The 72,089-nt window shown below is 37.4% G+C and overlaps 4 protein-coding genes across 5 annotated transcripts; 2 read left to right on the top strand and 2 right to left on the bottom strand.

Moving 5' to 3' along the window:
- The first annotated feature begins 26,215 nt into the window (after positions 1-26,215).
- LOC111911929 (uncharacterized) lies at positions 26,216-30,340 on the top strand. Of its 2 annotated transcripts, none has more exons than XR_002857018.3 (13): positions 26,216-26,990; positions 27,065-27,452; positions 27,561-28,065; positions 28,142-28,182; positions 28,267-28,335; positions 28,415-28,515; positions 28,629-28,707; positions 28,806-28,904; positions 28,995-29,063; positions 29,167-29,216; positions 29,316-29,405; positions 29,580-29,674; positions 29,811-29,851. XR_002857018.3 is itself a non-coding variant. In XM_023907694.3 (13 exons), exons 1-13 carry the CDS (start codon positions 26,611-26,613, stop codon positions 29,929-29,931), a joined length of 2,079 nt encoding a protein of 692 aa, XP_023763462.1. In that variant the 5' UTR covers positions 26,218-26,610; the 3' UTR covers positions 29,932-30,340. The 2 variants fall into 2 exon arrangements, 1 of the variants encoding a protein (XP_023763462.1); XM_023907694.3 differs by having other exon boundaries at positions 26,218-26,990; positions 29,324-29,405; positions 29,811-30,340.
- Positions 30,341-42,149: 11,809 nt separating this feature from the next.
- On the top strand, positions 42,150-45,791 carry LOC111911930 (probable serine/threonine-protein kinase SIS8). Its single transcript, XM_052770285.1, has 11 exons — positions 42,150-43,224; positions 43,320-43,360; positions 43,609-43,677; positions 44,070-44,170; positions 44,364-44,442; positions 44,567-44,665; positions 44,781-44,849; positions 44,952-45,007; positions 45,100-45,181; positions 45,377-45,471; positions 45,600-45,791. Exons 1-11 carry the CDS (start codon positions 42,762-42,764, stop codon positions 45,724-45,726), a joined length of 1,281 nt encoding a protein of 426 aa, XP_052626245.1. The 5' UTR covers positions 42,150-42,761; the 3' UTR covers positions 45,727-45,791.
- Positions 45,792-47,874: 2,083 nt separating this feature from the next.
- Positions 47,875-49,248, bottom strand: LOC111911931 (uncharacterized). Its single transcript, XM_023907696.3, has 4 exons — positions 49,029-49,248; positions 48,876-48,931; positions 48,228-48,294; positions 47,875-48,080 (listed from the first exon to the last, which is right to left on the bottom strand). The coding sequence occupies exons 1-4, from the start codon at positions 49,155-49,157 to the stop codon at positions 47,988-47,990; spliced, it is 345 nt and encodes a 114-aa protein (XP_023763464.1). The 5' UTR covers positions 49,158-49,248; the 3' UTR covers positions 47,875-47,987.
- Positions 49,249-49,484: 236 nt separating this feature from the next.
- LOC111911932 (probable pectinesterase 67) lies at positions 49,485-52,729 on the bottom strand. The gene is made up of 5 exons (XM_023907697.3): positions 52,330-52,729; positions 51,128-51,290; positions 50,845-51,051; positions 50,502-50,749; positions 49,485-49,838 (listed from the first exon to the last, which is right to left on the bottom strand). Exons 1-5 carry the CDS (start codon positions 52,614-52,616, stop codon positions 49,679-49,681), a joined length of 1,065 nt encoding a protein of 354 aa, XP_023763465.1. The 5' UTR covers positions 52,617-52,729; the 3' UTR covers positions 49,485-49,678.
- Between the last annotated feature and the right edge of the window lie 19,360 nt (positions 52,730-72,089).

Genomic DNA, 72,089 nt, shown 5'->3' with positions numbered 1-72,089 from the left:
GTCCTCGAGGGTGATGTTCCTAAGACAACATTTCGGACTCGGTATGGTCACTACGAGTTTGTAGTGATGCCCTTTGGTATAATCAACACGCCCGCAGTGTTCATGGATTTGGTGAATCGGGTGTGCCGCCCCTTCCTAGACAAGTTTGTGATAGTATTTATAGATGATATACTTGTCTATATTTGGAGTGAGGAAGATCATAGACAACACTTGAGACTAGTGCTGGAAACTTTAAGGGTAGAGAAACTATATGTGAAATTCTCTAAGTGTGAGTTCTGGATCAGAAAAGTAACTTTCCTCGGTCACGTAGTTAGTGAAGAAGGCATACATGTGGACCCTTCCAAAATCAAGGCAATTGAGAATTGGTCAGCACCGAAGACGCCCACAGAAATCCGTTAATTGTTGGGTCTTGCTGGCTACTATCGCAGGTTTATCCAGAACTTCTCAAAGATTGCTAAGCCTTTGACGGCCCTGACTCAGAAAGGTGTAACCTTTAGTTAGGGAGAAAGTCAAGAAACTGCATTCCAAACATTAAAGCAGGCCTTATGCAGCGCACCTATCTTGTCTTTTCTAGAAGGGACGGAGGACTTCGTTGTCTACTGCGATGCATCTAATCAGGGCCTAGGCTATGTGCTCATGCAGCGAGGAAAGATTATTGCATATGCCTCGAGACAACTGAAGGCACACGAAGTCAATTATACAATCACGATTTAGAGTTAGGAGTGGTGGTCTTCACACTAAAGATTTGGAGACATTATCTCTACGGAATCAAATGCACTGTCTTCACCGACCATAAGATCCTACAACACATTTTCGATCAGAAGTAGTTGAACATGAGGCAACAGTGATGGGTGGAGCTACTCAATGATTATGAGTGTGAGATACGCTATCATCTAGGCAAGGCCAATGTGGTAGCAGACGCCCTCAGCTGAAAAGAGTACACAGGTCACAGAGTGAAGGCACTGAAAATGACCATCCATTATCATCTATCCACCCAAATCAGAGAGGCTTAGTTTGAAGCCTTGAAACCAGAGAACATGCCAGATGAAGCTTTAAAGGGAATAGAGAGGAACTTAGAGATCAAGGGACATAGAGGCTACTATTTCATGAACCGGATCTGGACCCCAAAGTTTGGTGGTTATAGAGAGGTTGTCATGAGTGAAGCTTATAGGACTCGATACTCCATTCACCCAGGTTCGGATATATCAAAACTTCACAAATGGTCCCTGTGGTTAGCTAAAAATTGCCACTTTTGTCCAAATAAGTTTGGACTAGCATTAGAGATCCAAAGTTTTCGTTTTGTTGCGAGTTTGGTCCAATTTTTTCCAGAAAATTTTAAATGACAGATTTGCCATTATATTTTCTTTTTATATTTTAAAAAAAAAAATAAAACTATCTCTCTTTCTTCATCGGCATCACTGACTCCGATTGTGTAGTTTTGAATTCATCGCCTTTGTGGTTTTTTTATCGTCAGCCACCACCTCCAATCTTCGATCTCTGTTGCTGCCTCCAACATCCAAGTTCTTATTCTCTTCTAAAGTCCTTAATTTTTAGTTCTTGCAAATAAGAATCAGGTACTCGACCTGTTAAACCCCAATTGTATTTGTTGAAAAACAAATTGGAAATTTGCTGAGTTATTTCCAGATTTTCCGAAACACTAACAAGCATTACGTGTGTTCATCTTCACCTGATCGTTCATGTTTGTTCATCTTCATCTGGTGTATAAATTTGGGGTTGATTTTTGACTGTAGAGAACTTCATGACTGGGTAAAGAAATCGTATTCGATAGTAAAGAATAGTCCGATTGTAAGTTTCAATTTTTAGAATTCAAAACAAGAATTGAAATCAATTTTCTTATATTGGTTGTTGTTTCTTGTTTATGAAGGTTACAATATTGAGAATTCAACCGATTCAAGTTCAAAACCACTTAACCCTAACAATGTTCTGTCGGTGATGGCGACATGGCTGGAAGATCGCCATGAACGGAGTGTAAGAACAGGTCGAAGCTCTGGTGGTTACTGCAGCGGTTCGAGCTTTAATTTGGTAATTCTATCACTCAATTTGCTAGGGTTCTTTGGTTGAAGCTTTCACTTAATTCTGTGATTCTATCAACAAATTTTAATTCGTTCAAGCCTTGATTTGTTATTGGCGTCAAGATCTCACTGTGGGCAATCTAGGGTTTCAGGATCTAGTTTGGGATATCAAATCTGGGGAATTGGAGGCATGGTCTGAAAATTTCATCTGATACATGAGCAAATTCACTCAAGGAACAAAAATTAGTTGATATTAAAAGAATAATGGGTTCAATTGATGATTCCTAATCAATTAATTTCGTGCCTTGCAGGTGTGTTCATATGCTGAGAGAGATAGATTCTTTTTATTTTTCTTTTAATCAGAAAAACATTAAAAAAATAAAAATAATAATAAATACCAAGGGCAAATCCATCATTTTAAAATTTTCTGAAACAAATTGGACCAAATTGGCAACAAAATGAAAACTTTGGACCTCTGGTGCTAGTTCAAACTTATTTGGACCAAAGTGTCAATTTTTAGCTAACCACAGGGACCATTTGTGCAGTTTTGTCTAAGATATATATGGATCTCAAAAAGCTCTATTGGTGGCCAAATATGAAAGCAAAGATCACTACCTTCGTGGGCAAGTTCCTGACTTGCGCCAAGGTGAAGGTGGAATATCAAAAGTCCTCAAGTTTACTTCAACAACCAGAAATACCTGAGTGGAAGTGGGAAAGGATTGCGATGGATTTTATCACTAAATTGCCCAAGTCTCCGAGTGGGTACGATACCATCTAGGTAATTGTCGACAGATTGACTAAATCCTCCCACTTCCTGCCAATTAAAGAAACCTTCAAAATGGAGAGACTAACATGAATCTACATTCAAGAGATAGTCTGTATGCATGGTGTGCTTGTGTCCATTATCTCCGATCGGGATAGCAGATTCACCTCGAGATTTTGGCAGTCACTATAGAAGGCTCTTGGAACTAAGCTGGATATGAGCACAACTTACCATCCACAAACCGATGGGAAGAGTGAGAGGACATTCAGACATTGGAAGGTATGTTGAGATCATGTATTATAGACTTGGGAAAGTTGTGGGACACCCATTTGCCCTTGGTCGAGTTCTCCTACAATAACAGCTATCATACCGGTATCAAGGTTGCGCCGTTTGAAGCCCTTTATGGCTGTAAGTGCAGATCCCCTCTGTGCTGGGCTGAGGTGGATGACACACAGCTAACTAAGGTTTAAGTCCCCGACATTACTCTCATAGGCCCGGAAATCATTCGCGAAACCACAGAAAAGATCGTACAAATCAAAGAACATCTGAAAGCCTCCAGGGATAGATGAAAGAGATACGCCGATAGAAGACGAAAACCCTTGGAGTTCCAGGTTGGTGGCCATGTTAGGTTGAAGGTCTCACCCTGGATGGGCGTGATATGCTTTGGGAAGCATGGAAAGCTAAATATGAGATTCATTGGGTCATTCGAGATACTCGTTAGGATTGGTCTCGTCGTATACAAACTTCGTTTACCCTAAGAGCTTAGCAACATTCATCTCGTCTTCCACGTATTGGGCCTTGAAAAGTGTTTATCCGATGAAACCCTTGTGATCCCTCTTGATGAGATCGAGATCAACGAGAATCTTAATTTCTTGGAAGAACCAGTCGAAATCATGGATCGGGAAGTCAAACGAACAAAGGAAAGTCGCATACCGATAGTGAAGATCCACTGGAATGCCAAGCGGGGACCTGAATTCACTTGGGAGCGAGAAGATTCAATGCAACAGAAGTACCCTCATCTTTTTTCGAGTCCATGATTTGTATTCTATGTTAGAATTTCGGGACGGAATTCCCTCTATCGGGGGGATGATGTGACAACCCGAACCTTTTTCCGTTAACGTTAGCCGAATCCGTTAAATACAATTTGAATTTTTATTTAGTTCCGTCAAATTATTATGGTTTGGAAACATTTAAGTTATATAATTGATTTTTATATATGAGTCGGAACTAAAATCGCACGAAAACCTGAGTTACTTCTAAAATCAGCGAAAACCGACCTGACTGGTGTTCACGGCCGTGAACCCGATCACGGCCGTAAACCTGTTCACGGTTGGTGGCCCCACCACTAACCATGAACCCAGCCTATAAATATGTGTTCCTACCTCTTCTTTACACTTTTTCTGGCTGAAAAATCCCCAGTTTTCTCTCTAACCTCTCAATCGCAAACACAAAAAATACCCTCTTTTCTTTCGAAAATCATCAAGAATCACCTTTGGGTGTTATTATGGAGCATCTAAAACACGTTTTTCATCGAACCCAGTATTGTTCTTGTGTTCACGGTCATAAACCCTTCAAATCTTCAAAGGTCGAAATCAGTTCACGGCCGTGAACCCTTCAAACCTTCATATTTTCTTCAAGAACACTGATCACGGCCGTAAACCATTCAAGGGATGTTCACGACCAAGAACAGTTCATGGCCGCAAACCTTCCCAAGTCGTGAACTTGGCTGAAAACCCGCTTTTTCTGATTCAATCGAGTTCCGGTAACATTCCTAAACCAAAAGCAAATGTTTTTCCAACACTATAACTAATGGTTTCGCTAATAAAACGCATATATGTATTTAACTGTTATTAGGATCCAGTTAAGTGCTGCGTACATCAACCCGAGGGTCTTCATTTCCAGTTTCGTCGTCCGACACTTTCACGCGACTAACAGTGAGTTCATACCACTATGCTTTTACTATTTTAACGTTTTCAAGGGGGAATACAAGCCAAACACAAATGATTTTGTGAATTTATACAAAAGGATTTCAACACGCTTAAAACTGATGTAATTGATACAACCATATGGTTTCCACATTTTTATAAAATATTTTGATATATTATCCCTTTTGTAACATGCTGAGCATAAGGGACGTTTTCAACTTACAAACATAATTGCATAGTTTTCAGATCAATATACAAACCAAGTACATAACATACATGCAAACTATAGTAGTTATAGTTTGGGATTTCAATACATGGTTTTACACTTACAGGCATATAAACTATGACAGACTTAGTTTATGATATTCAATGATATTTCTCGGGTAACAAGAATACATAACTAAATAATTATTTAAGTATAATTATTACTCTACAAAGTATACAAACGGATTCAAATACAATAGAACAATACAGAACTACACGTAAACTAGTTAATACAGGATTGTGAGACAACTCTTCAATTGTACCTTTCGGGGTACAGGTTAAATCTTATCATTTAGCGTAACCAGATTCTCCTGGAGGGAGAGCGTGAGATTTGTGAATAGATCTATTCGGGACTGACAATCCCACACCTAAATTGCTAGCTACAGTTAGGCAGGCATGTCTGGGGTGACAAATATCATACCGTCTGATGCCTGAAGAACGTCGTAGAGGTCATTAGTCATATCAAGCATGGGTATACGACTCACAATAGTATAAACTATCCTTTATTTACGGGATTTCATTTTTCACAAGACTTTATTTTAAATAATAAAACTACTATACATTACAGGTGGTAACCAGGGTTTTCAAAATAGAACATTTTATACATTACTGGTGGTAGCCCGAATTTTCTTGAAACAACCCAAAAATACGACCCAAAAATTTCGTTTTTCAACATAACCAAAAACCATAATCTGAGTGTCATATCATAAACCATACATGATGTATCTCAAAATAATAATAAAACACTATGCGAAAAACTGTATCATATCCATGTTATATAAAAATCAAGAACCAATCAACTCCCAGGATAAAAGCTAAAGCTGTGGTGTGTGCGATGCCATCATCCCGAGCTCCTCTCTCTACAAGCGGAAGTACCTGAAACAAAACTGAAACTGTAAGCACGAAGCTTAGTGAGCTCCCCCAAACTACCACATACCATACAATACATATAAATCACATACTGGGCCTTGCCCACTGCATCAGACCGAGGTCTGGAACTAGCTGCATCGGACCGAAGTCCGGAACTGACAGGGACCTTGTCCCCTGCATCGGACCAGAGTCCGGAACTAGCTGCATCGGACCGAAGTCCGGAACTAACTGCATCGGACCGAAGTCCGGAACACATAACACAAAGATGCTTGAATCACAAAGACGTCAAGCCAGCTAGCTACTATATCAAACTAAAGACCGGACTACTGATAATTACACGGGCCGGCATTGTGGCCGTAGACCCGATCCTACTGAAAGGAGACTCACCTCGTGAACTGGCTACTGAGTGAATAGTTCTGAGGGCTAACTGCTGCTGCTCCGGTATCTCCCCGGCTACAAGACCATAAACATACTCAATCAAATACTAAACACTGCACTGGGTAAAATGACTCTTTTACCCCAGGTCAAAGTCAACTCTCAGACAAAGTCAACCCATAGTTGACCTGACTCGCCGAGTTGGGCCGCCAACTCGCCGAGTCCCTATTCTCACTCCTCGACTTAACTCGCTGCTACTCGTCGAGTATGGCATCGACTCGACGAGTACTCTCCCGATCCAAGAACTCAGACAATCTTCATCCGACTCGCCGAGTCCTATGAACAACTCGACGAGTTGTTCTTGAGCTTAAGAAGATTTCCTTGGACTCGCCGAGTTGTATGAACAACTCGCCGAGTCCCTCCATCACTGAGTCTACTCTCAACTCGCTGAGTCCACTCTCTAACTCACTGGATCCACTCGACACAGATAAAATGAAGGAATCGGGGACTCGCGACCCAACTCGCCGAGTCGTTCTTCCCGACTCGCCGAGTTGCCGCCATGCAACTGATTTTTACTCGATTTTGTTTGAATCCAACACATACAATTGATAGATCTGAGTCCAATAAGCTGATTTACCACGTAAAGTTTCCAACTTTACGTGTACAACCTCATGAGCAAGGGAAAATAAGGCTAAAAGATGCACAAAATGGGTAGATCTATGGTTAATATGCAAAGTAACTCCAAAAAGACAGTAGATCTGGGCTCTACAACACCCCATCATTCAGATCTAAAGATATCTCGACTTATTAAGGCATTCATGCACACATAAGGCTTGGAACAAGCATCAACCAGCTCTTAGGAGAGCCCTAATGGAAGTTTAAAGCATATAACAAGAGGGAACTTCGAAAATACCTCAAATAACTCAGACTTGCCCTTGGATCTTTGCACTCCAACTCTTCTCCTTGCTTCCTTCTTCTTCTCCTTCTTCACACCTTCACAAAATGGCACCAAAAACACTTATAAGCTCTCAAGGAAGGATTAGGGTTTTCTCACTGCGTTCACAGGGTGAGGGAGGCGAGAATGGGGTTATAAGGTGGTTTAAATAGTGGGCAACCCGGGGATTTAGGGTTTCACCCAGACGGATGGACTCGCCGAGTCCAGGATATGGACTCGCTGAGTCCCCGGCTCACGCGTGCTCGCAGCCGCGACCCTACTCGGCGAGTCAGGCTATGAACTCGTCGAGTTCCTCTTGCAAAACTTACAACAATTACCAAGGAATTAACATACCGGAAACGAGTCGTTACAATTCTCCCCCACTTGTCTCAGACTTCGTCCTCGAAGTCTGCTACGGCTGGATCTGCAAATAACTCTGGGTAGTGCTCTCTCATCTCCTCCTCAGCCTCCCACGTCCACTCAGACCCCTTCCGGTGCTGCCACTGCACCTTTACTAACTGAATTTCCTTGTTCCTCAAGGCCTTGGTCTTCCGGTCCAGAATTGCGACCGGTCTCTCAATATAATTCAGGCTGCTATCAACCTGAATATCCTCTAGGGGAACGACTGCTGACTCATCCACCAGACACTTTCTCAACTGAGACACATGGAAAGTGCTATGGATCTGACTAAGCTCCTCAGGAAGATCTAACCGATAAGCAACCCGACCCACCCGGGCCAAAACCCTGAAAGGACCAATAAATCTGGGGCCCAACTTGCCCCTCTTCCGGAACCTGATGACACCCTTCCAAGGTGAGACTTTCAGAAGGACCATATCCCCCACCTGGAACTCCAAGTCCGAACGCCTCCTATCGGCGTAGCTCTTCTGCCGACTCTGAGCAGTCTGCAGTCTACTACGGACCTGCTGGATCAACTCAGTCGTCTTGAGCACCACCTCTGTGCTCCCAATGACTCGCTGACCGACCTCGCCCCAACAAATCGGGGTCCTACACTTCCTCCCATACAGCATCTCAAAGGGAGGTCGATCAATGCTCGCATGATAACTGTTGTTATACGAGAATTCCGCTAACGGAAGATACGTATCCCAACTGCCACCGAAATCTAGGACACATGCCCTAAGCATGTCCTCGAGAGTCTGAATCGTCCTCTCGCTCTGCCCGTCTGTCTGAGGGTGGAAAGCGGTGCTGAAATGGAGACGAGTACCCATCTCGTCGTGGAACCGCTTCCAAAATCTGGATGTGAAACGGACATCTCGGTCAGACACCACTGATACCGGCACTCCATGACGTGCCACGATCTCACGCACATAGATATCGGCTAACTTCTCCGCCGATATACTCTCCTGGATCGGGATAAAATGGGCACTCTTCGTCAACCGATCCACTACTACCCATATCGAGTCCACTCCACGTGCGGTCCGGGGAAGCTTGGTGACAAAATCCATGGTAATGCCCTCCCATTTCCACACGGGAATGTCTAACGGCTGCATCCTGCCGTGAGGTCTCTGGTGCTCCGCCTTGACCTTCCGGCAGGTCAGGCATCTCTCGACGTACCAGGCGACGTCCCGCTTCATGCAGGGCCACCAATAATCGGGTCGAAGATCTCGGTACATCTTTGTCGCTCCTGGGTGGATAGAAAATCGAGACTTATGAGCCTCGTCCATCAATACCTGCCGTACCCCACCCCAGTACGGTACCCATACCCTACCATGAAGCGTCAATAAACCCCGACTGTCGTAATCGAATGAAGCTACTCGGCCTACTATCCTCTCACACTTCTGCCTCTCCTCCTTGAGGCCCTCCATCTAAGCCTCCTTGATCCGCTCCAACAGTGGAGTGATCACTGTCATCCTCATACACAGATCCCTGATAGGGGCCGCCGACACCTTGCGGCTTAGGGCGTCGGCCACCACGTTGGCCTTCCCTGGATGATAAAGGATCTCACAGTCATAGTCCTTCAGCACATCCAACCACCTCCTCTGCCTCATGTTCAAACTCGGCTGATCCATAAGATATCTCAAACTCCTGTGATCCGTGTATATAGTACAACGGACCCCATAAAGGTAATGCCTCCAAATCTTGAGGGCAAACACAACTGCCCCCAGCTCCAAATCATGGGTAGGATAATTAGCCTCGTGAGGCTTCAACTGTCTCGAGGCATAAGCTATCACATGGCCTCGCTGCATCAGAACTGCTTCCAAACCTGTGATCGAGGCATCACAATAGACTACAAGGTCCTCTACTCCCTCTGGCAAGGTAAGGATCGGAGCCTCGCACAATCTCTGCCTGAGGGTCTCGAATGCTGTCTGCTGCTCCGGACCCCAATGAAATACCACCGACTTCTTGGTCAGTCGAGTGAGCGGCACTGCTATCTTGGAGAAATCCTGAATAAATCTCCGATAATACCCTGCCAACCCTAGGAAGCTCCGAATCTCAGATGGAGACTTCGGGACCTCCCACTGCATCACGGCCTCTATCTTGGCCGGATCTACCAGAATACCCTTCTGGTTGACGAGGTGACCAAGGAACTGCACCTCGCGCAACCAAAACTCACATTTGGAGAACTTTGCGAAAAGTCTCTCCCTCCTCAAAACCTCTAGCACCTCCCGCAGGTGCTCCTCGTGCTGCTCCTGCGTCTTGGAATATACCAAGATGTCATCTATGAACACTATCACTGACCGATCCAGCATCGGTCTACACACGCGGTTCATGAGATCCATGAACGCGGCTGGAGCATTGGTGAGCCCAAATGGCATCACCACAAACTCGTAATGACCATACCTGGTCCTGAAAGCAGTCTTCTGTACATCCTCATCTCTAACCCGCATCTGATGATATCCGGAGCGTAGATCGATCTTGGAGAACCAAGACGCTCCCTGAAGCTGATCAAACAAATCATCTATCCTCGGGAGTGGGTAACGGTTCTTCACCGTTACCTTATTCAACTCCCGATAATCAATACACATACGATGCGGCCCATCCTTCTTTCTCACAAACAGGATCGACGCTCCCCAAGGCGAACTGCTCGGCCGAATGAAACCCTTGTCTAACAGCTCCTGCAGCTGTGTAGACAACTCCTGCGTCTCAGGGGGAGCTAGTCGATACGGTGCCTTGGCTATCGGAGCCGCACCAGGGATGAGGTCGATCCTGAACTCAACCTGTCTCTCAGGAGGTATCCCCGGCAAATCCTCAGGAAACACGTCCGGGTAGTCTCGAACAATAGGAACATCATCCACTGTCGACTTGCCCTTCTCCCGGGCATCCAAAACGTAGGCTACAAAACCGGCGCAACCCTGCTGAACATAGCGCCTCGCCCTTGCGGCGGAATAAAAGGTCGGTCCTCGCTGTGGCCTCTCGCCCTGAATCACCAACTCTCCCCCACTGGGAGTGCGAACCCTCACTAGCTGAAGCTCGCAATCAATCACCGCCCCATTGGGGCTTAGCCAATCCATACCCACAATAACCTTATTCCCTCGCAGGGGAATAGGTACCAGATCCACTGAAAACTGCTCATCAAATAACTGAAGAGAACACCCTCTGTGCACTCTGCCGACCCTCACGGTCCTATCATCCGCTATCTCAACCTCTAATGGACAATCAAGCTCCCCTGGAGCTCTACTGAACCTCTTGCTAAGCGCAAGAGATACGAATGATCGGGTAGCCCCCGAATCGAATAATACCAAAGCAGAAATGCCGTTCACAGAGAACGACCCCGTCACCACATCAGGAGTCGCTCGCGCCTCCTCTGCTATCATCTGAAACGCCCTACTCTTCGCCACTGGCGCATCAGCTCGGCCCTGCCGGCCATCTGTAATCCTCAAGGTAGCAGGGGCAGGTGCAGCCACCTTCCCCGCTGAAGCTAAACTCGGACACTGGGACTTTTTATGTCCCCTCTGATTGCACTGAAAGCAAATCAGATCTGATGCTGCGACGGCAGTAGCAGGGGCCGTACAATCCCTACTCAAATGCCCAATCCGACCGCACTTGTAGCAGCCGGAACTCCCTGCCTTGCACGCTCCCTCGTGCAATCTCCCATACTTGCCACATCGACCGTGGCTCTGCTGACTCCTAGATCTGTGATCCGAAACCTTGGGCTTTTTGCCCGAACCGCCTGAACCCGAAACCGCCTCCGGTTTCCTCTTCTTCTCCATCTCAAGATCAATCTCCCTCTCCCGAGCTCTAGCAATCATATCTTCCAGCGTTTTACAGCTGGACCGGCTCACAAACTGGCGGATATCGCTCCGCAACATCTCATGATAACGGGCCTTCTTCATTTCCTCATCAGCTACATACTGAGGAACGAGAAGAGCCCTCTCCCTGAACTTGGCGGTGATCTCCGCCACTGTCTCTGTAGTCTGGGTGAGGTCCTGAAACTCCCTAGCTAGCTGTTGCACCTCAATGACCGGTGCAAACTCCGCCCTGAACCTGGTAGAGAAATCAGCCCAGGTCATGGCGTCCAATGCTGCATCATCCCCAATGGCATGCCCGACCTCCTCCCACCAATCTCGTGCCCTGTCCTTCAAAAGACAGGACGCCAATCTGACCTTGTCCCCCTCGGGACATCTGCTAGTGCGGAAAGCGTTGGCCACATCCGCCAACCATCTGCTGCTCGCTATGGGGTCTCGCGCCCCATGATAGTCCGGAGCTCCACATGCCCTGAACTCCCTGAAAGTAAGGGTGCGCGACCCCATCATGGCCGCCACCTCGGCACGGAAGGTGCCCAATCTCTCATCCATCAGCTCTAGAATCCCCTCCTTGATCGAACCGAAGATCACAGGAGTCTGCTCTATAATGATGCGCATAATCTCCGAAGAAAGGAACTCTCGGGTCTGCTCATCCATGCGCTCATCCCCCGAACCTGAACCTGATCCCTCCCCGGCACCTCCGCTGCCGGCTGCTGGTCTCGAACGCAGAACCACCATTCTGAAACACATCACAACTACATCAGAAAACAGAAATATCTTGAGGGATCGTTGATACTACAACTAGCTTCCTGGTCTTGTCTCAGCCTTTCTTGATTCGAGTACGGATCCTCTGCTTCCAGTAGTACGGGCCCATACTACCTTCCACATCTATCCGTACTTTCTTCAAGAACTGCCCTGACTCCACCAAGTCACTTCTACTACTACTGATCTCTGCTACTCTCATCCTAGGCTTGCCCCAGGGAAACCTTAGACTCAACTCAACTAGTCCTCAGCTGCTGCAGGTCTCCTTATAATGCTAATTAACCATCACCTGAACACCATCACATGTGACGAAGATCAGATAATCCTTCAAGTAAAAGACCCGTCCCTATAACGGTTGGACTCAAACAAGAGCTGCGCAATAGGGCCAGTTCCAGCACTCTGGGATTATTTAACCCTGATCACATGTGGTGTAACGTGTTCACCTAATGGCTAACTTCCATCACTCAGAACTCCCACAAAGCATGAAGCAAGCAGCATTCGGAATAAGGGAACATACTTAGGCAAAACTATTCTCAAAACGATAAACTGATCTAGTATGCAGTGCTAAGCTCATACTATCAGGCATAACCTAAACAGGCTATCCTACTACTGTCTACTCAATACTAGCATGCAATACTCATAAAGATGTAACACATAAAGCAGGCACATAAGGCATCCTCCTAGATCCTTAGTCTTATACTAGCATGCTGTTCTACTGAAGCTGAAACTGAACAAATAACTTGTATGGGTAATTTGGGAGTACTTACTTGAGCTCGGCTGATCGCATGCACCACACCCTTATCTTGTTTAAAAATCTCTTTCTTCCTAAGTGCTTTCAAAATTCTTTTAGAAAACATTTTCCTTTTTAAAAAAAATCTTTTTATTTCCCCCTTAGTTTGAGTTCAGATACACCCGAAAGTGTGTCCGAATCCCTCAAACCAGGGCTCTGATACCAACTTGAAACAACCCAAAAATACGACCCAAAAATTTCGTTTTTCAACATAACCAAAAATCATAATCTGAGTGTCATATCATAAACCATACATGATGTATCTCAAAATAATAATAAAACACTATGCGAAAAACTGTATCATATCCATGTTATATAAAAATCAAGAACCAATCAACTCCCAGGATAAAAGCTAAAGCTGTGGTGTGTGCGATGCCATCATCCCGAGCTCCTCTCTCTACAAGCGGAAGTACCTGAAACAAAACTGAAACTGTAAGCACGAAGCTTAGTGAGCTCCCCCAAACTACCACATACCATACAATACATATAAATCACATACTGGGCCTTGCCCACTGCATCAGACCGAGGTCTGGAACTAGCTGCATCGGACCGAAGTCCGGAACTGACCGGGACCTTGTCCCCTGCATCGGACCAGAGTCCGGAACTAGCTGCATCGGACCGAAGTCCGGAACTAACTGCATCGGACCGAAGTCCGGAACTGACTGCATCGGACCGGAGTCCGGAACTGACTGCATCGGACCGAAGTCCGGAACTAACTGCATCGGACCGAAGTCCGGAACACATAACACAAAGATGCTTGAATCACAAAGACGTCAAGCCAGCTAGCTACTATATCAAACTAAAGACCGGACTACTGATAATTACACGGGCCGGAATTGTGGCCGTAGACCCGATCCTACTGAAAGGAGACTCACCTCGTGAACTGGCTACTGAGTGAATAGTTCTGAGGGCTAACTGCTGCTGCTCCGGTATCTCCCCGGCTACAAGACCATAAACATACTCAATCAAATACTAAACACTGCACTGGGTAAAATGACTCTTTTACCCCAGGTCAAAGTCAACTCTCAGACAAAGTCAACCCATAGTTGACCTGACTCGCCGAGTTGGGCCGCCAACTCGCCGAGTCCCTATTCTCACTCCTCGACTTAACTCGCTGCTACTCGTCGAGTATGGCATCGACTCGACGAGTACTCTCCCGATCCAAGAACTCAGACAATCTTCATCCGACTCGCCGAGTCCTATGAACAACTCGACGAGTTGTTCTTGAGCTTAAGAAGATTTCCTTGGACTCGCCGAGTTGTATGAACAACTCGCCGAGTCCCTCCATCACTGAGTCTACTCTCAACTCGCTGAGTCCACTCTCTAACTCACTGGATCCACTCGACACAGATAAAATGAAGGAATCGGGGACTCGCGACCCAACTCGCCGAGTCGTTCTTCCCGACTCGCCGAGTTGCCGCCATGCAACTGATTTTTACTCGATTTTGTTTGAATCCAACACATACAATTGATAGATCTGAGTCCAATAAGCTGATTTACCACGTAAAGTTTCCAACTTTACGTGTACAACCTCATGAGCAAGGGAAAATAAGGCTAAAAGATGCACAAAATGGGTAGATCTATGGTTAATATGCAAAGTAACTCCAAAAAGACAGTAGATCTGGGCTCTACAACACCCCATCATTCAGATCTAAAGATATCTCGACTTATTAAGGCATTCATGCACACATAAGGCTTGGAACAAGCATCAACCAGCTCTTAGGAGAGCCCTAATGGAAGTTTAAAGCATATAACAAGAGGGAACTTCGAAAATACCTCAAATAACTCAGACTTGCCCTTGGATCTTTGCACTCCAACTCTTCTCCTTGCTTCCTTCTTCTTCTCCTTCTTCACACCTTCACAAAATGGCACCAAAAACACTTATAAGCTCTCAAGGAAGGATTAGGGTTTTCTCACTGCGTTCACAGGGTGAGGGAGGCGAGAATGGGGTTATAAGGTGGTTTAAATAGTGGGCAACCCGGGGATTTAGGGTTTCACCCAGACGGATGGACTCGCCGAGTCCAGGATATGGACTCGCCGAGTCCCCGGCTCACGCGTGCTCGCAGCCGCGACCCTACTCGGCGAGTCAGGCTATGAACTCGCCGAGTTCCTCTTGCAAAACTTACAACAATTACCAAGGAATTAACATACCAGAAACGAGTCGTTACATTTCTTACAAAGGGTCTCACGAAAAACAACATTATGAAATACAGCTGGTGGTAACCAAGCGTACAAACTAATACTTCATGGAACACAGTAACAAACACGTATGTTACAAAATATTGTATTTTCTTGGAAAGCATACAAACATTCTTCTAAATATTCAAAGACAGGTTTACATTCAAAAACATTCTTATGAACTTACCAACTTTAATGCTGATACTCTTTTCAAAACCGCTTGTATTCTCAGGAAATTAGTAGACAGGTACCCCCGCAACTTTTGAGAAGACGGAGCATATAGAGTCACGTTTGTAACATCCCAAAAATACAGGCCAAAAATTTCATTTTTAAGTAGGTCAGTTCATATAAACTTCGATATAAAAGTTTCATAATAATGCTTCATGTCTGAAAACCAGCCACATCATAATAATATGTCAGAGTACATCCCAGAAAATCCATAATGCGGAAAAACAAGAGTGTGTGTGTGTGATATGCCGCTACCACGCCAGCTCCTTCTCCCTAACTGAAGAGGTACCTGAAACCAAAACTGTAAACTGTAAGCACGAAGCTTAGTGAGTTCCCCCATAATACCACATACCATACAATCATATAATGAACCGTTAGGAGATACGGGCCTCACCCACACCCATGGAGATACGGGCCTCACCCACACTCTGCTAGCTGGGAGATACGGGCTTCGCCCACACTCCGCTATCTGGGAGATACGGGCCTCGCCCACACTCCGCTATCTGAGAGATACGGGCCTCGCCCACACCCTATCTGAGAGATACGGGCCTCGCCCATGCTCCGCTATCTGAGAGATACGGGCCTCACCCACACTCCGCTATCTGAGAGATATGGGCCTCGCCCACACCCAGCTACTAAGCCATAACATACATGTATCACACAGACAACGAGTATAAACAATTCTATCATACTAGCATATATCATAATCAAACTCAACTATGAGATACGGGCTCTGCTCACACTCCGATACTAACATATCGTCTATACGGGCCGACCTTGGTGCCTTAGACCCGTTCCTACTGGAAGGAAACTCACCTCGAAAAGTAGCTGCTGAAAGTCTGCTTGCTAGACGTCTGACTGCTGCACCGGTAATCATCCGACTATAAATCCATAAACATAGATTAGTCACTCATGAATACCCTTAGGTCAAATGACTGACCTACCCCTGGTCCACGGTCAACTCCTTGGTCAAAGTCCTTTTAGAACATAGAGCATAAACACATGGAGTTTGAGGTTTTAGGGCTTGAAAACCACCCATTAGGGACAAAAAGGGGATCTAATGAACTAGTGATCAAGGTAGGAACTTTTCTACCTGAATGGAAGCTTCTCACAGTGTAGATTTCAGATCTATTTCCCCTCCTTGCACTCTTCAACCTCCTCCTTCTTCTTCTAAGCTCCAAACTTCCTTCACAAAGCCAAAAATCACTCACAAGAACAATATAGGGGCTAGGGTTTCGCTCTACAGCTCTTTGGAAGTGTTAGGGACAAGGGAGGCCGAGTTAAGGCATTTAAATAGGGTGCAAACCCTCGAATTAGGGTTTTTGCCCAAACAGGGTCTACTCGTCGAGTCCGGAACCCGACTTGCCGAGTTCACTGTTTAAGTCCCGTGTCTCTTCTCGATTCTACTCGGCGAGTTGGACCTTCAACTCGCCGAGTCCAAGGCCAAAATGCAAGGTATACAACAAGAGAATACGTACCGAGAACCAGGTGCTACAATGTCTTTTATATTTTTTTTTATACTTTTGGTGTATACAAACCATGTATCAAATAGATGTAAATATTTTTCTTATTCAATGTAATGGTTGTGTTTACTTTGATTATTATGATGCAATTGTTATGATATTGTACATGACGTCCTCCACCCCCGAACGTTTCCGCCATTTCGGTTTGGGGGTGTGACATCACTACATACATACTATTACTATTCATTACAAAGTCTACCATTCATTCACAGAAACAAGAAGGAACTTACATACTATAACAAGAACAAGATAACTAAAATGTGAGATACTATTTCGTGGCATAGCAATATTCTTGCTATGTCATGTTTTATAACCAAAGTATCCCGGAGGAAGAGCGTGAGTTTGTGTATAGATATATATGAGATTGATCATCCTACACCTTGCTGCTAGCTACAGTGAGACTTGCAGGTCTACGGGTGACAAATGTCATACCATTTCGACGTCTGAAGAGCGTCGTGTTTTATACTAATCGATCAAGTATGGTTTTAACTTTATCACATTTTAACCTTAATTAACCAGTTCGGTTTTCAAGGTAGTTATTGCATCAATAGTGTATTTTATACAAAACTAGTATAAAGCTTCATTTTCCATTACATTCATACAGTGATATTCTCACACGATAAATGCATACTATTTTCGATTAAAGATAGTTCTACAAATATGGAAAACATACATTTCTACTATTTCAAGTACAAACATACATTTTATACTATTTTCAAGAGAACATAACATACAAAACAGTTGAGTCTTGGTAGAAGACTACTTTTCATTTAAGCAGAAAATATAGGATTTTCTGGGAAGATACAAACTTTTTCACTAGTTAGATACAAACATATTTACTATACAGGGACAAACATTTTCACTATACATATGCAAACATTTTCATGAAACAAATTTAAACACTTGACACTAAAATACTTATGAACTCACCAACTTAAATGTTGATACTCTCTTTCAAAATAACTTGTGTTCTCAGGTCATCAGTAGACAGGTACACTGGATCAGGTCTTGAGAAGACGAAACATGTTCAAGACTCGTCTTTTATTTTGATATATTTTTGGTGTCTTACAACTATACACATAACATACATGTATTAATTATTCTATTAATGCAATGGATGTTGTTGTTTGTTTTACTATTGTTCATTGTTATGATACTGTACATGACATCCTCCGCCCCCGAACGTTTCCGCCGTTCTGGTTTGGGGGTGTGACATTTTTCTTTTTAAAGATTTCATTTGTAAGAACCATATTTTTCAACCAACAATATCCGATGAGTTGTGTTGCGTTTTAAAGTTCTTAATAATCATTCATCATTCATGTTTATAACATTAAACAACTAAATCTCTTTCTCTTTATCTCTCCATGTCGGATAAGTTTTGAAAATATTAACCATTTGCTTTGAAAATTAAGTATAAGACTTCAACCTTATTTATTTATTTATTAGTTTTCTTATTTTGTTGAATAGTAACATGTAGGTTCTAAGTTTTTTTCAATGTAACTATTATTTTCTTCTATATAAACATAATATTAAATTAAAAAATTGGGTATGTCCTAGGACCTACCTTTGTTGTAAATTAGCGTAAGTAGCTACACCACTACACCTATTGCGAAGCACGAACAAAACCTCTAGTTTTCAATCGGATTTTGAATTTGTTATTGAAATTTCAATATATATATATATATATATATATATATATATATATATATATATATATATATATATATGCTTAGTTATTTTGTTTTTACTAACTATTGTGTGCCAGAATGCACATATCTGGACCGTCAAATGGAATAAAATCAAATGTCATGATGTGAGGGTCTATGATATTAGAATATGATAACATGTACCATATAATCACACAAATTTCAGCATAAGGGCATTTTAGTCAATTAACCTATATTAAAAAAAGAAATTTTCGGATTTTCAGGGATAATTAATGCCTTTATTTTTAAAAATCTGAATATTTTAAATTAATTCAAATTTTAAAATCCGATTTTATTATGTCAGAATGACAGAATGTCAAACTTAAACTAGTAAATATATTTTTCGATTTTATTCTGTCAGAATGATAGAATACCAACCATAAACTAGTAAATATATTTTCGATTTTGTTCAGTCATAATAGCAAAATGTCAACCATAAACTAGTAAATACATTCTGAAAGAATACACAAAATCGATTCTTGAACTAATAATATACTAAATAATTACATTGTATGATTGTGATTCATTGAATAATAACAACATTCTGAGAGAATAACAAGTGTAATTCTTAAAAAAATAACAACATTCTTAAACAGTGAGTGCGATCATTCTTTGATTCATTCTTCAAGCCTTTCCCATCTGATCTTCAAGCCATTTCTGTCACAATCATACAATGTAACAACTACACATTAAACATATAAATAATTAACATTCTATCAGAATTGTATTGCATGAAAACTAGTTGCAATAGAATCCCGACAAAATCATTCTTATGTGATTCTACCATGATCATTTATATGTGATTGATCATGAAAGGATACAAACTCTTGTCAGCCTAAACCATGTCATCTCTGAATCTCATACCAATAAAACACTTAGCATCTGAAAAATAAACACGACACAAGCAACCACATTATGATAAAAAGGGATGTGGGGTTAGAATAAAAAGAATGGTGTATATTCTAACTTCATAGAGAATCACAATAAGAGGAAAATGTATCAGAGAAGAATAGGCTATGAAAAATACATTGTCTTCTTCACATCAAACTTCATTGACTTTTCATTTGTCTGCGATTATAGATAGCTTCTTCAATCGATTTTCAATTAACATCAAACTTTGACAACAAATCGACATCTTATACCCATCTGTTCTTCAAAATCGACAAATATGAACACCAATTTTGACTTTTTCGAAACAAACTCCAACTTATGACCGTGAAGTGCAAGTTGTATCAGAATATTTCTTCAATCGAAAAAGAAAACAAAAATATAACATTGAAGAAATCGAATTAATAAGATGATGAACACAATCTTGATCTTGAATCAAAATCGAGATAAAGTCTGGACGACTTGATAAAATCAATTTCATTTTGTCGATCATAGATGTCGAAAGAAACTTACCAAATCAATTATATCGCAAGAAACTAAATCGTTGAGAAATCAAAATATGTTCGAAATCAATCGACGATAAAAGACTTCGTGTTACCGATTTGGGTTTCAACATTTATACCTGTCGACGAGCGGATTTAATGGCGCCGATGTAGACACACCCGAAACCACCTTCGTCGATCTTTGCTGATTGGTTGAAGCCATTGGTGGCCGATTTGAGATCGGGGAAAGTGAAGACTTAAATATATAAGGCAGGAAATAAGAGAGATTAAGTCAAATATATTTATTTTATTTCCTTAATTGCAAGATTTCAATTAAATGATCCCTTAATTAAAAAGTACAAAAGGTCCAAAATACCCTTAAATGATTTATTTAATTATTTATTATTTTTTGAATTCTTATTGGTGTATTTAGGAACATAATAATTGTTAGAAACATTTGAATATATATATATATATATATATATATATATATATATATATATATATATATATATATATTCGTATGTAAAGTTTTTTCTTTCAACAAAAATGTAAATTTTCGTATGTCATTTCGATATATGGAATATATATATATATATATATTCTGTTTGGAATCCTAAATAGTTCGAAATGACATACGAAAATATATATTTTTGTTAAAAGAAAAAACTTAAAATATGATATAAACTTGGAGATATATATATATATATATATATATATATATATATATATATATATATATATATATATATATATATATATATATATATATATATATATATATATATATATATATTCTGTTTGGAATCCTAAATAGTTCGAAATGACATACGAAAATATACATTTTTGTTAAAAGAAAAAACTTTAAATATGATATAAACTTGGAGATATATATATATATATATATATATATATATATATATATATATATATATATATATATATATATATATATATATATATATATATATATATATATATTCTGTTTGGAATCCTAAATAGTTCGAAATGACATACGAAAATATACATTTTTGTTAAAAGAAATAAACTTGGATATATATATATATATATATATATATATATATATATATATATATATATATATATATATATATATATATATATATATATTCTGTTTGGAATCCTAAATAGTTCGAAATGACATACGAAAATATACATTTTTGTTAAAAGAAAAAACTTTAAATATGATATTAACTTGGTCTTTAATAACCTATTCTAAACAAAATGGTATTTTTGGAGACACTCTTAAATGTATATTTTTATAAGAAAAAAAAATACTTTTAATATGATATAAGCTTGGTCGATAATAAATAATAATCCGTTTCGAACAAAGTGATAAATTTTCAAAATACAAAAACTTGATCTTTTGATTAAACTTCCATTTCTAACGATGTTTTTCATTTTTGTGAATATCTTTGTAAGTTTTATATAAAACAAAATTTTAAATTGCATATTACTTAACAGGATTGACTTGCTAAATTTAACGTTACGTATGCGTAGAATCGAATGGATATATTCCACACATCTTCTTTTGCAAGTTGACAAGCAAGAGGACAAAAGGTATTAGTTCATCTTCAATGTATCCACTAAAACATTAATTTCTTATAAAATGGTCAAAAATATTATTTTCAAGGTATTAATTTTGTTATTAATATCGTATATCTAATATCATTTTATTTGGTTTTCAATAAATTTGGCTGACATTTGGAGTGGTTGTCAAGGAGGATCGGATACACTACCTTGATGTTGATGGACAGGGGCGGACGCAAGATTTTACAGTAGGGGTTGGACGGTAGTAGAAAAAATAAAAATTTTGAAAAATTTCGGAAAATTTTCCATTGCGGCCGGAAAGTTAGGGGTTGTCGGTGCCACTGTGGACCACCCCTAGGTACGTCCCTGCTGATGGATCATGGTTTGTCGTGGTTGTGGTGATATGTGGTGTAGACGACGAACGACAATGACCAATGACGACATCTCTTCTCCATAAAATGTGCAACGGTCATTTTTCCAAAAAAAGTAAAAAACTTACCACCTCTCTCTCTCTCTCTCTCTCTCTATATATATATATATATATATATATATATATATATATATATATATATATATATATATATATATAGGGTTAGGTTATTTTGTTTTTACTAACTACTGTGTGCCAGAATGCACAGATCTGGACCATCGGATGGAATATAATCAAATGTCATGATTTGAGGGTCTATGGTAGTAGAATAGGATAACATGTACCATATAATCACACAAATTTCAGCATAAGGGCATTTTAGTCAATTAACCTATATTAAAAAAGAAAATTTTCGGATTTTTAGGGATGATTAATTCCTTTATTTTTTAAAAATCTGAATATTTTAAATTAATTCAAATTTAAAAATCCGATTTTATTTTGTCAGAATGATAGAATGTCAACCATAAACTAGTAAATGTATTTTTCGATTTTATTCTGTCAGATTGGCAGAATGCCAAACATAAACTAGTAAATACATTCTGAAAGAATACACAAAATCCATTCTTGAACTAATAATATATCAAAAAAATTACATTGTATGATTGTGATTCATTGAATAATAACAAACATTCTGAAAGAATAAACAAGTATAATTCTTAAAAAATAACAACATTCTTAAAAAATGAGTGTGATCATTCTTTAATTCATTCTTCAACCCTTTCTCATCAGGTCTTCAAGCCATTCTTGAAGTCTTTTCTACCAGAAATTCATTGTCAGGTATTTTGTAGTGATACACTTGTAAAACCTGCACATTAAACATACAAATAATTAACTACAATTCTATCAGAATACAACAAATAATATTCTTACAAAATAAACTATTTTCCAAGAATATTCTTTAAGAATTTGTATTATCAAGAATATACCCAACAAACAAAATAAGGAACTAGCATCAACCTATTCTGACAGAATAAGGAACTAACATTCTTCGAGTTCCATGTGTTTCTTCTCGATATGCTCAATGTATTTAACTGCAAATTCTGACAGAATAAGGAACTAGCATCAACCTATTGTTATGAAAATGACATCCAACCCAATCTAAATTGAGTTATATAGTTCTGAAAAGAATAAGGAACAAAGTGAAGTAAAAACATTAATGATTTTTAACTATTTTTTCATTGAGACATTTTATCGAACACATGGAGGCCATGATAGAATGTTGTTTCAAGAAATTACCTATGATCAGATTAAGCATATCATGCAGGCTAGCACCAAGTTCCTTTGGCATGGCTTCTAACAAGGGTATCAATGGACGAAATTGTGACCCATTGAAACATGTAGCTGCAAAGGAGACAGACACAATAAAGTAGATTTTGATTAGTTGAAACAACACACACACACACACCTGAGTTGGTCAAAACTAAGAGAATATCAACTATGCATTTTATCAAACACGTGGTGTGCTTCTTCAGTTTCTTCAAAAAAAAATTAGTGATAGTCTTACCAATTCAGTTTCTTGAATTCAAGAAACAACCCCAAACAACCATGAGTTATATCCCATCCATTATCATAATTTTTTTCAGGAAAACCCAAACATCCAAATTTACATGGATTCAAATCAAAATAAGATGAAGAAGAAGATCACCTGTTGGCCAAGGAAACAATAAAGAAGATCAAAAACTGCAAACTTTATGAAATTGAATGTCCCATTCGAATGAAACAGCAACTTCGATTCATAACGAATTAACTTTTTTTTATCAATTAATTGAAAGAAACAATAAAGAACATCAAAAAATACATACCTACCGATTATAAACAAGACTTCAAAGTTCAAACGATAAATGCTTTATACAAAATCTCGGATAGATCTCGATGATGATGAAGGCCGATCAACAACAATTTGATGGTGGTGGAATAGCCACTTGCTGCGGATTTGGTCGACAATGAAGACCACCAAGCATAAAGAAGTTGGAACAATGGTGGTCGGCGGACTATGAGGTGGAGATTGCGACAATCCAGACGTATTGGCGGTGGTCGGAAGTGTTGGTGATGTACGTCTCTGGAAAAAAACGGTGGTGTAGGGTTTTAATAGGTAAATAAAAATTGATCCCTTAAATAAAGGGATATCAGTTGTTAATTTTGGATATTCATTAATACATATATGTAATATTACTAATTTACCCTTATTTAATTAATTAATTAATTAATTATTTGCTAATTTCTGATTGGTGCATTTAGACACACAATATTTGCTAAAAACATTTGAACCTCTCTCTCTCTCTCTCTCTCTCTCTCTATATATATATATATATATATATATATATATATATATATATATATATATATATATATATATATATATATATATATATATATATATATATATCATACAAGTTTTGAACATATAACCTCATTATCTTTTATAATTATTAACCACACGAAGGTGACTTTTTTTTTAATAAAATTTGATTATGATGATGATGGGTAGTTTATCGCGATATTATTTAATGGTGTGCAAACATAATCGATGAAGATCGTACGAACGTTAGTAATACAAGAACATTTGTTAGTCGAGATCGGCAAGCTGCACATAAACTTTTTGTATGTGAATTTTTTGTCGATAATTGTCTCATAATGATGCAACATTCGAATATTGTTTTCATCTTAGCGGGTGTTTGAGAGTGCTTTTCGAATTGACTTACTAGCTTACTAGTTTTTCAAAAAATCAATAAGCCGAAAAAAATGTTAAGATTGTTCAAAACTTTTTGGCTAGGAAAAAAAAAGAGTTTCAAAAAGTCATAAAATTTTAGTTTTTTAGTGGCTTATTGCCTTTTTGATCATTTTACTTCTAAAAAGCTAAGTTCAACATTTTTTAAAATCAACTTATTAATTTTTAGTTTTTCCTATCACAAAAGCTAATCCAAATACTTTATATTTTTTTTTTCAAAAAGCTATAAACCAATAAAGAATTTTTCCAAAAACACTATTGTGATTAAAAAGCACTTCCAAAAATACTTTCTAATAAAATATTATAATATTGTAGTGTTAAGAAAAATAGAATATGCATAATATTCTAATTTATATATTTTTAGAATATTTCAATATAAAATGTGTGAAAAATAATATTCTAATATTATATATTTTTAGAATATTTTAATATAAAATACGGGAACAATACTATATTAGAATATTACATATATTATATTTTTGTTAATAATAGAATATTAGAATATTTCATTAGAAAAAAATGATTTCATGTTTCCAACAAAATATGTCTGTCTCAAATGAAACTAACTTATATACAAAGTTTGTGTCGGGTTTTTGGCTTAAACTCAAACCCAAACCTATAAATTTGGTTTTTAAAAGCGAAAAATCATTCAATTTGGATGTGGGTTTTCTTTTATTTTCATTCATACCAAAAGAATCTACCAACGCCTCACACGTCATTGTGTAAAATTTGACGCAACATATGGCGTCATTTCTTTGGAGGCATTCTCTTTTAAAACAAAATAGGACACGCATTGGAAATCGAATGCATAAAAGACGATGAAAACTAGATAAATGTGACAATTGGCATGTTAAATAATAAATACAAAATGTGAATATATAATTGAAAGTAATATTCTTTTTCCGAAAAGGTAACATTTTCTTTTATTTTTCTGGGTCTTTTTTTGATAATTATTAGTGGCTTTTGTTGAACTATACACAAATGGCAAAACAAGACACAAGAAATTGCAAAATTTGACTTATGATAAAAAGTTACAAACACGAGCCGGGTACAAAGTTTTGTGTTATAGGTATTATTATTATTATTATTATTTTTTTGGACTAAACCGGATATGAGCGTGACACTTGATTTGCATAAACAAATTGTGCAAGGTTTTGCCGAAACGAAAGGGCAAATCTTACATAGTAGATATAAGGCCAACTTTATTATATAAATCTCAATGTTTGCCAATTACGAAGAAACGTAAGAAGAATATAGAGTTTGTGGAAACAAGGATGTTGTGTATATACGCGTAGAAGTTTATTGGACAAAATATCAAACATGACAATTAGAGTTATGCTAAGAGTGGCATATATCAAAAGATTAAGGGAATGAAGATTATGTTGTTCACATACGTCGATAGGAGACAACCGAAGAATGTATAGGAGGGTTAAGAAAATGATCAGTAACAGTGCACGGAGGAAAGGAAAAATATTTCTTAAGATGCCAAAAGTGTAACTTGATAAATAGTCTAGGGGGCACTTCTATAGCTTATTTAAAAAAAAAAAAAAAAAAAAAAGCCCATAGGTTCTGGGGGCGATTTTGAGGAAGTGTAACGAAGACACAGTCCAACACAGTCCAGGCTTTTGTCGGCTGTCGCTACTCGCTAGAAACTTTTTATCAGACGCATTTTGGATTTGCTTTTTATGCTTACGTGTAAGAACCAAAAGAGAGAGAGAGAGAGGTTGAAGTACAGTTAATCAATTGATCTTCAAATCATTGTGTGCTTGTGTGTGTGAAAATGAAGTAGTAGTGTAAGTTAAAGTGTTTCTGTTTCTTGGTTTTACATTTTCTATTACTCTCTTGATCTTGATGTGTGTTTCTTTCACGAGGTCAAATTATATTAATCTGACTGCATGAGAAACTTGGGTTTTTGCTATTTGATTAATTCGCAATTTGGGGTTTCATATAAGTGTTTGGTTTTGTCATTTGTGTGGAAATGGAGAACGATAAGAACATCAATACAATCGAAAGACCACCAATTGAGATGCTACTGAAGAAAATCCAAGAGCTAGAAAAAGGCCATGCCCACCTCAAAGAATCGATTTCAAAGCTCATAATCTCCGACGAGTACAAAAAATCAGTATCACCGGGCAGAGGCGGCGCCTCCCAGACCTTCTCCAAAACGGAATCTTCATCTTACCGGAAAATTTTACCACCGAGAAGAGAAAACAATAATGATAGGTTCCATGAAGGCGGTGGCGCGGCCGTAGACGGTGGTGGGGCCATGAAGCTGACAGAAAATCAATATATAAACATATTACAGACAATGGGTCAAGCATTGCATGTATTCGATCTCACAGGTCGCATAATCTACTGGTATGTCGATCATTTCGTTTGATTTCTTCTTCGTTTTCCCCCAATTTCATCTCTTCGAACCATTAATTGTACAGGAATCAAATGGCACAGAGCCTCTATGGTTACACAGTCGGAGAAGCCATCGGAAAAACTGCTCCCGACATCATTATACCACCTAATTATTCAGAATTGGCTACTATCATCATACACAGAGGATTACAGGGAGAAAGATGGTCAGGGGAGTTTCCTGTTCGAAATAAAAGAGGGCAAAAGTTTACTGTTATCACTAACGTCTCGCCATTTCACGATGAAAATGGAACAATTCGTGGTGCTACGTGTATTTCAACTGATTCTCGTCCATTTCGAGAAATAATTCCACAATTAAACGTTAATATTGCGCCATGGAGGATTTCTTCCTCTAGATTTGGTCTTGATGATCAACAACCTCTACAAACTGCAATCGCCTCAAAGATTTCAAATTTGGTTAGTTGTTTGTTCTTGTAATAATCTTGTTCAAGTATCAACCTTTTTCGTTCTTTCTAGATATTTCTGAACTTGTAGTTGTAACTTTTCTTCAAAACTTCCATACAGGCTTCCAAGTTCAAGTCAAAAATAAAGTCAAGAGAGAACAACGAGGATGATTTCACCAAGAGTGGAGACTATCATTATTACGATATTGCCCCTTGTGATCATACTCAAGATATGAAATCTCCATATGGACATTTTACAGTAAAGCCCTCAACGGATTCTAGCAGGGGTAGTGAAAAGGAAAACAAACCTGGGATCCATGAAGTTTTATCTTCAAAAGCAGAGGCATGGTTGGGTAAAAAGGGAATTTCATGGCCATGGAAAGGAAATGAAAGTGATCAAGATCATGATTATGGTCCACAAACAAGTTCTAGTGCTTCTATAAAAGTAGAAACTCAAATGCATGAAAGTTTTATTAATACTAATGAAGCTCCAAAGTCGTTGTCTTCTTCATGTGGTGCAAGTAGCTCAGGGCGTAATGTTATCTATAAAATTGACATTGATATCGACAATTTGGATGTTGAAGTATCATGGGACGATTTGGTAATTAACGAACAAATTGGACAAGGTATAAATACTTTAATCTTAATTTTTATAGTTTTTTTTTTTTTTCTTGTAATTTTTTGTTATGTTTATGTTGGCAGGTTCTTGTGGGACCGTATATCATGGACTGTGGTATGGATCGGTACTTTTTCCATCTTTACCCTTCTTAGCTTAATTGATTTTGTTATAAAGGGTAACAAAGTTAAGGTATCTTGATGTTATGTAGGATGTCGCAATCAAAATGTTTAGAAAGCAAGAATACCCTGAAGATGTGATACTATCCTTTAGAAAAGAGGTAATCTTTTGGTCAATGAATTATGTTGACCATATTATTCTTTTTTTGTGAAATAATATTCTTTTGTTGTGGATTGAAGGTGTCTCTCATGAAAAGACTCCGACATCCGAATATTTTGCTCTTTATGGGTGCAGTTACTTCACCTCATCATCTATGCATTGTTTCAGAGTTCCTTCCACGGTTAGTTACATCATTGCATGAAAATGTTTGACTATTACCAAATGTCTATAATACCCTTGAGTAATGATTTTACACATAGTGGACAAAAATCGATTTTTTTTCTTTTTATGTAGTGGAAGTTTGTTCGGGTTACTTCAAAGAAATACAACCAAATTAGATTGGAGACGCCGCATTCATATGGCCATGGATATTGTAAGTCGCATGTTAATAATCTTTTTATTAACAATTGATTTTGAGTGATATATACTTTTTAAATAATCTTTTTATTAACAATTGTTTTTGTTTTAAAGGCACGAGGGATGAATTATCTTCATCATTGCAACCCACCTATCATTCACCGTGATTTGAAGTCTTCTAACCTTCTTGTTGATAAAAATTGGACAGTGAAGGTGTTTATTTTCTTTACTTTTGTGAATTTTAGTTTTTTTTTTTCATGAGTAGGAAAATACAATGATATTGAATAATTTACAATTGAATAGGTTGGTGACTTTGGTATCTCGCGTATCAAGCATGAAACTTATTTGTCAACAAACACCGGGAAAGGAACAGTATGCCAATTTCTTTCTTGACTTTTTGTTTTGACCCATATTAAATAAAAATAAACTTATTTAATCATTAATTAATTAAGAAACATTTTTTTTTCTTTCTCAGCCTCAATGGATGGCTCCAGATGTTCTTCGTAATGAGCAAGTGGATGAAAAGTAAGCTTATAACATGGATTTTCTTTCAAATTTGATGTAAAATAATAATTATTATTAATATGGGTGGATTTGTGTTTTTAAATTGAACATTTTTTGGAGATTTATAGGTCGGATGTGTATAGCTATGGTGTGGTATTATGGGAACTTACTACTGAAAAGATTCCTTGGGATAATCTGAACTCAATGCAGGTATATATGAATTTCTTTCTATTTCATAACATGCTACTACTCTTTGAAACCATGTATGTTAAAACTTTGACTTGTAAGTGTATGGTCAAACCTATAACTCTTTCTAATAGCATATTGATATGCATATCATGTTGTTATTAAAACTTAAAATTTAATTAGTAATGACTCTTGCAGGTTATTGGAGCTGTAGGGTTCATGAATAAAAGGCTGGAGATTCCAAAGGACATCGATCCACAATGGGCTTCTCTTATAGAAAGCTGTTGGTCCAGGTCTTTTGTTCAATCTTAGTAGCAAAATTACAAATTTACCCTTGTTTGCTAAGTTTCTTTTTCACCACCAAATACAATGTGTGATATCTGAGGCATACAATATACCAACAACTTTCTTGATTTCTTTGTTGCTCAGTGAACCAAAATCCCGACCAACATTCCAAGAAATACTAATTAAACTCAAGGATTTGCAGAGGAAGTTGGTGATTCAAACTCAAGTTCCCCGTAGAGTTAACAGCAATCAAAAGGGATCATAAAAAGTTAAAACATGTGATGATCAATTGCTAGAGGCTTCAATGGTTTTTCTCATCCAAGATTTTAGAGATGAGGTTGACAAGTTGCATATTCGGGCTAACATTGAAGAAGATACTCAAGAGTTCTTGTTACTTGTATAGTATATTTACCAACGAGGACTGACCAAAACAAGATGAGGGTAGACAAGTAGAAGCCATCTTTTGTGTTGTATGTAGGTATGTATGTATGTATGTATGTATGTATGTATGTATGTATGTATGTGTTTTCATTATGTTTAAGTAGGTGGATGGATCCTCCATTTCCAATGGTTAGTTCATAGTTATGTATAATGCTAATTGAAAACATTTGTTCACAAACAACTTACAAAAAGAGACAGATCATAATGATTCGAACGCTGAATAAGCTTGTTCAGTTCTTATCGGTTTTTGGTTGTTCGTTTTTTCTCATGTAAGCTATTTATATATCTATTTATCGTTGTCAATTGTGATTGGTTGTAATATAATATCTATGGGAGGCTGTTACCCATAAGCAACATAAGGGCCATACACAGCATGGGAAAGAAATCATGTAAAATAAATTAATCATGTATAATTCTGTCTTGTAAAAGTTCTATCTCATTTCTACTATCATTTTTAGTTCTTAAATGGTGATCTGCCTCTTACATAATGACACTTGACTTTCAATCCAGCTTTTGTATTAATTTATAATTCTAACAAAAATACTATATTGAAAATGGTAATACAATATCAATAATTAAGGTAATCTCATGAACCGTCAATCTACTAATTTGTATGTTTCAGTCATTTTTGTTAATTTAATTTGTTTTGAAAGGTAACCAACTATTTTTATTCAAAGTATATTAATATAGCCTGCCATAGCCATTTCACCCGGCCTATACGACGTGTGTATTATGAGCTAGCATGGTTAAATAAGATACTAAAGGAGCTTAAGCATTCCTCTAATATGTGACACCATGATTCATATCTAAATTGCTAATAACCGCGTATTTCATGAGTGAAATAGAGCATATAGACCTGGCTTGTGAACGATCCCATGTGTGATTGGAGGCCAGAGAAGACATTTCAAAATCCATGTTAGACTTCCAATTGGGATCACATATCTTAAGCAGTAGACAGTGGCGGACGCAGACTGTTTTAGTAGGGGTGTCCCTCGTACTTCAAGCGGGTGCACCTAATAGAAAAAAACAAAAAAAATAATAATAATAAAATAAAAAAATTCACTGCGTGCCGAAAATTAAGTAGTGGCCCGGGACCCCAAATGCCCTACTAATGTCCGCCACTGGCAGTAGACTAGGTTATGGAAAAAAACTCAAAAGGTGGCAGAGAAAGATTGGTGATTTGTTTAGGTTTAAGAGACCTCATATGAAAACGAGTGGTCATGTGGTGACCATCTATGGATGTGGAGACATAAGTAGGATTTTGTGTACCTGTAGAGGTTCTGTGTCCAGGAGAAGACGACACATCATCAGATTCATCCAAGAAAGGAGAAAGTGTCGTAAGAGGAGCTTCAATAGAAACTTCAATTTTGAATTGGTTCAAAACATATGTATAAAAATGGTAAAAACATTAGATTTAACACATAAAGAAACCACTCATAGAAAAGGAAAAAAGTCATCTGGAAAATAGTATTTGTATCCACTAAGACTTGTAACTGGGGATGTCCATAAGTCTGAGTGAATTAATTAAAATAAAGGAATAGGTTTTAAAGTAGAACTTGAAGAAGTTGAAACAAAACATCATAACCGGAGAAATTGGAGAATGAAAAATCTTGCATGACCAAGTCGATGGTGTTACGTAGTAAGAGAGACACTGGATATAACATCCATTCATTTACGATTCATGATGGGTTTTACATATAATAATGTGGAAAAATCCTTATATTCTTAAGGGTACATGAAACATAATAGATCTATGTCATAACACTATAGAAGCAACATACTATTGGACAACAAAACTTATAAACCCTAGATGAAATCGAAATTCACATTCAATGGAGGGTTACATACATTTTGTAGATCCCAATCAAGTTAATCAAAGTCTTCTTGTCTCCTTGGAAAACCTAGCTCCAATAGTGTGCGAGTCTTTAATGGTTCACACTCAAAACGCAAGAAACCATAGGATTGAAGGAGAGATGGGAGAGAGGAGGAGAATTTCGTTCTCCCCCTTAAGGTATGTGAGAGTCACAAAAATTAGGTGCCCAAGGGTCCTATTTATAGTCTAGGTAACTTAGGGACAAAACAAGATTTGAAGGATTAAATAATAGATTTAATCTCAATCCAAATCTTTTCCTTATATACCATCAGGTGTGTGGCTTCTAGAAACCCTAAGAAAGGCTCCAAAACCGTCCATACTATGGACCATTCTAGAATTGCATCTTTTGCTCAACTATTGAACAATTACAATTCACCTCTTGCACCTTTAATTAATTCCAATTAATCTCGAATTAATTCCAGATTAATTCTGATTAATAATTAATGAACTATCACTTATTTCTAATTAATTTATTACTCATATAATAAATTAACAAATCATTAATTAACAATTTCTAATTAATATATTAATCACATAATATATTAACAAAACATTTTATTTCTCTCTCTGTTGATCAATCTAGGCCATTTCCTAGTTATGAAGGCAACCTAAAAAGAACTTTACTTTTATTCATCAACATTATACTAATTTAGTTAGGATTTTAGACACTTAATCCAACAGTCTCCCACTTGGATAATTTGCTAATTAAATTATAAGTACCACTCCAAATAACCAGTAAAAATTGTTTTCCAAAGACACTGCCAAACTCTGATTAGACGTTGGTCGTAAAAGAAGTGATCAATTATCCCTTCATTTTACAAGATAACGTATGGACACAAGACATGAATTAGAATCAATCTCATTGTGCGAGATTTTGTTTCTCGACTTTCCCGATTTATGACGACTGAATTCAAACTACTAATTGAACACATCAATTTAGTCCGGGCTCGGCCAAGCACTTTAGAGGTCGGTAACAAATCATCGAGGGGCCCAAAGATATCGCTTTTCCTATTAATGCAAAAGAAACGAATAAACTTCGACTATATAATCATCAATTTCACTCACCAAATCATGCATGGAATTACACTATATAACACTCAGGTACGAGATGCGTTGGTGTAAACCAATGCACAACAGATTTGCAAAATACGACTTATATATCTCTGTTTGAAAAATAAAAGATGTTATCGTCTTAGAATTACTCGTGATTGAATCCATGAAGTAATCTCTAAGCGCGGTTTTAACCAACAATTAAAATCCCTATTTTCAAAGTATTCATGAATATTACAGCAATCCCTATGCAATGTCAAATCCATATGAACAATCCACAATCAATTCATGATAGTATTAAATCAATACTTACTCCCAAAAGTATGACTAATTGTGGCATTTTGAATAAATTAACATTCAGGAAGTAACACACAAAATGAAACACAATAATAAACTAATTGTCCTATGGCTTCACACTCTTTGAATATAAATAAGTCCCTATTATCTAATCACCATAACAATTACAGATTTATCTATTGTATAAATGTTCGAGGTAATCAACTTAATGACTAAACTTTTCAACATTTCCCATGTCAATGCTCTTAACATGCATATCATGTTTTCCTTTGGTTATCACTATTGTGAACGAATCATCAGAAAGAAATTCACTTCACAACTATGAAAATATCCTCATCTTTATCTTGGATGTAGTGGAATCCCCTCATTCTATGCATTGACCTTCTGTGATCTCAAGAATCCTTAGTCAATATGACTGTACTTTCACATAATGTTTCTAATGACAATTTGTTACTTAAAACAAATCAGAGGTCAACTATGAGGCTTTCTAGTCCAAGTACGCTCCTTGGATACTTTACTTGCACCAATATGGTCTTACCCACATTGTCGAATCTACCATCATCTCCTACATGAAACCTTTCTTGCTACAACTAAAAAATGAATATCCATTTAGAATATGACGCAAAGTCATCTCTAAAATTCATGTTACTATAACTCTTCTCAACCATGTTCTCTACTGTCTACAAGCAACCATTATTTGGTATCCTTCAATACTTAGAATATTCTTGACAGTTATCTAATGATTCCGTCAAACAGTTTCCGACACAATCTCCTGATGCACAAAACATCTGAGACATCAGAATAAGCACAAGTCATATGTAACGCCCGTAGATCCGGTCTAGTCAATTTAGAGGCAATAAGTGTCGAAAATGACTTTTCGGCAAAATATTATTTAAAATAAATAATCTTAACCAAGTTGTATTATATGTTACAAGGTTTCCGTACATATAAAGACCGCCGAAATCCGAGTTATAACGAAGAAGTTATAACTCGTCGAAGTTTCGCGACGGAACTGGCACGACACCGGGAAGCGTAAATAGTGAATTTACGATAGATCAATATTTAGCCTTAACGATCTAAATTAAAGTCGTAGAATACATTAAACCGAGAGCGTCCATAAAAAGAACGCCCAAATCTGACTTCGTATGAGGAAGTTATGAATTTTCTAAGATTTGGCTTAGCAGTGCACGACCCGAAATTCGAATATTAGATCGAGCGGTTTTTAGCCAAAACAACCTAAAAGAGAATTGAAGATCTCGTTATTTGTAGCATAACGATAAAAAGACAGACAAAAACGGACGTCAGATGAAGAAGTTATGAATTTTTAACGGACCAATCCTATCCCGGCCTGTTAAAAATATAAAATTTAAAATAAATTCAAAATTAGCCGACGGAGTCTAAACAAAAGTTGTAGAGTACGTTCCCACCTTCGCGTGGATATAAAGAACATCGAAAACGGAGCTCGTATGCGAAAGTTATGATTTTTCTAAGTCGGGAGGGTGTTGTGCGAGTTTGGGTGACGTGGCGCGATCACAACCGTTGCTTCCTCCCCAAGGCTAGCCACCAGATGGTGACACGTGGCACATTACGCCCAGCGTAATTTTGAGTACGCTCAGCATAACCATTACGCTTAGCGTAATTTTTGAGTACGCTCGGCGTACTCGGCACTGGCAGCCTATAAATAAAGGCGAAAATCTCTCATTTTCTTCACAATTCTCCACTTCTTTCCTCCCAAATACCCCCAAACCTTCAAGGTTTTTCCCTAGCACCTCCAAGTTGTTAGAAACAAGTCCCAGAGCACCAGGAAGCTCCAAGAGGAGGAGCCTTTCGGCTCGGAAACGCTGCTCCAGCGAAGCTCGGTTTTGCGAAAAACCCGCTGTAAGTGAGCTATGCTTGCCCTATCTTTTGTATAGCTTATGTTTTAATATAGTAACGTTATTAGGAAATTAAAATGAGTATTTGGGATATTATTATGAGTTATATAAGAGTGTTTCTTAACGCTTATATAATAGTAATAATATCTAGACTATTAATTAGTCGCGGTTAACGTTAGACTAAACTCTAGTGGTAATGATACTAGGTTTTGTCCGAGGGAAATTGTTTTAACACTAACAAAGTGTTGTACGAGTACCAAGTCATCACCTTATCAGGTGAGTGCATAGTCCCTTTCATCTTACACATAGATATGAAGTCTTTTAATATAAATTACGTGCTATGTGTGCATATTGTCTGAATACTTGTTGCCTATGCTGGATGAAAGATTTTTATACATGTTTTATATGATTTAAACTGTATATGTATTTTATATCTACAAAATGTGTTGGGTAAAACATGGGTAGATGAAATAGTTGTTGTGTGATAACACGATGGAATACATCAATGTTGACAGTGATCCAGTCATCTAGTGGAGTATAGATGACGACCATGGACGATACTAGACAGTCCAGTGGAACGCTAGCAGGCACGTAACCTGTAGGTGTTTTTGAACTAGGTGCTCATTAGGTATTTTTGAACTGAGTGTGTTCACTAGGTATTTTGAACTGAGTGTGTTCACTAGGTATTTTGAACTAAGTGTGTTCACTAGTTACTTTTGAACTAAGTGTTTACCAGATGTTTTGGACTACGTGTTCACCAGTTATAATCTATAAGCCTTGGTAATGATGGACTTCGTGCCGATTCCTTAGGATGATCCTTAGGAATAAATAAACGACGAATAGCTGATTCTTAGGGTAGATCCTTAAGACTAAAGAAGATAATGGGGATGGGTAATTGGGTTGATTGTTTGATTGTTTAAACATAATAATTATATTATTGTGGGTTGAAAACCCTATGTACTCACTAGGTTTCCCAACATGACCCACTCAGTTTATTTATATCACAGTTGTTGATATGAAGTCACATTACACTGAGAGATTAAAGAGATGTAGATCACTAGTGTAAATAAATGTAAGTTCTGTTGATGCTTATGTTTCTGTATTGACGATGACATCCCAAACGTTTTAAAATGAATAAAATATGTTTCTTCGAAAATGTTTTGATAACGTATTTATCTTTTTTTTGGAACAAATTCCGCAACATTTTTATGAAAAGAAGTACTCTGATATTTTTTACAAAGCATAAACAAAATCGGTCTTTTATGGCTGTGAAAAATGGGGATGTCACATCATAGCATTCATGATTGATCCTATATCTGAGGCATATAGGACTCGACTCATTTTATCAAATTCATGACTAGAACATAGGACTTTAAGATTCACTTAAGTCCTTGCTATGAAGCATATTAACAATCTCTTTCTTAGAATTTTCTATGTTGAAACCTTTCAACACATTATGCTTTGACTAGAATCTTATTAAACATTTTGATCTATACTTCTAGATCCAAATACCAACTATCAATGTCGCTTTACCTTTTCCATCATAACGAAACAACTACCAAGATTTTGCACTTTGCAATTTAGGACTGTTTCCTATGAGAGGTATTTTCATCTATATGCAATACCAGGTAGACAACAACACTCCCACTAGCTTTGACATGTACTCAAGACTCATTTGGACTTCTAGAAAGACAACACTCTTCATTTTCTCATGGAAAAACAAATTCCTGCTATGCGATGCTTGTTTGAATAGATTTTTCAAGCCTACACATCTTATTTGGATACGTTGTATGTTTAAATCCTTTTAGAATATGTCATATATCCTTTGAAAGTTTATTATTGAGGAAATTTGTTTAAACATCCACTTTACCATATCTCGAATCAAAGAAGGCAACAATGGTAACAAATAACCAATTAGACCTTTACCAGCTATTGGTAATAATGTTTCCTCATAAACAATTTCTTAAGTTCTAAGCGGAACCTAGTTCCTACCATACTAGCTTTGAATGTGTGTACATTCCCATCCTTGTTAGTCTTCACATTGAGGATCTAATCGCAACCCATTTTCATAAGACGAGGTTTATGATCAACCAATTTTAAAATTAGTTATCCCTTATGGACAAAATTTCGCTATCCTTAGACTCTTCTATTGGCAGTCATATGGCCCACCATTGCTTTCTAGTAGCTATTAGACTTATCCAAATTGATCAATGTTTTGTCAATAATTAAAGAATCTTCTTCCACAACTAGATGAAACTCATAAAACTTGGGAGGTGCTCTAAATCTACTATATTTTACGAAGAGGTATGGTAATGTTATTTGACTCAACTGGTTTTTCAACCTCAGGTTGAGAGCTAGTGCCAAATATAGGTTCATTTTCGGTTATATCTCGAATTTATTCAAGTTCAATATGACTCCCATTGAATTCTTGATATCTATATGTTCATTCTCTCAAGGAACATTCCTTTTGAGCTATAAGAGCAAATATCAAAAGTCTTCAGTGAATACACCCTACAACGTAACAGTTCATAAATCTCGATTCAAGTTGGTCATTGGTTTCTCGTTTAACGAAAGACCTCACAACACCAGATCTAAATGTGATGGAACTTTCCAACTCTACATTTCACGAGGAGTCATCAAAACCTACTTAGTTGGATACAAGGTTTAAGAATGCTCTACTAATTCAAGTGTATATTTCCAAAAATTTGTGAATGGTAGTGAAGCACTACTCATCGTAGATCGAACCATATAGCATTTGATTCTCCTTTTAGTAACATCATTACATTAATGTAACACTTGTTTTGGTATGTTCATATTCAACCCTTTTCATTTTAAAGTTTTGCATTTTGGTCCTTATGGCTAGTACACGGGGCGTACTATAGGGTACACTTGGCGTATTAGCTGAAATATGATCGCGGGCATCCGTTAGCATAATTTTCGTATAACAACAGTTATCACGCCATCATTGGTCGACCTCCTTTTGAGATGATCTATGGGAGGAAATGCAGGAACCCGATCTGTTAGGGCGAGGTCAGTCAGCGGATTATGGGGAGTACCGAGGTGGTACTCAAGACCACTGAGTTGATCCAGCAAGTTCAGAGTAGGCTTTAGACAGCTCAGAGTCGGCAGCAAAGTTGTGTTGATAGACGTCGATCAGATCTAGAGTTCCAGGTGGGGGATATGGTTTTCCTGAAGGTGTCACCTTGGAAAGGTGCCATCCGATTCAGGAAGAGGGGCAAGTTGGGCCCCAGGTATATCGGTCCTTTCAGGGTTTTGGCTCGGGTGGGTCGGGTTGCATATCGCTTGGATCTTCCAGATGAGCTAAGTCAGATTCATAGAATGTTCCATGTCTCTCAGTTGTGGAAGTGCTTAGTGGATGATTTCGTAGGGGTACCGTTGGAGGATATTCACGTGGATGACCGCCTGAATTATATTGAGAGACCATTGGTAATTCTTGATCGGAAGACGAAAACCTTGAGGAACAAGGTTGTTGGGTTGGTGAAAGTGCAATGGCAGCATTGCAAGGGTTTGGAGTGGACTTGGAAACCGGAAGATGAGATGAGGGAGCACTATCCGAAATTATTTGGAGCAACGGACTTCGAGGACGAAGTCTGATTCAAGTGGGGGAGAATTGTAACACTTGATTTGGTATGTTCATCTTCAACCCTTTTTATTTTAAAGTATTGCATTTTGGTCCTTATGGCTAGTATGCCCGGCGTACCATAGGGTACGATTGGCATACTAGCAATGGACATTGAGCTTTCCAGTGATTTTTCTGTTTGCAGAAGGCACACTCATCATATGCAACCCTTGGAGTTTGTCAGGACTAATTAGTGGAAATAGCAAGCACAACAGGAGTGAAAGTAGGAATGGAGATTGCTTTAGACCTTTTATCCGCATGAGACTTGATACGAGTTTCTTCAACAATAAGCTCATGAACAACAGAATCCGCTGAGGGAAGTGGGGAACGATGAAGGATTGTTGTACATAGGCCTTCAAAGTCAGAACGCAACGCCATCAAAAACTGAACCAAACGTTGTTCTTCCCTCTTAGCAATATAAGGCTCAAAGTCTGTTAACTCTTTAGATTCAGTAAGATCCAACTGATCCCATAAATCAGACATAGCAACATAGAAATCTTGAATACTCATATCATTTTGCTGAAGGGTACAAATGTCATACTCTAACTGATATTGTTTAGCAAAATTGGACTGAGAATAGAGTCTCTCCAAATGGTTCCACATTTCCTTTGTTGTGTCATATTTAGCCAACTGCATATCAATAGAATGAGTAACATAATTGTTAATTCAAAAAATGACCTTGGAGTTATCATTCTCCCAAGTATCAACTAACAAATCGAAATTTTCAGCTTGAGGCACTGAAGGTTTGGCTTTAGTCCCAGTGACATAGCCCCACATATTCTTCCCACAAAGAAAGTTATTCATAACATAGCTCCAATAAGTGTAATTTATTCCATATAATCGAGTACTGACTGACTGAAGGGAAGCGTCTTTTCCATTCATGATGACAACAGAAAAATAATCGCAATAATGGACAAGCAATCAGAGAACAAGAACGACAAACCAGCAGAAGCAACCAATCCAATAGCAAAAAAATCGAATAGAAAACCCTAGAATTCGAACAGCAACAACAAACTAACAACAACGGCAAATAAACACTAACAAGAAAACGAACAGCAACAACAAACGAACATCAAACGCATATGTTACAGTAAACCCTCAAAAAAATTCGATCCACGCCACAGATGACTGCTACAAAATCTTCGAACGTATCAAACCTCCGCTCTGATACCATGATATTTAAGCCATATGATTATTGAGAGAGAAAAGTTACAAGTGTTCTAGATGAAAAGTACAAAAGTTGAGAACAAGAAAGAGGAGAATAAATACTAGCTAAGACACCAAACCCTAATGGGCTAAAGGCTAAAAGGTCCATAAACAAGAGAGCAAACTACATATAGGCTAACAACATTAACGCTAAAATGTATTGCATATTTGCTCATTCAGTACCTTAACTTATTTTCATGTTTTTTGAGGGAATAAAGTTGCTGTCGACCTGCTTTTTTAATCACTACTACCTACTATAACAGGTTTCAAGCTGATGTGGCTTCCTTTTCAATTCCAACTCACCAACCAATGGTATGAACACATGTTCAACCTCATCATGGAGAAACTTTTAGCATGGTCAACATTTCCTATTTTGCAAAACCCATCAATCATGCAACGAAAAACGAAGTTATCTGGTCAGACATTTCACCAAACAACTTGCATGCGTCATCCATCTTCAAACTTACTAGACTGGTAATATATGTGGCAAAAATCACACCCAATTTCAAGCGATAACTGAAGCTACTCTGTATCACCTAACAAAGAATTATGCCGATCGTCAACTATATAACTATGAGTCGGAAACTAGATCGTCCAGAGGGAGAGTGGCAGATGCTCAAACATGAAATCCAAAGAGCGGGAAAACTTGTTAAGAAATGTTCGAAAGTGAAGTGGCATATCATCAAGAAGTTGCTAGAATTCCTTTGAAGTCGAACTTTAAGCATTCCAGAGTCGACACATTAGGGAGGCGCTTTAAATGTCAGCATTGTAAAGCTGAAAATGGACCGGTTACCTTCAGATTTAATGAAAGATACCCTACTGAGAACAATGCGGGTCCGTAATCGCAGTGGTTCTCTGTCGTCTTCATTCAGAACAGAATAATCGAGATATGAAAACATGAAACGAGAAAAGTATGGTTGGTGTGTTCCCGAACTTCCGATTGGAATTGTAGCATTTGACGAACTGTTGGAGAAGCTGAAGGCAGATGTGCAAAGACGACTTTGGTGAAAATGCTATACCACAATGAATAGTACTAAGGTGATGAATCAGTTGTGAGTGGTGGGTTGGTTATGGAGTTTTATGGTGAGTTTAGGGTGGAAAAGAAGATGAATAGTTAAGGGTGTTCTTTGGGATGGATCGATTTGATCCAATCCAATCAAGTAAATCCAAATTGATTTTGGTTTTTAAAATGTGAATCCGAATAGTTCAAACTAAATTCAAATCTGATCCGATCTGATCCAATTACGATTCGGTTGAATCAGTTTTTATAATTCGGTTTTTAAAAACTAAAACATTTTAAAATGACATATAATTTTAATATTACCGAGTTTTATACATGAAGCAAAAACAAATTATTTAGTTACGATTTGAAATTTTGTAAACAACTATTAAGAAGATATATTATATTTTAATATTTTATAGATAAAAAAATTTTAAGAGAAAATGCATATTAATTTTTTTATTAGGTGAAAATTTTTAAACCTATTTCAAAAAATAAATTACAAAATTAATAAATAATTATCGATATATATTAAAAATAAATAAATAATAAATTGCTATTCGGTTTTTTTGGACTATTCGGTTCTTATTTTATAAACCATAACCAATCCAAAATCCAAAATCCAAAATAATAATTTTGTCGAAAACCAATCTAAAAATTCAAATATTCAAACCAAATAGTCCAATCCAAATTGTCGAATTGGAATTCGGTTTTATCCAAATACTGAACAGCCCTATGAATAGTATTGGGTTTATCAGGTGCTTCATGGGGTTGTACATTAAAAATTAGTATGGGTTAAATGAAAATGGGTCAACAAATATTTATGTGGCAAAGGGGTAACCGGGTAACCCTTTTATTTTGTACAAAGTGACTAATTAGTTCCGATAAAAATAATTTTATTTCCAAAGAAAGTACGAAAATAAATTAAATGACGGAACAGACAATTCGTAGGCCTAATATGTCATTTTCCCTATAAGAAAACAACACATATTCTCCAGGTGTTTGAAACATGAAGCTGAAGCATCAACATAGATTTTGTTTTTATTGGGTTCTTGTTGCTTTCTTCTAAACTGGAATTTTATAAGACAGAAACGACGAATGATGACACGGTTTTTTTGTAGGCGACCTTTGTACAAAATTTAAAGGACAAATGTTTTGATCAACAATCAGACAATGAGAATGTCTTTTTGTTTCAAACTTTAGGCTTAAATAACAACTCTTGATGCTTGTTTTTCTGTGAAAATGGAGAACGACATACACCAGAAAATAAGACCACCCATTGAAGAGCTGACAAAGAGGATTCAAGATCTAGAAGACGCCCATGCTCACCTCAAACAGAAGATGTTCAAGTTCATGATCTCCGGTGACCGGAAAACTTCAAATTCAATATCTTCACGCCGATGGACTCAGCATTCACCTCTCATCTTAACAGAAACTGATTATTTCAACATCCTACAGTCAATCGATCAGCCAATTCATATAACCAATCTTAAGCGTTGCATAATCTACAGGCAAGTTTTTTATATTTTGAGGCTGATTGTTGTATCTTGTATGATATTAACCTAAATTTGTCTCCGGCTTTTGAGATTTGTGAAGGAACCAAGCTTGGGAAAACTTGTATGGTTATAGTGCTGAGGAAATTCGTGGAAAAGGTTTTCTGGATCTTGTAGTAGAACCAAAGGATCTCCATATAGCTAATGATATCCTACAACAAATGTTAAAGGGTGAATGCTGGACAGGGGAGTTTCCTATTAGAAACAAGAGAGGGGAAAGGTTTGTTATTATCGGTTCCACTAAACCTTTACGTGATGAAAATGGGCAAATTATAGGGATTATAAGTGTATCAGCTTCCCCACGCCCATATCAACAAATAAAGCTAAATGCTCCCATGGTAAATGAAACCAGTACCTTGTTTTCAAAATCTAAATGGAAAGGAAATGAACAAAGAGGTTGTTTTGATCCCACAAATAGTCGTTCTTGTTGGCATTGGATACACAGTGATCATGATAAGTATGGTCTGAGAATGAAGGCGAATGTAGAAAATCAACAATGGATGGTGAACACTAATTGTGTTGGTCTTGATAACAAGGCTTTAAGTACTTGGTCTTTGTGTAATCATAGTTTTGATTGTGAAATCAAGTGGGAGGATTTGAGGATTAGAGAAGTGATTGGGCGAGGTTTGTTAATGTTTTACAAGACTTTCACGTCTTTTTTTTTTTTTTTTTGTTTTTGCAAGTTTTTGATGTTTTACGTTTAACATACATTGTGGCAGGTTCATGTGGGATTCGATATCATGCAGTGTGGCAAGGATCTGTATGTTTCCAATTCAACAATAGTTTCAGAATTAATTATGTCATCATCTAACAAAAATTGTAATTACTTGAATCATCAAAGATTCAAGTAACATCTCACATAAATTGAAGGACCAATTATGTCATCATGGCTTACTATGTGATATAAATTATAATTATATCCCTAACAAAAAAAATATATTACATAAATGGTTTTACAGCCACATTATTGTACGTATATTTTAATAATGTATTGTTCGTGTTATGCAGGATGTTGCTCTCAAGTTATTTTCCAAGCAGGCACACTCACATGATTTTATAGTATCATTTATGCATGAGGTATTTTATATCTTGAAAAAGTTATATCATATCATTTTCAGCCCTGCCTCCCAGAAAAAAAAATTATAATAAATTTGTAACTTTTTCGCAATCTTTATAGATTTTCTTGATCCGCAACTATTCATGTATATCGGCTTTCTCCTTTTTCAAGCTATCTTTCATTCCAAATACATCACTTTGAGAGTCGATATCTCTCTCACCTTAAGTTTGATATGTTCTTGTAGCATATTGTTACTAAAGCTCTTTCCAAGAAGAAAGCAACCCCATTAAAATATAATACAAATAAAAAAATAGATATCCAAAATTTACACATGTCCAAAATCGGTGAAAATCATATGTTTCTAGTTAATAAAGATCATATTTTTCTAACAGTTTTTTCTTTCAATTTGAAGACATCTCTTATGAAAAGGCTTCGGCATCCAAATATTTTGCTCTTCATGGGTACAGTAGCTTCACCTCAGCGCATATGCATTGTAACCGAGTTTCTTCGTCGGTTAGTATCCAATCCCCCTCCTCAAATACATTCAATCATGTGTGTTTGTGTGTATGAGAAGACACTATTATAGCTATTTCACACAAGTAATGTTGGAATCTTATATATTTTATCTTGTCTAGTGCACATGCCTTTTAATCTTATGCATGCATATGACTTTGATGATTTTTATGTTCTTATAACTTTTGTGAAGTGGAAATTTGTTCAAGTTACTTCACCGAAAAAGAGCCAGATTGGATTGGAGACGCCGAATCCGTATGGCCATTGATATTGTAATCAATGTTTTCTCTCTAGCTACTTGCTAGTTTATCAATAAAAACATTCGTCTTTCAAGGAAAAAACATTCCATTAAACATATTGATATTATCTTCATCATTATATACTTTTTTTATATAGGCACGAGGAATTAATTATCTTCATCATTGCCTCCCTCCCATCATCCACCGTGATCTGAATTCTTCAAAACTTCTTGTGGATAAGGATTGGACAGTCAAGGTGACACTTAGTACGATTTAACTACCATATTTGTGTTCATATTCCATCTGATGTTGTACATTTTCTTCTCTTTTTTCACAAATAAAATGATCTTGTGTCACTTACAATTGAATAGGTTGGTGACTTTGGTCTATGTTGTACTAAGCATGAAACTTATGAGACGATAAAGGAAAGGATTGGAATGGTACTACATATGTCCTTGATTAAAACTTTTATCTTCTGTGGGCCCATATATATAATTTCATGAGTTGACAATCTTTTGAGTTTTGTCTTTCTTTTTTGTTAGCCTCAGCCTCAGTGGATGGCACCCGAAGTTCTTCGAAATGAGCAAGCAGATGAAAGGTAAATCTACTTGTTTGCATCCCTAACGATTGATCTATAAATCTATGTTTAGTTTTTATATATTTTTTAAAATGTTTCTTGGCTTTGTGTAGGTCGGATATATATAGCTATGGTGTGGTACTATGGGAAATTACCACAGAGAAGATCCCTTGGGGTGATCTCAACTCAATGCAGGTTTTCTTCTTTCTAACATCATGTAAATGGAGAACCCATGATCACATCATATAAATTGATGAATACATTTAAGTTTGAACTAAATTGAGAGGGTTTGTTTGCAAATCATGTCAAAGATGATAATGATTTAGGAAGATTGGGCAAAGAAAGGGGATTCGTATACTAATAAGAGTGTGTGTGTGTATATATATGCAGGTGATGGAAGCTGTAGGAGTCATGAATCAAGGGTTAGATATTCCAAAAGATGTGGATCCACAGTGGGCTTCTCTTATTCAAAGATGTTTGTGGAGGTTCATTCTTCATAATCAATTAGAATACCTTCATCGTTTAATAACAAATCCTTTTAAGTTTTTCATATAATTTGTTTGGAAAAAAAAAAAACCCAACAAGTTTCTTGTTTTCTTTTTTTCCTTCTTAGTAAACCACAGTCGAGGCCAACATTCAAAGAGATACTAGAAGAGCTACACCACTTGGACATGCGGTTCAAGGTCATGCCACCACTTCATGAGGACTCAAAGAGCAGTAAGGAATTGAAAATTATGTAAAACAGATGCATCATCTTGTTCTTTTTAGTTTTGAACTTCAAGGATTTCACTTTCTTGTGTTGAAACTTAGCTAATCTATGAATGTGGAATGAAAATCAACGAGAATGATGACAAAAGATGGCTTTATTATTCATGATTTGTGAAAGCGTACAAGAACAGAGTAAACAAAGAAACTGGCATGGGAGTAATACTTTGAAAGCGTACAACTTAAATGGGCAATCAACATGTTGTTCTTAAAAATTAAGAGCACCACCTTGATCACTCTGAGAACATTTGTCAAACACCTAATGTGTGTATTTTGAAATTCCACCTCAACACAAGTTCTTCGTAGAGGGATCGTGTTTTCAATTCACATCTTCAAAACAAAGGTAATTCAAGAAAACAAAAATAATTGGACTCAATTGTTTCCTACTCAAAAAACACTTTCAACTTCCTTAAATTTTCAGTTAATACTCCTTGACTTTACTTTTAAGTCACTAAAGAGCCCTACAATGATGATATTGATTATGTCAGTACGGAGGAGGAGGATGATGATGATAGTATGGAGAAAGATGATGATTATGTCGATATGAATCCACTTCCAATTGCTAAAAAGAAACCCATAGAAATGAAGCTATCCTCTCTTTTCCCTTTTCAGAAATTGAATGAAGAAAATGTTGGGAAAAACCCTAGGCTTAAATAATTTTCACACCTGAACTCAATGCATAAATGGTCGCTAATAATATTTGATTAACAGCAATATAAACCCAACTTCATTAATCTTTCACTTCAAGGTCAAACTTCTAAATAGGCTTAAGCTCATATACGCCAAATTAGTCGACCCAATTAACAAAACTATGAGCCAAAACCAAATTTTTTTGTCAAATACAAAGGGTTTTCTAAAAAAAGAAAATAGGATTTTTTTAACTTACCAATTACCAAAACATTATTGGTAAATCGGCTTGAACATGCAAAACGAAAATAAAGAAATGTTCATGTTCAAACAAAGAAATTCGCCCCCAACAAAAATAGCATTTTCATTGTCAGACGTCATTTTATACATTATTTATTTTTGAAAATTACCAATCATAGCATTGTATTCCGTATTAAACAGTTTTCCAACATATAGTAGATCCCATCATACAATTACAATTTCTAACCATTTCCATGCTCATATTCAATAAATAAATCAAATTCTTCAATTATATCAATATACCATAACAAAAGTCTAGCACCTAGATTTCTTCACAACCATTAACATACATAAAAACCTAGTTATATACTTGGTATAATTGCACAATGCGTAACAATAATCCAAGCTTATATCTCACGTGCATAAACACATTGAACTTCAAGAGATTGACAATAATTATATCAAAATAATCCCAAATCAACAATAAAATTCCAAACACTTAATCCTACAAAAACTAACTCTTTAAAACACGTTCCCGATTCATGCAACCCACATGTATTATTTAAAATATATTCATACAAAACTCATGAAACTATTAGTTTTGTTTTCTGTTTTCAAACTAATTTCTTAAAAATATATTTAAGATTTTCTAATCATGTATTTCTAGGTCGAAAGCATTTGACATGAACAACTTTCATATGCTCACCTTTCTTATTCTTCTTCTTGTGACATGTATGGTCAAAGGTAAATCATTCAATAGCTTTTCATGTTAAATAATCAAAAGGTGCATATATATATATATATATATATATATATATATATATATATATATATATATATATATATATATATATATATATATATATATATATATATATATATACACACACACACACACACACACACACACACACACATAACATACATGTGTATAAAACAATGATTTTTTGTTTGTATAAAGGTAGCACAATCGGGATCAAAGAGGCTAAATATGGATCTGGTTGTTATTCTGGTGATTATAACGATAAGTTTCAAATTTGTTGCAAGCAAAATTTTGTAGTTAAGAGTTGTTATACTAAAATGGAAGATTGTAAAAAAAATTGTCCATACACTAACACTGCATAAATAAAAGTAAAATACTCTATTGTGATTAATCTCATTTCTCCCATGAGGTCACATCCTAATATATCAGCATCATTTTAAAGTTTTCTATTCTTTTGTCTTGAACACAAAACATCCATTTCAATTTCACAACATTTTAATTAGGAAAATTTGGATTCAATTGCATAACATAAAAGTTGTGACACAATGTAACATAAACTAAATGATGTTTAACAAGATTTTGGAAATAACAAGATAGATGTTGAATTTAAAGATTACCCACATGAAGCAAGTGTCTTATTGCAGCAACTGCATCACCCTTGTGTTCCCTTAATGTTCTTTCAGCCACCTTTTTATCCAACTGCAATAACATGTCATGAGTAAAATATACTTTTTTTAGCAAATAAATCATCACAAAAATCCCAGAAAACAAACACTAAACTTTCAATTGATTCTTTTTTTTTTCTTCCAAAATCTCTCACTTCAGAGAACAATGGGACAGTTATACCTCTAGTTCACTTGCAATGATGTCAACTTCAGCAGCATTGATCTTAACAGCAGCCAACTCTTTCTCCCTTGAAGAAATCATAAAATAAAATAAATTGATATTAAGCATATATATATAAGAAACATAAATAAAGTTTAGTGGTGTGATTATTAAGCTGGAGATGATAAATTGATAATGATCTATAGAAGGATCATAATACCCATTAACAATGTCATGAAGGATTACTGTATGAAAATAAACTTTTTTGTTTCGCAGTCAGGATTACCAATATGAGTAGTCCCTCTGTTTGATGAAAATTAAAACAATCACTTTTGACACATGACATTTATAAGGTTCTTGATGCTTCAAAATGTTGTTAATGATACACCAGATTTGGTTAGTAGCCCTCATAACTATGTAATCAGTTAAATTCAGAAAGATAGATGCAAAAACATCTTATATCTGTAAGATAAGTTTTCCTCATTGTAACACTTCAGAAAAAAAATGAAAACGTAAACATTTACATCATCACATGATTGATAGAAGTAAATATATGGTAATTGAACATGGATAGTTCAGTGATAAATAAACTTTCATCAGTGTGTTGATTGATAAAATTTGCATAAAAAGTAACATGCAGAAATAATTTTTGGGACACGGATAGCAAACCTCAATCTCATAGCATTCAAATCAGCTTCCTTTGATGCAGCGATCGAAGCCATAGCCTATTCAACACAAATTTTAAACAATAAAACCTAAATAACCGATTCATACGATCAATCCATTATAAAACCAGACAATTTGTAAAATTTACACACAAACCTCTTGAACACGAGTCGAATCGAGCTGACGATCTTCGACATGGTCGGTAAGTTTGTCGAGTGCTTTGCTCTGTTGCTGTAAGTCCTTGGAGTCCTCTACTCTCTCAATCCCTTCGTCTCCTGCCTCCATAATTGTCTTCACTCCTTCGAATCACAAAGCTCTGCAAATGGCGAAATCGTTTGCCCTAAAAGTTTCTAGTTTTCGGGTTCTTTTGCATAATGCCATGAACAAACCCTTTTGAAACCCATTTTAATAATGGGCCCAAACCCATTCTTATTTTTTGTTGTTATTTAGATTTTAGGGTTAAAAACTTAAAATATTCGGGTTATGTCATGACATGTAAAATAAAACTAAAATTCTTTAAATATTTTAAACCATAAATCAACTACTGATATGATTGGTTGATCATTCATCTCATTCTTTGTTATTCTGATTATTTAAATTGCAAAAATCACAAGCTCAAGAATATTGGTTAATGATAACCTATAAGCCATTATTTACAAAATAATTACAATTGTTTCATTCCTTTATGCCATGTCGTTTAGAAGGAAGAAACTCAAAACACACATAACCTAATAATTATAGTACAAACAACCTAAAACTTCATTGCACAAGTTTTTAATACATATGGATGCAGCAACCTTGAAAGCTTATGCAGAATATCCTGCAAACAACCACTTCCTACCATCGATAAATTTTATAGAAAGGAATGGTGCAGCTTCTTCATCACTCAGTTTCTTCAACCATTGAACCCGCTCACTTGTACCAGCTCCGGGTCCATGACATTTGTATTCACAATGACATAGATTTCTGTAAAAATACAAATGAGAAAATTAAGAAATAAACTAATAGGTAAAACCTGATTAATATATAAAATCATTAAATGAATGAATTGTGATTTATTCAACATGGTAGTTTTTTTTTTTTTTTTTTCAAGTTGTATTTATTACAATGAAATTATAGAAAATAATGAAATAACTCATTCCGAGGAAATGGAAAAACACTTTTGTGTGAAATGAAATTGATCATTCCAAAAAGAATGTGTGCCTTTTATTTTTTTCAACTTTCATTCTCATTATAGTATTTTTTAAATAAATAAATAAATACTATAATTCGTTTTTACTTACATCAATTTTTTAAAACTTTTATTATTTTATATATGCAATTTTATTTTGTAGAATAAATAAGCATGTTGTTTTTAATAGTTGAGATTTAATAATTTTTTATTGTAATAAATAAAAGTTCATTACTTATAAAAGATAATGTATAGAATATAATTAAAATCATACCTTCAAATTCTATGAGACCAACATACGTTTATTTTATATGACCATTTTAGTCATTTCATTTTATATTTTTATTCAATCAAAATTATTTAGTTTTCTGGTATTATCACTGAAAATTAAGATCACTGAAAATACTGAGTTGTATAAAAAGTAAAAGGGGAGAGGGGAAAGATAGAGGGAAGCTTACTCGGTACTACCGTGATGGTTCCAATCACTCCAGCCTTCGGGTCTTATAGTCTTAGACAAGTAAGTCTTTGCAAAAACTACTCGAGAATGGGTACCTCTAGGTCTACCTAAGAAAGCATGTCCAGTGCCAAAAACTCTCCCACCAACAAAAACAAATCCAGTATTTTCATCTAGACCTGATCGCGTATGGGCCGTCACTGACCCTTGAATCTCCATGCGTCTATCATTAATCACAAAAATCTCACATTCCTGCACGAGTACCATAAACAATAACAATTCATTTGGGAGGGTACAGTTGTAGGGTCTATATTTTATAATATTTTTAATTAAAATAGAAAACTTACATGAAAGATGGATCGGCCGCGACCGAAAATAATATCGACCGCACCCTGGATGTAGCAATGATCGTAGTAATGTCTACCTTTGTTATCAAGAAGAGTGTTATGGGAACTATAGAATCCACAACTATAGAATGCAACCTTGTCCGCACCCACATATGCTGCGACAGTTTGGTTATGTGAGGTGTTAGCGATCCCTGTAGGTGCATCATTCTGTCGAAAACATATGCATTAGAAGGTTGTACTTTATGCATTGTTGTGATGTAATTGGTGAATTAAAAACTTGTACCTTAAAGCTAATACCATAGGCAACGAAATTAGGAGCTTCAACTTTGAAAGTGGAAGATTGATAGTTGTTTTCAGAGCTTTCTGCCCAAACTATTACTGTTTTAGTGCTCCCACTTCCCCTCAAGTAAATGTGTGGTTTTTCCCTTGGGATTATTACTTTTTCCCTACATTAAAACCACATTATGATTAAACAATCATGTACATAATTTTGAGGTGGCAAAAACTTTGTGTTCCGGTTGGTGTGTTGATGGGTCATAGGTTTGTGTTGTCTTATTCAATTCTAACTCGGATTAGCCATAAACAGGTCAACTCACGTAACCCGTTTATTTAACTATAAGGGTTCGTGGTTGGATTCGGGTTTTTTATGTGTCAGAATAAGGTTTGTGCGTTCAGGAAAAAAATGTCTAAATATCATATATTTACTTATTAGTTCTTATTATTTTCTTTATTTAATAAATATATTATTTATTTATTTAAATATAATAAAATAAATGGGTTTACGGGTCAAGCTGTGAAATTATTTGCAAACCCGAACACGATCCGTATAATAAACGGATTGGCAGGTTGACGGTTAGAAAAACTCAACCCAAATCCGTTTATCTTCATATCAGGTTCGTATCGTGTTGAGAATTGACACCCCTATAAAAACATGTCGGATTTGTTTTGTAATCCTATACACATATAAATATAGTTCTCTAAAAATTTACTGTTATAATAATAACCTAATTCTGTTTTTTTTTTAAGTTAGAAGATGGCAAGTATTGAATAATATACTTAAAGATACTAACTCGTTTAACTCATTTTTTCAGCTATTTTTTATGTTTAATTACTAATTACTAGTTAGACATGTCATAGATAAATCTAAATCCAAATTGATCAATATTCACTTAATGATTTATTCGAAAACGATGCCTCTAATAGACATTATGTACGCCTAAATAGACTAATTGCTTGTTTAGCCACATATAATAATATGCCTCTAATAAACATTAATGTACGCTTAAATAGACTAATTGCTTATCCGCCGTTCTAAAAAAATTAAAATTAAATAAACATCTATAATGCATGTTGTAAAATATAATGTTTAACATGATAATCGATATATATTGATATGGAAAACGAAATATAAATAAGAAATAGTAAGAAATAACTTAAAAAACTTTATTAAAAATATAATAAGAAATAGTAAGAAATAAACATCACCTGTAAATTCCTTTTTTGACATGGATGACAACCCAATCTTGATTATTATCAGGAACAGAATCAATGGCACCTTGTATCGACCTATAATTTTCTGGTCCATTAATGTCAACGATGAAGGTTCGATTTGGTAAGATTTGTGAGGTCAAAAAAGACGCGTCTACCCCTTGTGGCCTTAGCCTGAGAATACCTTTGCCATCGACACCATCTAGAAAAACCGTAAATGTGATAAATGTGAGTACGTATAGAACTAATATTGTTTTAAAAGGATTAGACTGTAATCGAAACATAGTGAACAAAACATAGAAAATTGTGGGATAAAAGAAAGAAATTGAAGTAAGAAAATGTTTGGTTTCTTAGGGTTCTTCTGGTTTTGAAGGCGGGGTTTTAAATTTTGTAGGGTGTTAAGAAGGGTAATTTTCTCCTCCAGTAGTTCGTGTGTGGTGAATATCTTGATATTGGTTTTTCTATGTTCTTTTGGTTTTAAGATTTATGTGTGGTTAAGGAATCTTTCGTTTTTAAGGTTTTATATTTTGTTCTTTTGTTTTTAAGGTTTTTAAGGGCTATCATAATCATATATAGATGCCATGATATTGTAAATTTACGACAAAAAAGTATACAAGTATTTAATTAATAGAACACGTGCTTGGGATGAAAGTGGGTCCAAACCCGGACCATTGGACTCGGATCCGGAATTGACGGATTATAAGACCCGATAACCGGACCGGTATACAGGAATTGGTTCTGGTTCGGTTCCGGTATCAAACCGGATAAAGTGGGTATGAAACCGGTTGGAACCGGAATTTGAACATTGGAACCGGAAACTCAAGATTGGAACCGGAATTTTAGAACCGGAAACCTTTAAATTTGGCAAGTTTTTTGTTCAAAGTGTTCATTTAGTGATGGTTTCCATAATGAGTCGTTATAGTTGTATTTCATGTGTTTTACTGCATGATACTATAAGTTCCATAAGTAGTAGCCACTAATTTAAATTGTAAGAACCATTTTTGTGTTTTTTGGCTTTTTGTCATGCATCATTTTAAATTTCCCACTAATTCATCGGCACCAATAAGATGTATTCGTTGAGATCAAGTAACACATGGGTATGCTTAAATTTTCCACTAATTCCACTTTTATAATGTTAACCGTTAAGCTTATAAAAGAAATATATATATATATATATATATATATATATATATATATATATATATATATATATATATATATATATATATATATATATAAATGATATTATGAAGAAAATAAGTAAAACATCCTAAATTAGTTTCCTAACATCATAGCATTTAAATATGTTAAACCATCAATAGATGGGTATGTTTATATTTCAATTTTGAGGTATAGATCAAAGTGAATGACACCAGATTACACTAGACGATAAATAGGGGATAACTTCAATTAACAAACTGGGGAAAACAAAGGATAAACAAAAAAAATACTTAGAGCCTAAGTATTATTGATTGAAAACATTTTTTGGGCTACATAAAAATACCACACGAATGGTCCATTTATACTAAACACAAAACAATCATAATAAAACAAACAAAAAGTGGAATAAAAACTATTAAATAAGAAAACTTCCAAAAATACCTCTGCTCTTATTTGCAATTTCTACAGATGCATAATTATGTTTTTAAGTCTCTTTGATTATTTACATGTTTTAGCTTAACCTCTACTGCAAAACAAAATCCTAAACATCCAAAACTAAAATATGGCAGCTTTTTCGAAAATACCCCTAGGACATAATCGGTATTGTTTGTGTAATCCAACCTTTCCAGTATTCTGTGATTGATCACCTGTCTCTTCATAGGAATGAGATCAGTCAATCAGAGACAATAATGGAATCCAACACTGTTCTAATTTATGTATTAGTCAAAGAATGTGATAAATCAATATATGATATGTGTATAAACATTGACATTCATGAATTATCACATCTAATTTGAAATTATCATAAAGTCATGAAGTAGTATGATTAATGGAAGAAATCAATCATAAAAGCAAGAAATATCTTCATGAAAAAGCACGAACATAAAACTTTACTTAGATTAATAATTTTGATTTCAATCATTATGTTTGTTTTGTGTTGTGCTTGTAATTAGTATTAGAGAATAAAACATGTACCACACAACGATGTTGTAGTTCATAGCTTTAATCATGGTCCATGAGGTGAACTTTTAACTATAATTTTTTTGTTCATTCCATGTTTTATGCTTCTATTTATAATTACAATTTTATAGATTATATTGGGATATCATTTATCCAACCACATATTATAATAATTCATGTACTTTATATATATATATATATATATATATATATATATATATATATATATATATATATATATTAAAAATGGTTATTCCTATTGCGACGAAGTGTAGTAAACGCAACACTACTTGTGACGCATTATTATACAAAATATTTGTTTCAAGCTATATTGTAACACCAGTTCTAGGTATGTACTTCTTTGGGTTCATAACAATTAAGATTTCAAATATGAAATAATAGGTGACGAGGACGTGGTGGTGAAGACACCACGACGTGGTTTTCACACGATAAGAAATGCACCTTCTTTTGGACACCACAACATGGCAAGGTTCTAGCCACGACGTGGCAGCGGCCAGTATGCAAAACCTTAATTTTCTGGATTTAGAATCCTGTTTAAGGAGATGTGATGGCTAGGATTTGCTCATCATCAACCTTCATCACTCCCTCTTGACCTAAAACGAACCTTATCCCTCTTGTTGATATCTTGAAGCTTTTTGTGGTGTTTGAAGGTTTGTATCGATCGCACGAAAGTAAAGCTTAATCTAAGAAAATAAAGAACATACATTAAATGAAACAGAGAGTTCTCCAGATTGTTCTTTTACCATGAAAGGGTTTTGTCTTCACCAAGAAGACGGGTTGTCACAAAGACAATTACGACATTAAGCCGTGTTCTATAAAATTAGGGTTTACCCTAATGTTGTGTGTGTGTGCGTGTATATATATATATATATACACACACACACACACACTAATCTATACAAGTATATCCTTTAATTAAAGGGATTGCTACTAATCTATACTAAGAACCGATCTTATCACAAAGATACAGGATCTGCGATCTATTCTATACTTATCTATATCATTACCTAATACACAAGAGATTACATGGAATAACAACGTTATACGCTGGCGTTGATAAGCTTGATACGCTAGCATTTTTTATGTTGTAGACGCTGACCCTGACAGATATGTAGAGTGTTTGACTCATCAGATCATAAGGTGTGCCTTACAATCTCCCCTTATATGGTGATATCAAAACTAATCTTCAATGAATTATTTAGCTTGTGGTCCCTTTGAGAATAAGAATGAATTTTTAACTCTTCAAATATAACAAATGCTCCTCCTGAGAATAAGAATGACTTCCTATTTTTTTTATTTTCATGTAGTTAAGACAACATATCCAACTCGGTTATGAAGTGCAGTGGACGGACGAAGAAATGATGAGCTAAGGATGAATATGAGCAGAGAATGTTTAAATCAGCTTAACTCCCCCCCCCCCCCCCCCCCCCCCGCGGATTATGCTTGGTTGAACATCCAATAGTTTCTTCAGCATAGGAAAGATTATTCCTTTTTGACATAAGTAGAAGAACAAAATTAGAGGAGAGTATTAGTGATGCAGCTTTGTAGTCTAGCATAGGATCATGATGTCTCCTAATAGTGTGGGTTTAAACTATTATTCATCGACATAGTATTGCGAGATCTCATCAGCGTGTGGTTTCATATGTTGAATCATAAATCACTTTTATTAGAAGAAAAATGGCAAGATTGGATAGGTGTGTGTAATATACCATGGACAATGATATACTCATCGGCACAAATTTGTCAAGCTCTCATCAGCGTATGGTACATTACGATGAATCATAAAACTTTAAATAAGAATATAAAGGAAAGAATGGATCGGTGCGTGTGATAGCCTACGGTACATAGTCTAACCATCGGCACAGACTTTCAAACTTTTATCAATGTGTGGTTTTACACAGTGAATCATCAAGTTCTATATTATAAGAACTGTGGAGAGAATGGATTGTTTTAGTCACGCTGAGGTGAAATCAACATGAATCATTAACAGTATAACTCATCAACAAGAAGTGGTTTAAACTTTCGTATCATAAAGTAAGTTGCGATCTAGAATCAAATATTCAACATTAATTCATAATGGTACCATGTCATACCTCAGACTAGGAGGTCAGGGACATGAACAACCCTTTGTCATTAGGACCAGATAAGTATCTATTATGCTGATGACTATGCAATCAGGGTAAGCCATTGGGTTTTGCTCAATGTTTTAGCAGAACATGAGACTTAGACATATGGAAAGCATGCTTCCAGGGACAGGGTCAGGTGAGAGATGATTAACCAAGAAGATAAACAGTCAATCCTTATAATAATTTTTCTGATTAGGACCAGACAATCTCACTTTGAAAGTTTAGACAATGCTAGACAGTTAGCGTGAGTGGGTGACTCAATGTTCTTAGCAAATGATCTCGTTGATGATAACTTAGAGAGATTTAGTCACATACAACAACATACTTCTAGGGACGATGATGTGTTAAAAGTTGCATACTAGGCTTACAGTCACAACCGTAGGATTCCTTTAAAAAATGGTACAAAAGAATATACAATGTAAGAATACAGACAAAAGAGTTAGTCAAACAAGAAAATCGTTTAAACAACGAAATATGTGCAGCTTTATCAGAAAGGTGATAAAGGCTTGATCCATCAAATCTTTGGAATTGAATGGTCATAAATGCACTTCCATTTTCCGATGTATCTACCCCTTGAAATTTTAGATATAAAAGAGAACAAACAAGATCAACCATATCACACAAAAACAACACAATTCATAGAAACCAAAGAGAGAGAATGCCTTTAATCTTTGAGATTATGCAGATTGATTCCAAGCTTCATGTTCACCAAGAACAAAGGAAGAACATGAACCAATCTTTATAACCAATGAGTTGACTGACTCAAATTCCTGAAACCATTGTGTCCTCAAGATCAACACGAGGGAATACAAGGTTTTATTAGATTATGAGTCAGTAGATGAAAACAAGGCTTACTGCATTGATGGTTTCTCTTGGCATCCATAATAATGAGTGGAGGAGAAAGAGGGTATCCTCAAGAATAAGAGGACATGATGCCACTCTTTTTCTCAACACCAAGAGCATTGAGATCTTTTAGCTCTTGCAAAATCTGAAGAAAGGAGATGTAGATAAATCTTAGATATGCCAAAAAGATGTATAAGAGAGAAAATAAGACTTGTAAATATTATAAACAAAGCTTAAACATACTATGTAAACGTCTATAAATAATAAAAGTAGCATTTGTTTTTTGTGTTTTTCAGTAAGCAAACAGAAGCAATGTTAACTGAAAGTTAGAGAGAAATTAAGTCATTGAAAGCATGCCAAGATCTGCAATCAATTTGTTCAAAGTCTTTTCATTCAATACCTTAGTGAAAATGTCAGCCAGCTGATCAATGGATGGAATGTAGAAAAACTCCAATTTTCCCTTTTGAACTATTTACCCGATGAAATGATGACGGATGTCAATGTGCTTGGTCTTGGAATGTTGCATTGGGTTATGTACCATCTGAATAGCATTGGTGTTGTCACAGAAAATGGGAGTCTTTGAGAAATTTAGACCATAGTCTAAGAGTTGATTTTGAGTCCAAAGAATTTGGGCACAACACCTTCTAGTGGCAACATATTCAGCTTCAACGGTAGAACAAGCCATTGATGTCTGCTTTTTGTTGGACCAACTTACCAATCTATTTCTAAGCATTTGAGCTCCTCCTGAAGTATTTTTTCGATAGATGCCACATCCACCATGATCAGAGTCAGTGTATCCCACCAGCTTGAACTCATAATCACAAGGATATCATAACCCAAGATTGGGTGTTTGCTTTAAATACTGAAAGATTATTTTCACAACGTGTAACGACCCAAAATATGACCTAAAAAATTGTGTTTTAATATTACTAAAAATGACATCATCCAATGTCATATATAATAAGAACCATGGAATGAGTACTAAAAAGTCATAGTAACTGTGTCAAAACAAAACTGTATCAATCATAACCAAATATTTGAATAAAACTCCCAGGATAAAACTAAAGTTGTGGTGGATGCGAGGCCATCAACCCGATCTCTTCCCTTTGCTAGCGGAAGTACCTGAAACCAAAACTGAAATGGTAAGCACAAAGCTTAGTGAGCTCCCCCAAACGACCACATACCATACAACAACATATAAACACATATTGGGCCTTGCCCACTGCATCGGACCGGAGTCCGGAACTAACAAGGGCCTTGCCCTCTGCATCGGACCAAAGTCCAAAAATTGCATCGGACCGAAGTCCGGAACTAACCAGGGCCTTGCCCTCTGCATCGGACCGAAGTTCGGAACTAACCAGGGCCTTGTCCTCTGCATCGGACCGAAGTCCGGAAACTAACTGAACATAGCATAGCATAATCATAACTACTAGCATAAACACATATACTGCATACTGCATCGGACCCAAGTCCGGAACACATAACACAAAGACAGGCTTGAATCACAAAGACATCAAGCACCCTGAACTACTGCATCGGACCGAAGTCCGGAACTACTGCTAACTAGACGGGTCGGCATTGTGGTCGTAGACCCGTTTCTACTGGAAGGAAACTCACCTCGTAACGCTGGCTGCCGAGATGCTAAATCTGAAACTGCCTGACTGCTGCTCCGGAACTCCCCGGCCACAATCCCATAAACACTAAATCAGATATTGATAACTGTTCTCAGGGTAAAATGATTATTTACCCCTGGTCAAGTCAACTTCCTGGTCAAAGTCAATTACCAGTTGACCGGACTTGCTGAGTTGGGCCGCCAACTCACCGAGTCCTTATCATCCATTCTAGTCCTCTACTCGCTTCTACTCGTCGAGTTTGGCAAAGACTCGATGTGTTCTTCTTCGATACTAACATCGAGTCTAGCTTCATCCGACTCACCGAGTTGTATGAACAACTCGTCAAGTTCTCCTTCATCATATGAACATGTCCAGTCTGTGCCTCGACGAGTCATTTGAACAACTCGCTGAGTTGAAGAACAACTCGTCGAGTCCCAAGCATGCTATTACTATACAGTCGATTCTGATCGATTTCAGTGCTTCCAAATCATAGATCTGAGCTTCTAGGACTGGTTTTACACGTAAAGTTTCCAACTTTACATGCATGCACAAGGGTATAAGGCTAAAATACCAAAAATCATCAAATACTAAGCACTTAGGGTTTGGAACAAGGCCATGACTGCGTAAAGGTGGCTATAATGAGCTCCTGGATTTCAATAACGTCCAGATCTAAGGTTTCCATCCAAAGGAGAGTCCATATCTCAAGTTTTGAATCATATAAGGCTCCAAAAGAGACATAACAAACATAAAAGAGGGTTTAATGGAGGAATACACAAGGTAATAACTTTATTTCCTGAATGAGAAACAGATGGAAGCTAACTCTTGGATCTCCTTTCTCTTCTATGGACCTTCTTTCTTTCCTTCTCTTCAAAAACTTCCAAACTAGCACAAACACATTCAAGCTCAACAATGGGGGCTAGGGTTTACAGGGAAAATGCTCTAAAGGTGCTGGAGGTTGGGGTAGGAGGCTATAATGACGTTTAAATAGGGTACAAAGCCTTGAAATTAGGGCTTCACCAGACAGGCAGACTCGCCGAGTAGCCAACTTAAATCGCGAGCTCATCCCGCTTCTACTCGACGAGTCGGGCTACAGAATCATCGAGTACCCTTTAAGAAACGGAGATACTTTAATTAAATTTACATACCGGAAATGGGGCGTTACAACTCTCCCCCACTTATCTTAGACTTTGTCCTCGAAGTCTGCTGCCGCTGAACCCGAAAATAACTCAGGATAATGCTCCCTCATCTCCCCCTCGGTATCCCACGTCCACTCTGAACCCTTTCGGTGCTGCCACTGCATCTTCACTAACTGAACCACCTTGTTCCTCAAGGTCTTCGTGTTTTGATCTAAGATCGCAACTGGTCTCTCGATATAATTCAGGCTGCTATCAACCTGAATATCCTCTAAGGGTACAACTGTTGACTCGTCCACCAAACACTTCCTCAACTGAGAAACATGGAAAGTGTTGTGGATCTGGCTAAGCTCTACTGGAAGATCCAACCGATAAGCAACCCGACCCACCCGGGGCAAAACCCTAAAAGGACCAATAAACCTGGGGCCCAGCTTGCCCCTCTTCCGGAACCTGATAACACCCTTCCAGGGTGATACCTTCAGGAGGACCATATCGCCCACCTAAAACTCCAAGTCCAAACGCCACCTGTCGGCGTAACTCTTATGTCGACTCTATGCAGTCTGCAATCTACTACGGACCTGTTGGATTAATTATGTGGTCTTGAGCACCACCTCGGTACTCCCGGTGACTCACTGATTGACCTCGCCCCAACAAATCGGGGTCCTACACTTCCTTCCGTAGAGCATCTCGAAAGGAGGGCGGTCAATACTAGCGTGGTAACTGTTGTTATATGAAAATTTCGCTAAAGGAAAATATGTATCCCAACTGCCTCCAAAATCTAGGACACATGCCCGAAGCATGTCCTCGAGAGTCTGAATCGTCCTCTCGCTCTGCCCGTCCGTCTAGGGGTGGAAAGCGGTGCTAAAATGAAGACGAGTCCCCATCTCATCATGAAACCGCTTCCAAAACCTGGAAGTAAAACGGACGCCTCGGTCTGATACTACTGATACAGGCACTCCATGTCGTGCCACTACCTCGCGCACATGAATATTGGCTAGCATCTCGGCCGATATGCTCTCCTGAATCAGTATGAAATGCGCGCTCTTGGTCAGCCGATCCACTATGACCCAAATCGAGTCAACTCCACGTGCGGTCCTGGGAAGCTTAGTGATGAAATCCATAGTGATATCCTCCCATTTCCACACCGGAATGTCTAACGGCTGCATCTTGCCGTGGGGTCTCTGGTGTTCTGCCTTGACCTTCCTGCAGGTTAGGCATCTCTCTACGTACCAGGCTACATCCTGCTTCATGCAGGGCCACCAATAATCGGGTCGAAGATCTCTATACATCTTCGTCGCCCCAGGATGGATGGAGAACCGGGATTTGTGGGCCTTATCCATCAACACCTGCCGTACTCCTCCTCAATACGGCACCCAGACTCTCCCATGAAGGGTCAACAATCCTCAATTGTCATAGTCGAAAGAAGCTACTCGGCCCACAATCCTCTCACACTTCTGCCTCTCCTCCCTCAGGCCCTCGACCTGTGCCTCTCTAATCTGCTCCAACAATGGAGTAATCACCGTCATCCTCAGACATATATCTCTAATCGGTGCCGCCATTGCCTTGCGGCTCAGGGTGTCAGCCATAACGTTGGCCTTTCCCGGATGATAAAGGATCTCAAAATCGTAGTCCTTTACCACATCTAACCATCGACGCTGCCACATTTTTAAATTCGGGTGGTCCATGAGGTACCTCAGACTCTTGTGATCCGTGTAAATGGTACAGCGGACCCCATAGAGGTAATGTATCCAAATCTTGAGGGAAAACACCACTGCCCCGACTTTAAATTGTGCGTCGGATATTTAGTCTCGTGAGACTTCAATTGTCTAGAGACATAAGCTATCACATGCCCTCGCTGCATCAACATTGCTCCCATCCCTGTGATCGAAGCATCACAATAGACTACAAATTCATCCACTCCTTCTGGCAGGGTAAGAATCGGTGCCTCGCACAATCCCTGTCCGAGGGTCTCAAATGTTGCCTGCTACTCAGGCCCCCAGCGAAGCACCACCGACTTCCTAGTCAGTCGGGTAAGTGGAACTGCTATCTTGGAGAAGTCCTGGATGAATCTCCTGTAGTTCCCTGCCAACCCTAGGAAGCTCCGAATCTCAGATGGAGACCTCGGGACCTCCCACTGCATCACGGCCTCTATCTTGGCCGGATCCACTAGTATCCCTTTCTGGTTGACGAGGTGTCCAAGGAACTGCACCTCGCGCAACCAGAACTCTCACTTGGAGAACTTCACGAAAAGTCTCTCCCTCCTCAAAGTCTCTAGCACCTCCCTCAGGTGCTCCTCATGTTTCTCCTGAGTCTTGGAATAAACCGAGATATCGTCAATGAACACTATCACAGACCGATCTAGCATTGGCCTGCATTCGCGGTTCATGAGGTCCATGAACACGGATGGAGCGTTGGTGAGCCCAAACGGCATCACCACAAACTCATAATGACCATAACGGATCCTAAAAGTTGTCTTCTAAACATCCTCACCTCTGACCCACATCTAATGATAACCGGAGCACAGATCAATCTTGGAAAACCAAGATGCTCCCTGAAGCTGATCGAACAAATCATCTATCCTCGGGAGTGGGTAACGGTTCTTCACCGTTACCTTGTTCAACTCCCGGTAATTTATACACATACGGCGTGACCCATCTTTCTTCTTCACAAACAGGATCGGAGCTCCCCATGGTGAACTACTCGGTCTGATGAAACCCTTGTCTAGCAGCTCCTGCAGCTGCGTAGACAACTCCTGCATCTCTGGAGGAGCCAACCAATACGATGCCTTGGCTATCGGAGCCGCACCCGGAACCATGTCAATCCGAAACTCAACCTATCTCTCCAGAGGTATCCCAGGCAGATCCTCTGGGAATACATCCGGGTACTCACGTACCACCGGTACATCGACAACAGTCACCTTGCCCTTCTCCCGGGCATCCAAAACATAGGTGGTGTACCCCGCGCAACCCTGCTGGAGGTAACGTTGAGCTCTCGCTACCGAGCAAAGAATCGGTCCGCGTTGTGGCCTCTCGCCCCGAATCACTAACTCTCCCCTACAGGGTTGCGGACCCTTACTAACTGTAGCTCACAATCAATCACTGCCCCATTGGGGCTCAGCCAATCCATACCCACTATGACCTTATTCCCTCGCAGGGGAATGGGAACCAAGTCCACTGAAAACTGCTCATCAAATAACTGCAGCGAATAAGCCCTATGTACTCTCGCGACCCTGACGGTCCTGTCATCAGCTATCTCAACCTCAAGTGGACAGTCCAACTCCCTCGGAGCTCTACTTAACCTCTTGCTAAGCGCAAGTGAAACAAATGATCGGGTAGCCCCCGAATCAAACAATACTATAGCTGATATGTCGTTCACTACAAACGATCCTATATAAAAACATATAACCATAAGAAACAATCAACATAAATAAAGAGACGAAGGGAAGATACATACCCGTCACCACATCAGGAGTCGCTTGCGCCTCCTTTGATGTCATCTGAAAAGCTCTACTCTTTGCCACTGGCGCCTCACTTCGGCCCTGAAGGCCGTCTGGAATCCTCAATGTTGCAGGGGTAGGTGCTGCCACCTTTCCTGCTACTGGCAAACTCGGATACTGGGACTTTTTATGTCCTCTTTGATTGCAATGGAAGCAAATCAGATCAGATACCGTGGTAACGGTGGGAGTAGCTGTACAATCTCTGCTCATATGCCCGGTCCGGCTGCACTTGTAGCAACCGAGACTCCCTTCCTTGCATGCCCCATCGTGCAATCTCCCACACTTGCCACACCGACCATGGATTTGCTGACCTCTAGATCTGTGATATGATACCTTGGGCTTTTTTCCCGAACTCCCAGTGCCAGATACCGCCTCTGGCTTCCTCTTCTTCTCCATCTCTAGATCAATCTCTCTCTCATGAGCCCTAGCCATCATGTCATCCAACGTTTTACAGCTGGACCGACTCACAAACTGGTGGATATCACTCCACAACATCTCATGATAACGAGACTTCTTCATTTCCTCATCAGTTGCGTACTGAGGAACGAGAAGAGCCCTCTCCCTAAACTTGGTGGTAATCTCCGCCACTGTCTCTGTAGTCTGGGTGAGATCCTGAAACTCCCTGGCTAACTGCTGCACCTCGATAATCGGTGCAAACTCAGTTCTAAACCTGGTAGTAAAATCAGCCCAAGTCATCGGACCGAAGCCCGGAACTAACCAGGGCGTTTCTCTCTGCATCAGACCGAAGTCTGGAAACTGACTGAACATAGCATAGCATAATCATAACTACTAGCATAAACACATATACTGCATACTGCATCGGACCCAAGTCCGGAACACATAACACAAAGACAGGCTTGAATCATAAAGACATCAAGCACCCTGAACTACTGCATCGGACCGAAGTCTGGAACTACTGCTAACTAGACGGGTCGGCATTGTGGTCGTAGACCCGTTTTTACTGGAAGGAAACTCACCTCGTAACGCTGGCTGCCGAGATGCTAAATCTGAAACTGCCTGACTGCTGCTTCAGAACTCCCCGGCTACAATCCCATAAACACTAAATCAGATACTGATAACTGTTCTCATGGTAAAATGATTATTTACCCCTGGTCAAGTCAACTTCCTGGTCAAAGTCAACTACCAGTTGACCGGACTCATTGAGTTGGGCCGCCAACTCACCGAGTCCTTATCATCCATTCTAGTCCTCTACTCGCTTCTACTCGTCGAGTTTGGCAAAGACTCAAGGAGTTCTTCTTCGATACTAACATCGAGTCTAACTTCATCCGACTCGCCGAGTTGTATGAACAACTTATCGAGTTCTCCTTCATCATATGAACATGTCCAGTCTGTGGCTCGACGAGTCGTTTGAACAACTCGCTGAGTTGAAGAACAACTCGTCGAGTCCCAAGCATGCTATTACTATACAGTCGAGTCTAATCGATTTCAGTGCTTCCAAATCATAGATCTGAGCTTCTAGGACTGGTTTTACATGTAAAGTTTCCAACTTTACGTGCACGCACAAGGGTATATGGCTAAAATACCAAAAATCATCAAATACTAAGCACTTAGGGTTTGGAACAAGGCCATGATTGCGTAAAGGTGGCTATAATGAGCTCCTAGATTTCAATAACATCCAAATCTAAGGTTTCCATCCAAAGGAGAGTCCATATCTCAAGTTTTGAATCATATAAGGCTCCAAAAGAGACATAACAAGCATAAAAGAGGGTTTAATGGAGGAATACACAAGGTAATAACTTTATTACCTGAACGAGAAATAGATGGATGCTAACTCTTGGATCTCCTTCCTCTTCTATGGACCTTCTTTCCTTCCTTCTCTTCCAAAACTTCCAAACTAGCACAAACACACTCAAGCTCAACAATTGGGGCTAGGGTTTACAGGGGAAATGCTCTAAAGGTGCTGTAGGTTGGGGTGGGAGGCTATAATGACGTTTAAATAGGGTACAAACCCTTGAAATTAGGGCTTCACCAGACAGGCAGAATCGCCGAGTCCCAACATATGGACTCGCCGAGTAGCCAACTTAAATCGCGAGCTCATCCCGCTTCTACTCAACGAGTCAGGCTACAGACTCGTCGAGTACCCCTTAAGAAATGGAGATACTATAATTAAATTTGGAGGAGATGCTCATCCACGATGTGGGGCATGGTGCCCACGTCGTGGCGTGGAATTTAATGAACGTGTGTCTTGGGAGGTTCCATGATGTGGCATCAGAAGGCCACATTGTGGCAGCTATTGCAGCTCAAATCTGGGATTTTTAGGGTTTCCTTTATATTTAAACGCCTTAACTACCTCTCTAGGTTATCTCCTTCAACCTTCACCTCCCTATCTTGAAACCTTAGCCTCCATCAATCTTGAAGGTTCATTTTTGGTGCTTTTTAGTATTCTTTGAAGGAGAGGGAAGTCGTTGGTGTGGTTTATCACCTTGCAAGCAACATATACATGTTCTAGCACATCTTTTGGACTTAGGTGAGTGTTCAAGACTAAATCTTTTCCTTGCTAAGTTGGTACATATTGGATTTTGGTTCCTTTTCTTCATATCTTATGGATTTTTAGAGGGTGGGATCTCACAAAGTTTGCAACTTTATGAATCCCCAAGCTATTTTGAGTATTTAGCTCTTTGGATCTGAAGTAGAATTGAGTGTTGAGGCCATGCATGGAATCTTGGCCCTTTTTACCCTTGTTTTGACCTAATAAGAGTCAAAGGCATGCATTGGACATGCATGCCTAAAAAGCACGAATTTTTATGATGGAAATGGTGCTTGAAACCCTTCTGGAGTTGTTGGTCAATAGATCTTCTAGGTTAAGTGCTTATTGATTAAGCCATGTCATGTTTTTTCCTTATTTAGATCTTGGAATGAGATCTATATCTACCAGAGGGTCTAAAGTGATAAAGTTGGAAACATTATCCACTTAGACCTTAGAAAGGACCAGATCTCAGTTTTGGATCCCTTGAAGTTGGAATGAAAGTGACTTCATGGTTTAAGATGCCGAGACTAGTCCCCACGACGTGAATCAGGTCACCATGGTGTGGTGACTAGGTCGAGGCCCGTTTGTTTTGTCATTTGGTCGTCACAGCATGGCCAAGGACAGCCACGGAATGGCGATCTACTGTATTTGACTTTGACTCTTGATCGTTAACTTTGACCATGCTTGACCTAAGGGTATTTTGGGTAATTTAAGTTATATTTTATATTGGTCACTATTTGATGAATATGTGACGACTAGCGCTGAGTTTCGGAGCAGATACCTATTTAGTTATATGTTTGGTCTAAGAGGTGAGTTTTGCTCACTGTACTCGAGGGTTGAAGGCACCAAGTTCGTCCCACCAGGTTATGTATCCTAGTATAGAGGATGTTACCTTGTTGTAGTGATCTGTTAGATCTATGTCATGGTATATAGGATGTTGCTATGCGGTAGTGATATGTAGATCTGCCTGTTTATCTGACTGGTTATATGATTATCTGTTTGTTGGATACATGTTATATGTTATGTAAATTTCGACATTGTATGGTTAGGTTGAATATATCCTGCTTTGTGTGGAAGCCAAAAAACCTGGGAGCAAGCCAGACATAAGATGTGAGCCAGTAAAGCAAGCTAGACTTATGATGTGGCCTCGGGAGCAAGCCATACATAAGTTGTGGGCCAGTAAGGCAAGCCATACTTATGATGTAGGCTCGGGAGTAAGTCAGACATGAGTTGTGGGCCGGAAGGCAATCCATACTCATGTTTTGGGCTCAGGGGTAATCCAATATGTTAGTTGTGGACCCAGTATGCATGTTGTTATATATTTGTGTGGTGGCATTTTGGGGAAACTCACTAAGCTTCGTGCTTGTAGTTTTAGTTTATTATTTCATGTACTTTAGATGACCGGGGAAAGGCAAAGGCGTGATCGTGTACATCCTTCAAATTTTATATTATTAAAAGCTGGGATACTCTGATTTATGAGTTATACTTTTGAAACAACATTTTTGTAAACAATTATTGTCTTGGTGTTATTTTGGAAAGAAAAATTTTACTCTGATTTTTGGGATGTTACACCTACAATGCTTTTCTCAACTCCAGAAGGTATAAAGCTCGAATCTTGATGATGCATTTGTTAGATCCAGCTAGTTTTGGGTGTTATGAGCATTTTGGTCACTTTAGTGCATAAAGTTTAGATCTTAAAAGTTTGTGACCTTGTGATGGATAAAGTTGGAAACTTTATCCATCTAAACATCATATTGATTCGGATCTAAAGGTTGGAGACTTGGACTTAAGGGATTAAGTTGAGAAATATACATTTTGGTCCCTTTGAGACTTAAAGACTAGATGTTGGTTGTTTGGACCATCCTAATGGATAAATTTGGAAACTTTATCCATTATGGAGCTATTAGGAACCATAAAAATGTGGTCTTGGTTCTTCTATCCCCTCCATACAAGAGTTATGATGTCTTAATGGAGTATTAAGTTAGGGTTTTAGCTTCTGGACCTTTTCTAGCCATGGAAAGTCTTAAATGTGGAAACTTTATGACTTAAGACAATGTTTTAGGACTAGATATGATTTGGATGGAAAGTCCTTGAGGAGTAAGAACTTAATGAGAAGGAATGAGTTTAGAGGGTGTACCAAGTGGTACGTTGTGCGTACGTGGTTAGTGTCCCATATTGTTGGCTGAAGTCTTGATTACGTTCAGTGTAATGGCTAAGTACACTAGGCGTACTCAGTCAAACTTGACTTTACTTGACTTGTTGACTTTGACCTGGGGTTTGACCAAGTTGACCTAGGGGCATTTTTGGGTATTTTGAGTGGTAGATTGAGTTTAGGTCACTATTATTTGTATAGATGACCGATAGAGGCAGCAGTTAGAGCAGCGTTCTTTTCTACTATCTGTTCATGGTGTGAGGTGAATTTCCTCACTATAGTTATGGGTCGAAGGCACCAATGTCGGCCCAGTAGATTGTGTATTCTGGTTTGGAATGTTGCTATACTTTAGTGAACTATTAAGATTGGTATGATTATCTGGTTATTGTTGTGTTTTTATTTGTTTTAGATATCGACATAGTGTGGTTGGGTTGAGACTGTACTGCATTGTGTTGGCGGTCAACAAACCTGGGTAATCCAACCGAAAGGTTGTGGGCCGGTGGCAATCCATCCGTGAGGTTGTGGGCCAGAAATGGTTAATCTAACCATAAGTTTGTGGGCTAGGGTAATCCAACTAGAAGGTTTTGGGCCAGGGGTAATCCAACCAGAAGGTTGTAGACCCAATATGTATTATTTATATATGTTATGTTATGTGTGGTAATTTGGGGGAACTAGCTAGGCTTTAGCTAACAGTTTAAGTTTTATGTTTCAGGTACTTCAAATGATCGGGGCAAGACGAAGGCTTGATCATACACATCCTTCAGTTTTATGAGATTTGATTTTGGGATACTCTGATTTGTGACTTTGACACTTTGGAAACTATGTTTCTAATCCTTTTTGGTTTTTAGTTTGTTTTTGAAAAATGAAACTTTTAACTCGATTTTTGGGATGTACAAGTTAGTATTAGAACCATGGTTTGAGTGAATTGGATGAGCATTCGTGTGAATCAAGACTCAAACTAAGGATCTGTAAAAGTTTTCAAATTGTTTTCAAAGGTAACCAAAGAAGGATGAGATGTGTACGATCAGTCAGAGCAAGAATGTATACCCCAAGATACCCACATTGTTATTTGCTTATGATGATTATGATAGAATTGCATGCTAGTTTGTAGGCTAGGGATCCTGAGGAATTGTATGATAGATGAGAAGTTATGAGCATTTGTTTTAACATGCATAATTGTAAAGAACACGATGAACATGGTGATTTGGGTGTCTAAGAGATGTATTCTATTATGTAAGCAGTTACAAAAAAAGTATAAGTTATATCTAGACAAATAAATAACTCACACTCACACTCCTAATGTTACATCTCTCAAGCACACTCTAATAGTGATATGCAAACCATTGTTTATAGAGGTGCTACAACTAGTCTCTCTCTCTCTCTCTATCTATATATATATATATATATATATATATATATATATATATATATATATCATATCAATAGACATGCAAGTGGGTCTTCTCAAGCCAAGCCTTCACTAGGCATCTAATGGAGAACTTTATACCTAACTTTAGAATTTACAATTCAAATAACTTCATGATTTACTCCCCCTCAAGGTCACATCAATCTTCAAATTCGCCTAATATGAAAAATTCAAAGCTTTCAACTTCAAATTCCCATATTAAAATCTCTTCCCCTTTTTATAATCGAAATATGATTATAAAACTCAAATGGGAATGAGAAAGTGCTCAATTTGTAATATGCAATACAATCCTCCCCTTTGACATGTGGCATAAACGTTTCACTTCAAATCCGAAAAATCGACAAAATTTTCACTTCTAGTCGAATAATGAACTTTTCGGATTGCCTTGGACCAAAAAAATGAACAAATTCTGTTCATGTTGCTAAAAAACATCTTGCAAAAATAATACTCTTGAAATCCACCAAAAAATCTCTAAAATTTAGAAAATTAAGTTTATGGGTAAAAAGTGTAATTTTCTAAAAATGTAGGGACCAAATGTGAAAATTTAGTTATCTTCTTCCGCAAGTGTAATCAAATGCAAGATAAAATGAACTAAAGAATGCAGCACATAACAACAGTCGAAACTTCATCTTCTTTCGACTCGAAACAAAAATCCAACTTTCGACTCAAAATTCTATAACTTTCGACCCTTAAGCCTTTGTCCACAACTTTCAACCATCAACAATCAAATCTCAACTTTCGATTGTTTTTCTTCCTACTTCACAATCGAAATCCAAGATCCAATAACAATTACTTTCCCTTTTTGATTCTGATCACATTCGCTTCCCAACTTTTGACCATGGATCACGAATTTTGAGGTTCGTTCCTACACAATAACCCAACTTCAAAGACAACTCACATTTGATTAGAAACAGCTAAATATCGACTCTAAATCCAAGATTCGACCTCAAAAATCCTTATGTGTGAACCAATTAACTATAAAAAATCAACACTTGACCAATCTTTCGATTCTCAAACAGCTACGCCCTTCGATTTCCATATCCCATCGATCTCAACCTATTTTCGTTTCTCCAAAAATTTTATTACCACAAACCAAATCAAAAGTCAACATTCGCATAAAAAACATTATAGTTCAAATGCAATAGACCCATCACTCGTTATCAACTACAATCGAAACTTCTTGTTCGTCATCAAACCTTCAATTTCGACTCTAACCATACAACCCTTTTTCACTTTCGATTCTCAATCATTATCAGTATCAAAATTTTGTCTACTTCGAATCAAGAACACTTCAATCAATTTTTATCAAGATTCAAAATAAGAAAACTTTGACTTTTTGATTTTCTCTTTTGCTTACTATCGAGACTTCATCTGAATCATATAATCATTAAAAACCCAAATTTGACCTTTTATTTGTTTGTTCTGATTTGTTCTAAAAAGGTAGAAACCATCCCAACAGAATAATTTTCCAAGTTCGTATGCTTCACAATTTTACAATATCGATTATACTCCACCATTGAATACAATATCAATTTCATTGATAACGAAATATGAAGTAACAACGAAGCTAGTGAAGATGAAATAAATCGTCAATTAAGAACTTCATTTCAATTCATCCAACTTCAAATAAGTCACTTATTTCAAATTTCAATTACAAATTAGAATTAATATTCAGTCAAAACAAATAAGAACTTGACAAAGTCGAATTACGAATAAGAGCAAATAGTTTGATATCAAATTGATTGAAGAAATAAGACTCTGATGAACTCGATTTGATAAAATGAAAAATACGAACTTAATCCTGGATTAATCTAGAAGCGAGATCTTGAAATCAAGATAACAACGTGAGTAAAAACGTGAACTAGATAAAAGTATCGGAATGAATTTGGTTCAATTTTGGAGGAATAGTGAACAATAATGGATGGAAGTTGATTGGGTCGGATCAAAAGCAAATTGGGCTAATCTTTTGATTGAACTGACAAAAATTATCGGATCAACAATGGGCTAGAAATGAAATGGATCCAATTAGAGTTTAAATGAAAAGTTAATCGATTATAAGAACATGATTCCAAGACATTCTGAGAGATTATCGAAAGACTAACCATAAATCGTTCACTTTATGTTGATTATTGTCAAATTGGGAACCGTTTCCAAGAAATTATAGGTTAAATATTCATGGTTAGGCTCTGATACCAATTGAGAAGTTATGAGCATTTGATTTGACATGCGGAATTGTAAAAAACTCAATGAGCATGGTGATTTGGGTGTCTAAGAGATGTATTTGATTATGTTAGGAGTTACAAAAAAGTATAAGCTAGATCTAGACAAATAAATAACT

The sequence above is a fragment of the Lactuca sativa genome, chromosome 1, assembly GCF_002870075.4.
Source record: "Lactuca sativa cultivar Salinas chromosome 1, Lsat_Salinas_v11, whole genome shotgun sequence".
NCBI classification, from domain to species: Eukaryota; Viridiplantae; Streptophyta; class Magnoliopsida; order Asterales; family Asteraceae; genus Lactuca; species Lactuca sativa.
This window is presented reverse-complemented; position numbering and strand designations above follow the sequence as displayed.

Excerpts from the sequence above, each read along its gene's own strand:
- LOC111911929 (XM_023907694.3), top strand. The coding sequence starts at position 26,611 with ATGGAGAACGATAAGAACATCAATACAATCGAAAGACCACCAATTGAG. Across the intron at positions 28,066-28,141 it reads TAACGAACAAATTGGACAAG|GTTCTTGTGGGACCGTATAT; the intron begins GTATAAATACTT and ends TTATGTTGGCAG. Across the intron at positions 29,675-29,810 it reads ATAGAAAGCTGTTGGTCCAG|TGAACCAAAATCCCGACCAA; the intron begins GTCTTTTGTTCA and ends TTTGTTGCTCAG.
- LOC111911931 (XM_023907696.3), bottom strand. The coding sequence starts at position 49,157 with ATGGAGGCAGGAGACGAAGGGATTGAGAGAGTAGAGGACTCCAAGGAC. Across the intron at positions 48,295-48,875 it reads TTGAATGCTATGAGATTGAG|GGAGAAAGAGTTGGCTGCTG; the intron begins GTTTGCTATCCG and ends GATTTCTTCAAG. Across the intron at positions 48,081-48,227 it reads TCATTGCAAGTGAACTAGAG|TTGGATAAAAAGGTGGCTGA; the intron begins GTATAACTGTCC and ends ATGTTATTGCAG.
- LOC111911930 (XM_052770285.1), top strand. The coding sequence starts at position 42,762 with ATGTTAAAGGGTGAATGCTGGACAGGGGAGTTTCCTATTAGAAACAAG. Across the intron at positions 43,361-43,608 it reads ATGCAGTGTGGCAAGGATCT|GATGTTGCTCTCAAGTTATT; the intron begins GTATGTTTCCAA and ends CGTGTTATGCAG. Across the intron at positions 45,008-45,099 it reads AATGAGCAAGCAGATGAAAG|GTCGGATATATATAGCTATG; the intron begins GTAAATCTACTT and ends GGCTTTGTGTAG.
- LOC111911932 (XM_023907697.3), bottom strand. The coding sequence starts at position 52,616 with ATGTTTCGATTACAGTCTAATCCTTTTAAAACAATATTAGTTCTATAC. Across the intron at positions 51,052-51,127 it reads CCTATGGTATTAGCTTTAAG|AATGATGCACCTACAGGGAT; the intron begins GTACAAGTTTTT and ends TGTTTTCGACAG. Across the intron at positions 50,750-50,844 it reads GCGGCCGATCCATCTTTCAT|GAATGTGAGATTTTTGTGAT; the intron begins GTAAGTTTTCTA and ends GTACTCGTGCAG.